At 43.6% G+C, this 60,948-nt stretch overlaps 1 protein-coding gene and 2 long non-coding RNA genes across 4 annotated transcripts; 2 read left to right on the top strand and 1 right to left on the bottom strand.

The window, feature by feature from the left end:
* Window positions 1–2,042: 2,042 nt before the first annotated feature.
* LOC120933844 lies at window positions 2,043–2,711 on the top strand. The gene is made up of 3 exons (XR_005748134.1): window positions 2,043–2,112; window positions 2,255–2,464; window positions 2,587–2,711. It is a non-coding gene; the product is annotated as an uncharacterized LOC120933844 (long non-coding RNA).
* Window positions 2,712–9,345: 6,634 nt separating this feature from the next.
* On the top strand, window positions 9,346–51,313 carry LOC120933836 (NACHT, LRR and PYD domains-containing protein 3-like). Of its 2 annotated transcripts, none has more exons than XM_040347246.1 (6): window positions 9,346–9,471; window positions 22,649–22,710; window positions 30,933–31,235; window positions 46,097–46,135; window positions 46,896–48,606; window positions 50,658–51,313. In XM_040347246.1, the coding sequence occupies exons 2-6, from the start codon at window positions 22,680–22,682 to the stop codon at window positions 50,803–50,805; spliced, it is 2,232 nt and encodes a 743-aa protein (XP_040203180.1). In that variant the 5' UTR covers window positions 9,346–9,471; window positions 22,649–22,679; the 3' UTR covers window positions 50,806–51,313. The 2 variants fall into 2 exon arrangements, with proteins under 2 accessions (XP_040203180.1, XP_040203181.1); XM_040347247.1 differs by having other exon boundaries at window positions 9,346–9,504.
* Window positions 51,314–55,851: 4,538 nt separating this feature from the next.
* On the bottom strand, window positions 55,852–56,328 carry LOC120933843. The gene is made up of 3 exons (XR_005748133.1): window positions 56,139–56,328; window positions 55,967–56,038; window positions 55,852–55,869 (listed from the first exon to the last, which is right to left on the bottom strand). It is a non-coding gene; the product is annotated as an uncharacterized LOC120933843 (long non-coding RNA).
* Between the last annotated feature and the right edge of the window lie 4,620 nt (window positions 56,329–60,948).

Raw genomic sequence — 60,948 nt, 5'->3', positions numbered from 1 at the left:
GATACCAGGTACCTATAAGTGTGGACAATGTGATGTCTGCCCTTGGATTGAAGAAGGAGACGGCTGTTCCCTCCCTAGAGGAGGTTTCCTTAAGTCCAAGAGGCATGCCAATTGCACAACCATAGGCATTGTATATCTTGCCAAATGTCGCTGTGGAGCATTCTATATAGGAAAGACGAAAAGAACCTTTGCGAGAAGAATTAAGGACCATCTCTATTACTTAGATGCGGGATTGCTCTATACTCCCATTTGTAAACATGTAGGCCTGCACCATAGCTATGACCCCTCATTTATTTCTTTTTTTGCATTGGAAGTCATTCCCCTACCAGAAAGAGGTGGGGATTTCGACAAAAAAATCCTCCAACGCGAAGCTCGTTGGATCTTCGACCAGCGAGCCACATATTCGCCAGGGCTTAATACATCTCTGTCATTCAAACCCTTTTTATAGGCAATGCCTTTGAGCTGTTCATTATTACAACCAGTTGTTACTGGTTTTGAATCACAGAGATGTCACTTAAGGACCCTGTATATATATAACAATCTTTAGTTGTTACATATGGGTCATTGCTAGGTCTACCTTAACTTTATTTTGTTCTTATTTTGTTCTTATATATTTAGTGGATGCTCCGATAGGTATACAACTTTTGATCTGTTTGGATGGCTCTATAGCTTCGCCCCTCACGTCAAATATCTATATATATATATAGATATATATATATTTTTTGTATGTATTTTTTGTATCTTGGTATCTATGGTGTTTGGTTTTGCTTTATTTGCTTTATTTGATCTTGATCTTTTTTCAATTTATTTTTTTTCATTTTTTTCATTTTTTTCATTTTTTTCATTTTTTTCAATTTCTCATTTCCTTTCATTTCAGTCTGATTCAATCCTGCATTTATTATTATTATTTCATGACTATAATGATTTCTTTTGCTCTGTCCGGCCGTATGATAAAATAGCTGGACAGTATTAAAATCTCTAACAACCGGTACTATTATGGACACTGCCTCTATCATTTTTCTCCTAATATCAGGCAATGTAAAATTGAACCACTATTGGATGTTTTGTGGTGTAAAACTAAGAACAGACTCTGGTTTGTCTTTCTGGAGTTAAATATATGTCTAATTATATATGTGTTACTTATTATTGTATACTAAATTATTATTTCTGTTTTGTGAGCCTTGAGCTGTACGATTCCTCATGCAGGGGGCTTCTTGATGCAAAGCGAGATTGGACCTCACACTAAGCGTGGTGCGGCCAATAACATGTCCCAACACAGGGGGCGCGATATCCTAGACGCCTCTGTTTCCCATCAATATCATCAGATGGGACGCACACGCACATCCAGCCGATCGTTTTTCCTTTGGCTGGTAAGAGACGTCCTGTTTATGTCTCTTTCTTATGCGCTCCAGCATACGTCATCACGCTGAAGCGCATCATCTGCGTGCGCATTCGTTTTGGGACACGTGAACCGGAGGTGATGCCAGGAGTCAGTCTTGACTCTTTTCACTTCCGGTGGAAATGCAGCTATTTAAGTCAGCGCGGACAGTGTATATGTCAGACGCTGACTTGGACAGCTGGAGGAAGGACAACACAACTATATTTGAGAAGCCAGCATACGGACCCTCCTGTCCTTATGCTGCCACTATTCAACAAAGGTAATGATTCTTTACTCTGATTAATCAGTGCCCCACTCAGGCTATTTAGCCATCTCCACTATTCCAAAAATTGAATTCCCTTTCTGTATTTACTTCTCTGTAGAATTCAAGTGGTAACAGATGGTATTTTCCTTGGACCACTTTATCAATACTACCCTTAATTGTAATTCAACGGAGGCATTACATTCCCGGATTACAACTGGAAATATCAATATATCTTTTTCCATTACTACTTAAGGTAAAAATTCCTGCTTATACATATAGACAATTGCCTCATTATGACATTCAGTCACAGGCACTGTGTTTATTATTATTATTTTTCACAGGATAATTACTAAAACTCTTATATTTATATATATATATTTACTTTCCATTCATAGAATTTTGTGGAAACCTATTGGGAACCCCTTGGGATCCATCTAGCAGCACAAAATTTAATCTTGCTACTATTGAGGTAAACATCGCCATTAAGCTCTCATTGGATATATTCAATTCTATAACAATTATTAAATGCATGGACACTTAATACATTAATTAATATATACATACTTCTTTAGATTCTCTAATATTACTTAAACCTTTTTGCTTGTTTTTAGAAAGAATATAAATACAACCATTAGTCATCTGTATCCTCTTTTGTGTTGAATCCCTCAAACATTTCATTGTCCGCACCTGCTAAAATCAAGTGGATCTGGCTTCCATTGATTATAAGTGGAGTAACGAGTCTCCTGATTGCATCCAGTGCCCCCTCGCTGAATCTTAGGCAGGTTTTTCTGCCCAGTTCTAAGAGCTTTTTAACGGAAATGGTAAGCGCACTATATACTCCCCCTTCTATATATATGTGCTTAAAACACATTTGTTCAAAGTTTAAAATCATATAAATATAATAAACTGTTGTATTAATGATGAATCTTTATGTCGTACGCAGACTGCTACATATATAAAAGGAACAGGAACATTATGCAAGCCCTGATGAAGCACACATAGTGCGAAACTAGTTGGCAAACTCGCATGAATTTTCCTCCAAATAACCTGTCTTCCCTTTACCTTGTTTTTCATGTAACTGTGGTTTCTGACCATATGTATATCTTATTGTGTAAATTATATGAAATATGATATTTTATATTTTCATAATTAAATTATTTTTGATACTACTTTAAACTTTGTGTTTTGTGCGCCTACCTTATATACCAAGAGCAACACATCTCATTTAAAAAATCCCTATATTTGGAGAGGAACTGTCCTCCCCTAATATATGCCAACTCTTTTTTAGGCTCAGCGGAGTGGTCTGAGCTACAATTCATGTGAGCCCCTCCTCCAAATGTCTTTCCTTATCCATCCTGTGTATACAGTAGGTGTCGCCGATTTTGTGTTTCCAGCTGTTACAAAGTAATTGTATATTTAAGATTTAATATCTCACATATATGATATATGGTTGAAATAAGAGAGTTCTATTGTCCAGAGCGAAAGCTTTAACATAACACACATTAGAGCTTATACAAAGTAGGGTTGTCCCGATACCGATACTAGTATCGGTATCGGGAACGCTACTGAGTATTTGCGGGAGTACTTGTACTCCCGCAAATACCGACGATGCCTAAATAGAATACTCAGCCCCCCCACACCCCCCGCCGCTGCTACACCGCATCCCGCCGCCGCCGCTACACCGCATCCCGCCGGCCGCTTGGTTAATACGAGCGGGGAACATTACAGCTTTCATTTGAATAGCTGTAATGTTCCCGCCGCACCGCGTATAGACAGTCCCCCTTGCTCGGATGATCTGTCCAATCCCGAGCAAGGGGGAGTGTCTATACACAGCGCGGCGGGAACATTACAGCTATTCAAATGAAAGCTGTAATGTTCCCCACTCATATTAGCGGCGCGGCAGCATGCAGGTAAGGAGGGGGACATGGCTGCTTATGGGGGGGACATGGCTGCATATATGGGGGGACATGGTTGCATATACTGTATGGGGGGACATGGCTGCTTATGGGGGGGGACATGGCTGCTTATATGGGGGGACATGGCTGCATATATGGGGGGACATGGTTGCATATACTGTATGGGGGGACATGGCTGCTTATGGGGGGGACATGGCTGCTTATATGGGGGGACATGGCTGCATATATGGGGGGACATGGCTGCATATATGGGGGGACATGGGGACATGGCTGCATATATGGGGGGACATGGCTGCATATATGGGGGGACATGGCTGCATATATGGGGGGACATGGCTGCATGTGTGGGGGGACATTGCTGCATGTGTGGGGGGACATGGCTGCATCTGTGTGGGGACATGGCAGCATCTGTGTGGGGACATGGCGGCATCTGTGGGGGGGACATGGCGGCATCTGTGGGGGGGACATGGCTGCATCTGTGTGGGGGACATGGAGGCATCTGTGTGGGGACATGGCTGCATATATGGGGGACATGGCTGCATATGGGGGGACATGGCTGCATATGGGGGGGGACATGGCTGCATATGGGGGGGGACATGGCTGCATATGGTGGGGACATGGCTGCATGTGTGGAGACATGGCAGCATATGTGGGGGGACATGGCTGCATATGTGGGGGGACATGGCTGCATATGTGGGGGGGACATGGCTGCATATGTGGGGGGGACATGGCTGCATTTGTGGGGGGGACATGGCTGCATATGGGGGGGGACATGGCTGCATCTGTGGGGGGACATGGCTGCTTCTGGGGGGGGGGCATGGCTGCATTTGGGGACACATTTAAAAAAAAGTATCGGTATTCGGTATCGGCGAGTACATAAAAAAAAGTATCGGTACTTGTACTCGGTCCTAAAAAAGTGGTATCGGGACAACCCTAATACAAAGTCTAATCTAACACACAGAACCTATCTATAGTCTCAAACAAGACCGTGGTTTAAAATACATACATTTACATGAAGGAATCTAGAGCATATTCCTCTAAAACATTTGATTACAAGCGTGTGCAGTTGCTACATGTAATTAAAAACGTGCCTATACCATAGTTACCCTTTTAAGACCCATGCCTTTAGGCCATCTCTCCATCAAGTCATCCTTTCATAAAGTGATGCTTCCATAAAAGTCCAAAATTCCCTTTCTCTCTGCAGTCGAGTATGTCTCTCTATGCTAACGTCCCATTGGTTGGCCTAGCTAGGATCACGATTGGAGGCCTGACTACATAAGTCAGCCCCCTTTCATACAAATCCTGGTGACTATATGTGGCAGCAGAGTAAAGTGAACTTTCCCAGGTTTAAAAAGGGTGGGGCTGTCTTGATTGAACATCCCAGCATGGGGTCCATCACATAAGGTGGTTTAATTCACTGACTCCGAAATGTCTGGTAACAAAGAACTTTGCTATGTACTAAATGCCATGAATTAGCATACTAAATGAACAATATACTCTGTACTCTGACTGAAATGTCTTCAGCCACTACTAAGAGAAATATATTCATAATTAAAATATATATATTTATTCATATAGACACAGCCATATATATATATACACACACACACATACCTATATCTCTATTTAATTCTAGATTACCCAAAAACCATATGGAAACACAGCACAATGTGATCGCGCTGGAAACCCGCAAAACGAGACTGTGCTTCTCTCGCTCGCGGGAGGAGCGACAAAGCTCGGCGCTTGCTCCCGACGATGGGGATCACGGGTGTCAATCTCACCGCTAGCAGAGGAGAGATTGACACAATATCGGCGGCAGATACTTTAATTTGTTCCCTTACAAAGGTGGGGGTGATAATGTCCCACTGGACGGCACAGAAGTCGGCACCCCCATAAGATTGTAATAGAAATAACAGATCAATAAACTGCAAATAAAATATAAGAAATTCACACAACTTTCTCAGTGAGAACATTTGTAGACTTCAACTTTATAATCTCCTCACTATCTCCTGTAAAAACAACAACAAACTTTCTGCTAATAAACATAACCGGAAAAAAATAGATTTATAAATATTGTTCTAAATGTATAGCTAGATTCACATAGAGTTAGGTTGGCGTATCAGTAGAGTATCAGTAGATACGCCGACCTAACTCTGAATCTGCACCGACCTAGGTTTAAGTGTATTCTCAAACAGAGATACACTTAAACCTATCTAAGATACGACGGCTTGCGCCGTCCTATCTTAGGGTGCAATATTTTGGCTGGCTGATAGGTGGCGCTTCCGTTGTGGTCGGCGTAGAATATGTAAATCACTAGATACGCCTATTCACGAACGTACGCCCGGCCGACGCAGTACAGATACGCCGTTTATGTAACGCATTATCAGGCCTAAAGTTATTCCATCAAATAGTTGGAATAGTAATGTTAAAGTATGGGCGCCGTTCCCGCTTCGAAATTCGAAAATTTTACGTCGTTTGCGCAAGTCGTCCGTGAATAGGGATTTACGTCCACGTCGAAATCAATAGGCCCGTGCTGCGGACTTAGCCGCAATGCACACTGGGAAATGTAGGCGCACGGCACATGCGCAGTTCCAAAAAAATGTCAATCACGTCGGGTCAAGCCTCATTACCATAAAACACGCTCCCTCAGCCGAATTTGAATTAGGCGCGCTTGCGCCGGCCGCATTTACGCTACACCGCCGTAACTTAGCAGGCAAGTACTTTGTGAATCATGTACTTGCCTCGCTAACTTACGGCGGCATAGTGTAAACACGCTAAGCTTTGCCGCCGCAAAGTTAGGACACCCTACGTGAATCTAGCTAGTATTCTTCTCCATGTTTTTTGATACAAAAAAAGAAATTCCCAATAAGTGGATATTGATTGTTGTGTGAAAGTTCTATATCTACATTCTATGGGATATGTAGTGGAATTTGTATTTGTTTTATACTACAAATGGTGGAGATAAAGGACTTCTAGAGGGACGGTGATAGTGCAATCTGACACTAACTGACACTGGGGGGGAAGTGACATTAAAAGCGACACTAATACAGTGATCAGTGCTAGAAATATGACACTGGCTGGGAAGGGGGTAACATCTCTGGGTGATGAAGGGGTTAAATATGTTCCATAACTCAGTGTAATGTGTGTACAGTGTGCTGCTTTATACTAATGATCTCTGACAGATCACTCCCTCTGTAAACAACCCAACACAGAGCTCTGAGCTGCGATTGGACACAAACGATCAGTTGGTCCTGGGTGTGAATCATTGGCTGGGATGCTGTGTCCAATTAGCAGGGGGTGGGGTGAACATGCACCTGCCCTAAACCTGGGAGTAGGCAGAGACATACCAGCACATCACTTTGCCTAAAGCATCTCCCGTCCTCAGTACATCACCCTCCCATCCTCAATACAATGACCCCCCGTCCTCAGTACAATGCCACCCCGTCCTCAGTACATCACCCTCCCATCCTCAATACAATGCCACCCCGTCCTCAGTACATCACCTTCCCATCCTCAATACAATGCCCCACTGTCCTCAGTACATCACCCTCCCATCCTCAATACAATGCCACCCCGTCCTCAGTACAGCAACCCCTGTCCTCAATACAATGCCACCCCATCCTCTGTACAGCAACCCCTGTCCTCAGTACAATGCCCCACTGTCCTCAGTACAGTGACCCCCCATCCTCAATGCAATGCCACCCTGTCCTCAGTACAGCAACCCGCGTCCTCAGTACAATGCCCCACTGTCCTCAGTACAGCACCCCTGTCCTCAGTACAGTGACCCCCCATCCTCAGTACAATGCCACCCCGTCCTCAGTACAATGCCACCCCGTCCTCAGTACAATGCCACCCCGTCCTCAGTACAATGCCACCCCGTCCTCAGTACATCACCCTCCCATCCTCAGTACAATGCCACCCCGTCCTCAGTACATCACCCTCCCATCCTCAATACAATGCCACCCCGTCCTCAGTACATCACCCTCCCATCCTCAATACAATGCCCCACTGTCCTCAGTACATCACCCTCCCATCCTCAATACAATGCCACCCCGTCCTCAGTACATCACCCTCCCATCCTCAATACAATGCCACCCCGTCCTCAGTACATCACCCTCCAATCCTCAATACAATGACCCCCCCGTCCTCAGTACAATGCCACCCCATCCTCAGTACAATGCCCCACTGTCCTCAGTACAGTGACCCCTGTCCTCAGTACAGTGACCCCTGTCCTCAGTACAGTGACCCCCCATCCTCAATACAATGCCACCCCGTCCTCAGTACAGCACCCCATGTCCTCAGTATAATGCCCCCGTCCTCAGTATAGTGCCTCCCATCCTCAGTACAGCACCCCCCCCATCCTCAGTACAGCACCCCCCCCTCCTCAGTACAGCACCCCCTATCCTCAGTACAATTCCCCCTCCCACAGTACAGCATCCCACCTCCTCAGTACAGCACCCCCTATCCTCAGTACAATTCCCCCTCCCACAGTACAGCACCCCCCATCCTCAGTACAGCACCCCCTATCCTCAGTACAATTCCCCCTCCCACAGTACAGCGCCCCCCATTCTCAGTACAGCGCCCCCCATGCTCAGTACAGTGACACCCCCATCCTCAGTACAGCGCCCCCCATCCTCAGTACAGCACCCCCCATGCTCAGTACAGTGACACCCCCATCCTCAGTACAGCGCCCCCCGTCCTCAGTACAGCGCCCCCCATCCTCAGTACAGCGCCCCCCATCCTCAGTACAGCGCCCCCCATCCTCAGTACAGCGCCCCCCCTCCTCAGTACAATGTGGCCGGGCGATCGGTAAGTGGATAATATTTGCACCAGAACATATATATGATTTTCAGGAAGATGGGGGTTTAATCATAGCTCCCAACTGTCCCTGATTTGGAGGAACTGTCCCTGATTTGGAGCAATGTCCCTCTGTCCCTCATTCCTCCTCATTTGTCCCTCATTTTGGTCTGATCTATACAGATGTATATAAAATGCACTTTTTATCTATCAAAAAGTGTTTCCCAGAGCTAAACTTTTCATCTGATTTGTAAATTGCTGCATTTGTAAATTCTAAAATCCAATATAAAGGCAGATAGAAGTGGTAAATAAAGCACTTGTGGGTTTAACCAATCTTGTTTTTTGTGTACAATTCTCCTTTAAGGGGGCGTGGCAAGGGGTGTGTCCTATGCCTGCATACTTTTGCTGATAGGTGTCCCTCATTCCTGTCTCAAAAAGTTGGGAGGTATGATTTAATGCCGACATTCCATTGACCTGTAAAACATTGTTTGTGTGGAGATCTGTGTGTGTCTCAGTCTCGGTCCTGATAGTCGGGATGAAGGGGGACAAACAAGGACAATGAGATTGTGATTAGAGACATGGATTGTATTCTTCTTCCAACATAAACATCAACTTCCATCATCACCACAAATAGAAACTGGGAAATAATAAACAATCACTTTTACACACAAATCCACATTACAAAGTTATCTTATGGAGACACTTTACTACCAGAAAGTACAAAACCTCCCAAAATCTCTTCTTGTATTTCTACAAATCCCAACAGAATGGATCAGTATGTGCTGCAGGCTGCAGTCCCTGGAGCTCCACAGGATGTGGAGGTCACATGTTTCCTGTCTACATTGGAGCTCCACTCCGCAGCCACACCCCTCTCCCAGCTACAGCCATTCATTGTTTGTTACAATAAAGTTCAATAATAAAAAAAAAAGAGTGGAAGTCACATGTTTTCTGTCAAACGTGGAGCTCCACTCTGTAGCCACACCCCTCTCAGGAATGAGGAAGTAGGAAAGTGGGTGGAATACAATGAAATACGATGTTCCAGGAAGTCGGGTCTTAGAAACATTTCCTGAGGTGTGGAGAAGAGAACTACAGACTCCAACATTTCCATAGAGAAGGTGAGTGAGAGACGGAACATTTCCATAGAGAAGGTGAGTGAGAGACGGAACATTGGGATGGGCGGGGCATAAATTACTTCAGAAGAGACTTATATTATGTAAAGGAGAACTCCGCCTTTAACTTGCTAGGAAAGTCTTCTGTAGTAGCCAAGCTTCACACCCCACACCTAGCTTTCCTAGATACCCCCACATGGCTTCCCTAGATACCCCCACAACCCACATGGCTTCCCTAGATACCCCCACAACCCACATGGCTTCCCTAGATACCCCCACAACCCACATGGCTTCCCTAGATACCCCCACAACCCACATGGCTTCCCTAGATACCCCCACAATCATCATGGCTTCCCCAGATACCCCCACAACCCACATGGCTTCCCTAGATACCCCCACAACCCACATGGCTTCCCTAGATACCCCCACAATCATCATGGCTTCCCTAGATACCCCCACAACCCACATGGCTTCCCTAGATACCCCCACAATCCACATGGCTTCCCTAGATACCCACATGGCTTCCCTAGATACCCCCACAATCCACATGGCTTCCCCAGATACCCCCACAATCCACATGGCTTCCCTAGATACCCACATGGCTTCCCTAGATACCCACATGGCTTCCCTAGATACCCACATGGCTTCCCTAGATACCCCCACAATCCACATGGCTTCCCTAGATACCCCCACAATCCACATGGCTTCCCTAGATACCCCCACAATCCACATGGCTTCCCCAGATACCCCCACAATCCACATGGCTTCCCCAGATACCCCCACAATCCACATGGCTTCCCCAGATACCCCCACAATCCACATGGCTTCCATAGATACCCTACACACAGCTTCCCTGATGGGGATAAGTGTCTCTTCTGAGCTGTGGATGGGGGGCTTATCGCAATCTGTAAAACCCCATCAACAAGGCCCCCCCAGATCCCAGGCCCCCTATATGAATAAGTATCAGGTACATCATACCTCTACCCAGTCACCAAAAAAGTGTCAAAGTATTAAACACAATAGAGGGGTTTTTGACAATTCGTTTATTAAAAAAAAAAACTGTCCCTCGATGAAAATCCATTGTCAATCATGCCGCCCACCAGACCTGAAAGATTTTTTTTTAACCACTTAAGGACCAACGCATGTACATATACGTCGGCAGAATGGCACGTACAGGCACAATCACGTACCTGTACGTGGCTGCCTTCCCCCGGGTCGGGGGTCTGATCGGGACCCCCCTGGTACATGCGGCGGTCCGTGGGAGCGATCCAGGATGAGGGGGCGGCTATTCATTTCTAGCCACCCCCTTTGCGATCGATCCCAGCCAATCACCTTCTTCCCCTGCCTGTGAACTGTAAACACAGGCAGGAGGAAGTGATGTCACCTCTCCTCGTGGCGGTCTTTTTGTCCGGCAGAGAGGAGAGAAGACATCTAATGTGAGTTGCACCTAACAGCACACTGACACAGTTACACATAGGCACACAAACCCCCCCAGATCACCCCCCCCCAGCCCCCTGTCACAGTGTCACTGATTGCAGTGATCATTTATTTACTGATCACTGCATTTAGTTTCATTTGTGTCAGTAAAAAGTGTTAGGGACGTTAGTGTTAGGCCCCTTTAGGTCCAGGGTAGCCCCCTAACCCCCCTAATAAAGGTTTAACCCCTTGATTACCCCCTCAGTTAACCCTTTCACCCCCTATCACCAGTGTCACTAAGCGATCGTTTTTCTGATCGCTGTATTAGTGTCGCTGGTGCCGCTAGGTAACCAGTTATTTTTTGAGGTTCGCCGCCAGGTTTTTATAGCGTTGGGTACCCCCATACATTTTCTAAATAAAGGTTTTAACCCCTGATTGCCCCTAGAGTTAACCCTTTCACCAGTGATCACCGTATAAGTGACGCTGGTTAGCCAGTTAGTTATTTAGGTTCGCCGCCAGGTTTTTATATAGCATCGGGTACCCCCATATTTTACCTAGTAAACGTTTTAACCCCCTGATTGCCCCTAGTTGACCCTTTCACCAGTGATTACCGTATAAGTGTTACGGGTGACGCTGGGTTAGTTAGTTTGCTGTTTATAGCATCAGGGCACCTGCCGTATATAACCCAATAAAGGTTTAACCCCCTGATCACCCGGCGGGTGATATCAATTACATTTTAGCATCAGTCAGGGTCTGCGTCGCCCCAGGCAGCGTTAGGTTAGTGCCAGTAACGCTTACACCTACTCGCAAAGCATACACCCCACTTGGTGGTATAGTATCTGAACAGATCAATATCTGATCAGATCTATACTAGCGTACCCAGCAGTTTAGGGTTCCCAAAAGTGCATTGTTAGTGGGATCTGCCCAGATACCCGCTAGCACCTGCGTTTTGCCCCTCCGCCCAGCCCAGCCCAGCCACCCAAGTGCAGTATCGATCGATCGCTGTCACTTACAAAACACAACACACATAACTGCAGCGTTCGCAGAGACAGGCCTTATCCCTGCAATCGCTCAGTTTTTTTTTTGTAGCGTTTTCTACATTTGCTCACAGTCAGGTGCTTTTTTACCTGTGACTCATCACTAGTGTACCACTAAATTTAGAGCCCAAAATGGCAAAGCGAATGTACACTAGAGAAGAGGCCTACATGTTTCTGAGCCTGACAGATAGTGAAGAGGAGGTCACGCATCTGTCAGATTCTGGCTCCGAATACGATCCTGTTTACGACAGCGGCTCCATGCCAGATAGCTCTGACGACGAAGTTGTGGTACCTGCTAAGGCCAGGCGTACCCGACCCCATTCTGATGTTGTTGAGCAGCAAGAACCCTTGTATGTAGCAGAGAAGTACTAGCGCCGCTATTCCTTCTGGTGAACTGGCAAGCACCAGCGGCCTAGTACACCCTGGTCGTTCATCCAGCACTGCAGTATCACGTGGTGACGTGGCGAGTCCCATAAGTGCAGTTCAAGCTGGCGAGGTGGCAAGCACAAGTAGTGTCCCGCTGCCACCAAGAAGAAGACGACAAAGACAGGCCTGTCGTGCCCATAGTGCCCTTCCTGCAGAATTCGCCTATCCTAATTGGGTCCCCACCACTTCTGCAGAACCCGTACTTCCCCCATTCACTGGCCAACTCGGTATTCAGGTGGAAACGGCTGATTTTACGTCACTTGATTTTTATTCGCTGTTTTTCACAGAAGTTGTGGACCAGAGTAATTTATATGCTGGTACTTACATCGCCGCTAATCCCCAGTCCATCCTTGCCAGAGAATGGAAACCACTTGCGGTTTCCGAATTAAAGACCTTTCTGGGCCTTTGCCTCAACATGGGCATACACCAATTTCCGAAGTTGCGGATGTATTGGTCCACATGACCATATGCCCATATTCTCTGCTTCCATGGCCAGGAGACGATACGAGGCGATCCTGCGGTTCATGCATTTCAATGACCATGAACTTTGTCGTCCACGTGGAGACCCTGAATACGACCGGCTCTACAAATTTCGGCCCCTCATAAATCACTTCAACGAACGTTTTGCAGCCTTGTTTAATCCCCAGCAAGTTGTCTGTGTTGATGAGTCCCTAATTACATTTTCTGTCCGCTTGTCTTTCAAGCAGTACCTTCCCAGCAAGCGTGCCAGATACGGGGACAAGCTCTATAAGCTTTGTGACAGGGCAACAGGCTACACATGGAGCTTTAGAGTTTATGAGGGAAAAGATAGTCAGGTAGAGCCGGAGGGATGCCCAGATTACATAGGGAGTGCTGGCAAGATTGTCTGGGACTTGGTGTCACCCTTATTCGGAAAGGGGTACCACTTGTATGTGGACAATTATTACAGCAGCGTGCCACTTTTTAGTCACTTGTTTGATCGTCAGATTGGAGCATGTGGCACCGTGCGACCTAATCGTCTGGGCTTTCCCCAGAGGCTTGTAGATGCCCGTCTTAGGCTGGGGGCGAGAGCCTGCTGCAGGTGTAATAATTTACTTGCTGTGAAGTGGCGGGACAATAAGAATGTTTTCGTTCTTACCACCCTTCACATAGACACGACAGTACAAATTCGTACGGCGACTGGTGTTGTGGAGAAACCCCTCTGTGTCCACCAATATAACAAAAATATGGGAGGGTGGACCTCAACGACCAGTTGATGGCGCCGTATCATATTACCCGTAAGGCGAGACGCTGCTATAAAAAAGTGTCTTTGTACTTATTTGAATTGGCTTTACTGAATGCTCATGTCATATACAGAGCTTCAGGATGGACTGGATCCTTCCTTACATTCCAGGATGAGATCATCTTAGAACTCCTGTATCCAGGCGGTTCTGCACCTCACCATCCCCTACCAAATGCAGTAAGCCGACTGCATGAGAGGCATTTTCTGTTTCTCTATGAGAATATCCCTACCCAACAAGCCCCCCCAAAAAATGTTGTGTCTGTAGCAAGCAGGGATATAGGCGTGACCCCCGTTATTATTGTCCCGACTGTCCTGGCAATCCTGGTCTCTGCATTGGCATATGTTTTTATGCTACCACACACGAGTGAAGTTTTAGCGTAGGGTAAAGCATTTCGCAGGCTAGGCACACTTAGAGACCCAAATCTGGAACCGAAAAGTTGAACAGTTACAGTTACTAAAAAAAAAAGTAAAAAAAATTAAATTATATATATAAAAAAGTAGTTGTCGTTTTTTATTGTTCTCTTCCTCTCTATTCTCTCTCTGTTAACAAGTTTGATCATGCTTGCTTTTCAGTTATGTAATTTACTTTACTGTTTTCAGGTACGCCATTCAGCTGTTGTGTGGATTTATTTATCTTGATAGCAACAGCGTTTGCTCCCACGATACATAAAGCCGTGACTCCAACGCTGTAGGAGGTGATTTCACCACCACAGTTTAAAAAAAAAGAGCATATATGCCGAAGCATTAGGGGCGGAGGAACGATTTTGCGTCTAATACCGCATACATACGGTCGACGTTCCGACGGAGGCTTGTCCATGGAAAAGTCAGACTGTGAGTACGCGGCATAACTTTTTTGTGGGAGGATGCCCCCATGCTTTGGTGTGTGTGTGTATGTGTGTATATATATATATATATATATATATATATATATATATATATATATATATATATATATATATATATATATATATATATATATATATATATATATATATATATATATATATATATATATATATATATATATATATATATATCTATATCATAGTAATTTATTTCTTTTTTATTTGCTTTGCAGGTATGGTATGATCTTACTGTTATACTGTAATGTTACTTTGTTTTAATGTTAACCATCATTTGCTTAGCAGGTACGCCATTCAGTTGCAGTGCGGATTTATTTAGCGTGACAGCAACACCAGTTAAAAAAAGAGCATATATGCCGAAGCATGGGGGCATTAGGGGCGGAGGAGCGATTTTTTTGCTCCTAATGCCGCGTACATACGGTCGAAATTCAGAGGCTTGCCCGTGGAAAAGTCCGACCGTGTGCAGGAGGCTGCCCCCATGCTTCAGCATATATAAATGGTGCATGTATGCCCATCATTAGAAGTGGGTGGATGAAGGGAGGTATTCTAATGGTGGGCATACCCACCGATCAATCTCTTTTTCGTTCGGCCAACAGGCTGCATGAAAAAAAAGATTACAATACAGGTCCAACAAGAACCATCAATGTACTGGTGTGTTGCTGGACTTTGAATGGGTATACCAGAATGATGCCTGCGGGTTTAGGTATCATCTTGGTATAATTTTTTTCAGCCAGTGGTCGGCTTTCATGTAAAAGCAATCCTAGCAGCCAATTAGCCTCTAGACTGCTTTTACAAGCAGTGGGAGGGAATGTCCCCCCCCCCCAGATATAAACAGCGCCATTGGGAAAGCATTTTATCACACAGATCTTGGTGTGGTCAGATGCTTTGAGGGCAGAGGAAAGATCTAGGGTCTAATAGACCCAATTTTTAAAAAAAAAAGAGTACCTGTCACCAACTATTGCTATCATAGGGGAAAAAAGCAACCCTGTCCCCCCTGCTCTTGCGCAAAGGCGAACACAAGCGTCGGTCTGGAGTCATATGTAAACAGCAATTGCACCATGCATGTGAGGTATCACCTCAAAGGTCAGATCGAGGGCAGTTATTTTAGCAGTAGACCTCCTCTGTAAATCTAATGTGGTAACCTGTAAAGGCTTTTAAAAATGTATGTAGTTTGTCGCCACTGCACGTTTGTGCGCAATTTTTAAGTATGTCGTGTTTGGTATCCATGTACTCGGCCTAAGATCATCTTTTTTATTTCATCAATAATTTGGGCAATATAGTGTTTTTTAGTGCTTTAAAATAAAATAAAGTGTATTTTTTCCCCAAAAACTGTGTTTGAAAAATCGCTGCACAAATACCGTGTGGAAAAAAAAATGCAACACCCACCATTTTAATCTGTAGGGCCTTTGCTTTAAAAAATATATAATGTTTGGGGGTTCAACTTAACTTTCATGTAAACAAAAAGTGTCAGAAAGGGCTTTGTCTTCAAGTGGTGAGAAGAGCGGGTGATGTGTGATATAAGCTTCTGAATGTTGTGTATAAAATGCCAGGACAATTCAAACCCCCCCAATGACCCCATTTTGGAAAGTAGACACTAGAGGTTGACCGATATATCGGCCAATATTCAGCCATTTTGGAGAAATCATCATCGGCCGATTATTATGCAAATCAGGCCGATATTTGACACTGCCTGAATATGTGTCAGCTGAGATCTGGGCGGACCGCTACATGTATGTGGCCTCGCCCCTTTTTCTAACAGCCCAATCATTGGCTGGATTGCTGCTGGGGCCTGACAACCCGGGTCCCGCCCACCTCTGACATCACGCTGAATCTGTGAACTCCCCTCTCTCTCTCTCCCCATAGTTTCATCGGCCAGAGAAAAATCCATATGGGTCCACCTCTAGTAGACACCCCAAGCTATTTGCTGAGAGGCATGTCGAGTCCATGGAATATTTTATATTTTGACACAAGTTGCGGGAAAAATATTTTATTTTTTCTTTTGCTCAAAGTTGTCACTAAATGATATATTGCTCACACATGCCATGGGCATATGTGGAATGACACCCCAAAATACATTCTGCAGCTTCTCCCGCGTACGGGTATACCACATGTGTGGGACTTTTTGGGAGCCTAGCCGCGTACGGGACCCTGAAAACCAATCACTGCCTTCAAGATTTCTAAGGGCATACATTTTTGATTTCACTCCTCACTACCTATCACTACCTATCACAGTTTCGGAGGCCATGGATGGCACAAAACCCCCCCAAATGACCTAATTTTGGAAAGTAGACACCCCAACCTATTTGCTGAGAGGTATGGCGAGTATTTTGCAGATCTCGCTTTTTGTCACAAAGTTTTGAAAATTAAAAAAAGAAAAAAAATACATTTTTTTTCTTTCTTCACTTTCAAAAACAAATGAGATCTGTAAAATACTCGCCATACCTCTCAGCAAATAGCTTGGGGTGTCTACTTTCCAAAATGGGGTAATTTGGGGGGGTTTTGTGGTATTTTGGCATTTTATGGCCTTCAAAACTGTGATTGGTAGTGAAATCAAAAATTTGCACCCTTAGAAATCTTAAAGGCGGTGCTTGGTTTTCGGGGTCCCGTACGTGGCTAGGCTCCCAAAAAGTCCCACACATGTGGTATCCCCGTACTCAGGAGAAGCAGCAGAATGTATTTTGGGGTGCAGTTCCACATATAACCATGGCTTGTGTGAGCAATATATCATTTAGTGACAACTTTTTGTAAAAAAAGTTTTTTTGTCATTATTCAATCACTTGATCACTTCGGACAAAAAAAAAATATTCAATGGACTCAACATACCTCTCAGCAGTTTCCTTGGGGTGTCTACTTTCCAAAATGGGGTCATTTGGGGGGGGTTTGTACTGCCTTGCCATTTTAGCACCTCAAGAAATGAGATAGGCAGTCATAAATTAAAAGCTGTGTAAATTCCAGAAAATGTACCATAGTTTGTAGACGCTATAACTTTTGCAAAAACCAATAAATACAGTAGGTGAACCCGATTTTGTGTCAATCTCGCTCTCTTTCTCGGCGAGATTGAGCACCTACGAGCCCCATCGCGGGAGCCAGCGCCGAGCTGGCTTGCCGCGATGGAGACAGAGCCGTCATAGAAGCGACGGGAGATCCGACTTGGATTCCCGCCAATTCTACACGTGTGCGGCGTTTGTTATGAATCCTGAGGGGGAAGTCCCCGCCGGATTTTAAATAAAAATCCGGCATGGGTTCCCCCCTAAGGAGCATACCGGGCCCTTAGGTCTGTTATGGGTTGTAAGGAGAGCCCCCCTACGCCGAAAAAAAACGGCGTAGGGGGTCCCCCTACAATCCATACCAGACCCGTATCCAAAGCACGCTACCCGGCCAGCCAGGAAGGGAGTGGGGACGAGCGAGCGCCCCCCCCCCCCTCCTGAGCCGTACCAGGCTGCATGCCCTCAACATGGGGGGGTTGGGTGCTCTGGGGCAGGGGGGCGCACTGCGGCCCCCCCACCTCAGAGCACCCTGTCCCCATGTTGATGAGGACAGGGCCCCTTCCCGACAACCCTGGCCATTGGTTGTGGGGGTATGCGGGCGGGAGGCTTATCGGAATCTGGGAGCCCCCTTTAATAAGGGGGCCCCCAGATACCGGCCCCCCACCCTAAGTGAATGAGTATGGGGTACATCGTACCCCTACCCATTCACCTGCAAGAAAAGTGGTAAAAACACAAATAAACCACACAGGGTATTAAAATATTTTATTAGTCTGCTCCGGAGGCCCCCCCTGTCTTCTTTATTAGCTCTTTTACCAGGGGGAGCTTCTTCTTTGACGTCTTCGGGTGGGTGGGGGCCGCCGTCTGGTTCTCTTCCACCGCCGGGGGGGGGGGGCGCTTTTAAAAAAGCCCCCACCCCCCGGCGGGTTTCCTCCGGCGTCTTCGGCGGGGGGGCTTCTTCTTCCGCTATCCCGACGGGTCTTCTCCGCTATCCGGGGGGTCTCCTTCTATGTTCTCCGCTCTCCGCTGTTGACTCGGCGCACCCCGGTTCTTCGTCTCGCAGTCCGGTCCCTTCTTCCGTGCTGTACGTCTTCTTCTCCTTCCGTGCTGTGAGTTCTTCTTCCGCGCTGTGACGTCATGTTCTTCACTTCTTTTCTTCTCCTGATGTTGACACGCCGGTTCTTCTCGCTGAAATGACGGATGCACGCCTTGCATCGGACCTATATAGGCCTCACAGTCCCATCATGCTCTGTACCTACCCATGTGATACCTACCACGTGGTGGGTATCACATGGGTAGGACCGGGGTGCGCCGGTCCTACCCATGTAGGACCGGGGTGCGCCGAGTCAACAGCGGAGAGCGGCGAACATAGAAGGAGACCCCCCGGATAGCGGAGAAGACCCGTCGGGATAGCGGAAGAAGAAGCCCCCCCGCCGAAGACGCCGGAGGAAACCCGCCGGGGGGTGGGGGCTTTTTTAAAAGCGACCCCCCCCGGCGGTGGACGAGAACCAGACGGCGGCCCCCACCCACCCGAAGACGTCAAAGAAGAAGCTCCCCCTGGTAAAAGAGCTAATAAAGAAGACAGGGGGGGCCTCCGGAGCAGACTAATAAAATATTTTAATACCCTGTGTGGTTTATTTGTGTTTTTACCACTTTTCTTGCAGGTGAATGGGTAGGGGTACGATGTACCCCATACTCATTCACTTAGGGTGGGGGGCCGGTATCTGGGGGCCCCCTTATTAAAGGGGGCTCCCAGATTCCGATAAGCCTCCCGCCCGCATACCCCGACAACCAACGGCCAGGGTTGTCGGGAAGGGGCCCTGTCCTCATCAACATGGGGACAGGGTGCTCTGAGGTGGGGGGGCCGCAGTGCGCCCCCCTGCCCCAGAGCACCCAACCCCCCCATGTTGAGGGCATGCAGCCTGGTACGGCTCAGGAGGGGGGGGCGCTCGCTCGTCCCCACTCCCTTCCTGGCTGGCCGGGTAGCGTGCTTTGGATACGGGTCTGGTATGGATTGTAGGGGGACCCCCTACGCAGTTTTTTTTTCGGCGTAGGGGGGCTCTCCTTACAACCCATAACAGACCTAAGGGCCCGGTATGCTCCTGAGGGGGGAACCCATGCCGGATTTTTATTTAAAATCCGGCGGGGACTTCCCCCTCAGGATTCATAACAAACGCCGCACACGTGTAGAATTGGCGGGAATCCAAGTCGGATCTCCCGTCGCTTCTATGACGCGCTTGCTGGGATGTGCTGTCACTATTCCAGTGTCGGCGAGATCTCGGCACCATGTCGCCGAGATTTAGCGCGATGCTGTCGTGCTAAAAACACAATATCACAAACACCTACTGTATACGCTTATTGCGATTTTTTTTTTTATTATTTTTTTTAGTAAAGACATGTGGCTGAATACATTTTGGCCTAAATGTATGACTAAAATTGAGTTTATTAGATTTTTCGTATGACAAAAAGTAGAAAATATTATTGTTTTTCTAATTTTTCCATTTATATCGCAAAAAATAAAAATCGCAAAGACAATCAAATACCATCAAAAGAAAGCTCTATTTGTGGGAAGAAAAGGACGCAAATTTCGTTTTGGTACAACATTGCATGACCGCGCAATTACCAGTTAAAGCAGCGCAGTGCCAAATTGTAAAAACACCTCTGGTCCTTTACCTGCATTTTGGTCCGGGTCTTAAGTGGTTAAAAAGCTCCACCTTGTGGGACGGTCCTCTGCCGAATGCCTCCTTTGCATTTTGACATTTCTTCTTTAGGTAAGGGGTGGGGTCACCTGGCTACATTACCCAGTGGCATCGCCCCCTTATGACATCATGGACTGGTGCATGCTAGGCCAGTGATGTCATAAGGGGGTGGGGCCACCAGGTGATGTTGCCAGATGGCCCCACCCGTATCTATATAAGAACTGTCAAAGTGCAGAGGAGAAATTCAGTGGGTGACCGTCCCAGAAGGCGGAGCATTAAAAAAAAATCTGTTGTGTCCGGCGGGCAGCATGATTGATGATGGATTTTCATCAAAGGACCCCCACAGACCCTCAGACCCCACCACCACTGCCCACGGTTGTGGGAAAGAGACCCTTGACATGGGGCAAAGGTGCTTTGGGGTGGGGTGGCAGAGCCCCCTTTGCCCCAAATCCCCAATATTAAGAGTATGAGGAGGGTGTGATTAAGGAGGTGGGGCTGCTTGCTCATCCCCCCCCCCCCTTTCCTGACCTGCCAGGCTGCATGTCTGGATAAGGGCCTGGTATGGATTGGGGGACCCCATAGAGCAGGGGTTGACAAATTTGCTTGGAATCTAGGAGCCAGCTAAAAAAGTTAGGAGCCAGAAAACGCACCCCGTCCCGACGAGCTTGCGCGCAGAAGCGAACACATACGTGAGCAGCGCCCGCATATGTAAACGGTGTTCAAACGCAATTTTGAAGCGTGACATGTTGGGTATGAATTTACTCGGCGTAACATTATCTTTCATAATATAAAAAAAAAAAAAAATGGGGATAACTTTACTGTTGTCTTATTTTTTAATTAAAAAAAGTGTAATTTTTTCCCAAAAAAGTGTGCTTGTAAGACCACTGCGCAAATACGGCGTGACAGAAAGTATTGCAACGATCGCCATTTTATTCTCTAGGGCAGTGTTTCTCAACTCCAGTCCTCGGGGCGCACCAACAGGTCTTGTTTTCAGGCTTTCCATTATTTTGCACAGGTGATTTTATCAGTTTCACTGCCTTAGTAATTACCACAGCAGTTTGATCTGAGGGAAATCCTGAAAACATGACCTGTTGGTGCGCCCCGAGGACTGGAGTTGAGAAACACTGCTCTAGGGTGTTAGGATAAAAAATATATATAATGTTTGGGGGTTCTAATTAGAGGGAAGAAGATGGCAGTGAAAATAGTGAAAAATGACATTAGAATTGCTGTTTAACTTGTAATGCTTAACTTGTAATACCAACGGCCACCACCAGATGGCGCCAGCTCACATCTGGTGGTAATAACTTGTAATACCAACGGCTCACCACCAGATGGCACCAGCTCATAAAAAAAAAAAAAAAAAAATTTTTGCCCACCTTCCAAGCCAAGTCGCCAGGACACTATTTCTAGTCGCCATGGCGACCTGGCGCCCGGGATTTGTCGATCCCTGCCATAGAGATCTGACTCATCGACTTTCCCCCCTTCCTGCCCAGGACAATTTTCAGCTCTCAGCGCGGTCACACTTTGAATGACAATTGTGCGGTCATGCTACACTGTACACAAACTAAATGTTTATCATTTTTTCCCACAAATAGAGATTTCTTTTGGTGGTATTTGATCACCTCTGCGGTTTATATTTTTTTGCTAAACAAACTAAAAAGACCAATTAAAAAAAAAAAAATTCTGTCATAAAATTTTTGTTTTCCCCTTCACTGATGAGGCAGTACTGATAAGGTGGCACTGATGGGCATTGATGAGGAGGCACTGATATGTAGAATTGATGGGCACTGATAGGCGGCACTGATGGGCACCAATAGGTGGCACTGATATGCAGGGCTGTGATGGGCACTGACGGGCGGCTGTGATGGGCACTGATGTGTTACTGACAGGTGTTACTGCTGGGCACTGACACTGTAATGGGCACTGATTGGCACTGTGGTGGGCTCTCCCTGTCAGTGCGAACCAAGGAATAATTCCTTAGGCTCCTTATCACAATCGGAGATGCTAAAATGCTGTTTTTTATTTTTGTTGCATTTCCCCCTCAGACCGACAGCGACTGCACTTCCAAGTGCAATTTTAAGTGCACTTTCACTTGTAGTGCAAAGTGTATTTTCCTTTTTTCTCCTTTTATCACCTGACCTCTCTGTAGACATCTTATTGGCTGATACTTTGGTGATGATTAGTACCGGTCTTGGCTATGAATGGCACAGATTTGTGGAGGTGACACCTAGAAATACGAGTCTGTATAAATTGTGGCCCTAAACAAGGTAAGATTCCTTTGTGACCCCGATATACCATTCAGATGAATGCCGGGATGAAGGTTCTGATTGACCCTCATAGTTATGGGTTGTAAATGACAGAAATCCATCCAATTCTAATCTATTCTGATTGGACAACCAGTCAGCCAATTGTTATCCACAGAAGGGAACAGAACCCTCCTTATTGGTTCCATTCATCACACTACAAATGAGTTTATTATTGTTTGTGCTCCTTCCAGGTGATGTCATCTCGGGTCATCTTCTGATGTCATGGCGACCTCTTCCTCCTCCTCCTCACAAGGTATGACTGCCGATCCTGACAATCCTTTCCAATGTTTTCCTCCATCTCACATCTCCAGAGATTGGAATTAGATGATAGGACGTCTTATGTCTCCGTAGTCTGGACATTTCCTGTAGACATCGGGTCAGTCCTCCCATTAGAAGAGTTCAGGAGCTTCATCAATTCCACCATCACATTCCCGTGTCTTCAGATTTTATTTATCATTGATGGAAATGATCTTCTGAGATGGTCCAGTGACCCCATAATGACTGGAGGACCCCAAATTTTATGGTGATTTGTGTATTGGTCGGGGGAATCCTTTGTGTATAATCCTAAGGAGAACACACCCCCGTGTCACATGACACATACTGCTGGGAGATTTGGGGGATCAGAGTTCTTAGTTCACACGGATCAGACTCATCATCATTCAGGGGGAAGGTTTTTTAAAGGTTTTATTCTTTTTTTTTAGTTTACTATGAAACAATCAATAAACATGTTTAAAATGATCATCCATACATATTCATTAAGAGGTCTGTATATAATATAATTATAATAAAAATATAATATATAAAATAATTACTATGGGTTTGTGTCAGTTGCACAGCCGTCACTGATAATCCCCGTAATTTGTCTAATAGGTTTACTTCCTATGATCATCAGCTCATAATACATTATTTTCTTGAAATACCTCAACCAGTAAGATATGGTAGAATACGTGAGGCATAGGAGATCAATATCAGGACACCACATCCCATATTGACAGAAGAAATTGGGAGGGGAGGAAGGGTAACAAACCCCGGGACTTTTAGACGGTGTCAGTGAGTAAAAAATAATATAATAAATAGAAAAATATATAATTTATTAGATAAGACACATACATAAAACGTGGAAGTAAACACAACCACACAGTATACAGATGTACGTAGCTTCAGAGAGAGCCACGTTCATGGCTTGTACATGGAATGCCCATTGCCCAACATGTTTCGCCCCAAACGGGGCTTCATCAGGAGCTTAATACAAGGCATGCTATAACGAGAAAATAATCATGTATGGGTAAATCAATATAACATCAAGACAGTAAATAAATAACAAGCTTAATGTATAATCAACAGTACTCAGAACAAGTACAATATGCATAGATTAACGTTTTTTATCAAAAAAAAAAAAAATACAAAAAAAGGAAAATAATCACAATGAATCTAAAATGCAAAATACATAAATACATGAAAAAGCATTATATAATCAATGCTGAACAGAGACACTCACCCAGGAAGCAGCGGATCCACAATGCGCAGCAAGAAAAAATATATATTAAAATGCAATGAAGGTTAATGAAAAGAATATGGGAAATTTAAATTCCCATATATATGCCTCACACAGGATGCCTTCCAGGAATTGATCGATCCCACAAAGAACAGGATGGCTGCAGTAAATAAAGCAAAAAGTATAGATATATATAAATGCATTAAAATACTTCAATCCGCTAAACAAATGGGGTGAAGAAATTAATGATTTTTATGTCAAAATGACAGTTATTTAAATGGGGCTACAGTACCTGAAGAAATAAAGGAGTGGAGTCACAAAAAAGCTGACTGCAGGGAAGAGAGATCCTCAAGGCTTATCAGTCTCCATGGTCTCCTCAGACAAATAGAGCAGTCAGAACAGTCCAGCCAATCTCACTGTTTGAAAACAAACAAACAGTGAGAGTCAAAGAAGCTGCACAGAAGGGTCAATATTAAAGTAAAAGTCAAGGCTAAACAAGCCAGAGTATTGTAAGACAATCCCACAGTCTGAGAAACACTCAGAGCAGGGGAGAAGGGGTTTAAAAAGAATTTTTTTCAAACACATACCTGCAGTGGTGGAATATAACAGAGCTGCAACCTGCAGCAATGGATAGTACCTGGGCTTGGAGAGCCCTGTCAGTAGTATCAGCCGCAGCTGAGCTTTAAATACCCCCCAAAAGAGGGCTGGCGTCTGACATCGCCGACCAGGGGCGGGCTTAAGATTGATGTCATGTGACATCCTGCAGCCACTTAGCCGAGGGGAGGCGTGACAGGCGCACATGACACAGCCGCTGCCCGCCCCAAAGGGGCGTGCCCAGCGCTGCGTCACATGCGTCCGTTCCCAGCAAGGCAGAGAGAGTGGCGCCGATGGTGCGGGCGCCATCTTGGAACCTGGAAGGATTGCCAGCACATAATGCTGGCGTCCTTGACAGCAGATGTCCCTCCTTTCTAAGGATGGGAATGAGGAAGGGGGAGGACACCGGAACCTAGAGGGAAGCAGGGATGGCACTCAGACATCATAAAGGGGATCACTCAGAAGGGAATTAGTGACCATTATTCCCTATTGCCGAGTGCGCCCCTAGTGCCCGTACAGCCAAATACATTGTGGGAAAGATCAAGGAGGCAAAAAGTAAATGCGGGGCATATAAAATACAAATGATAATTTGAGAAAAAGGATTCTAGCCTATACACAAAGTGGAAATGTATTATTAAATATTTTGAATCAAAAACTCAAAAATTAATAATAATGAAAATTAAATTTAAACTGCTGCATAGATTTGAACCCGATGTCCGCAAGATTGGTGAAAATGTCCAGCAAATGATCTACCATTGAGATGTAGCAAATGACTGGTTAAATAAATACACGTTGCAGAACATACATAAATGCAAATATGAATAAACTGTGAGAAGAAAAAAAAAAAAACCAGCAAAGAAAAACACATGACCCTGGGAAAAAAAAGGGCATCAGTGGGGGGTGTTCTTAAAGAAATGATTTGAAACTGAATCCATCATTTAACCCTGGCGCTTTTAGGGCTGATAGATGATGGATCCATTTAGCCTCCTTCTGTAGGAGCAGCTTGTCATAGTCACCCCCCCGATCTCCTGGGGGGATGTGTTCCAAGGCAAAAAAAACGTATTTGTAGGCTGTCGAACTGGTGGAAAAGGCCCACATGTCGACTAATCGGGGTCTCCATTTTTTTCTTCAGAATGAGGGCTACGTGATCTCTAATTCGGTGAAAAAATGGTCTTTTTGTCTTGCCTACATAAAAAGCATTGCAGGTACATACCATGATGTATACAATGCCAATTGATTGACAATTGGCAGTGAAGTTGGGTTTAAATAGACGACCATCAGGGAGTGAGATGGTTGCTGATGAGTAAATATACCTGCAATAAGGGCATTTGTGGCAAGGTTTAGTCCCCGTCGAACCCCGCGGAGTGTCCCTCCGAGGGGAATGATGGCTGTGAACCAACCGGTCACGTAACGAATTCGATCGCTTAAAAGTGATCTGTGGATGGCTGGTAAGATGTTTTGCTACCGCCTCGTCACCTGTCAATAAGGACCAATGTTTCTCTAGGATACCACGTATTTGTTTTTCGTGACCAGAGAATCGTGTTATAAGTCTAGTACCCAAGTTCAGTTTTATTGGTTTGGGATCATGCAGAAGCGAAGTTCTGTTTTGTGATTTGGCTCTCGCAAAGGCCTTCTTAAGGCACTTGTGACTGTAGCCCCGTTCCAAGAATCGTCTGCGTAATGCTTGAGATTGTTGATTAAAATCAAGGTCCGAGCTACAGTTTCTCCGAAGCCTGAGATATTGCCCGTAAGGGATGCTGGCTTTAAGAGGTTCGGGGTGGGAGCTGGAGGCGTGTAATAAAGAATTACCAGCTGATGGCTTACGAAACAGGGTGGTACCAACCGTACCATCACTAGAGATTTGTATTTCAATGTCCAAAAAAGTCAGATTTGTCTGACTACTGGAAAAAGTAAATTTGAGATTAAAACGGTTATCTGTGAGACTGGAGATAAAGGCATCCAGGTCCTCACCAGATCCCGTCCAAACAAAAAAAATGTCATCAATGAATCGCCTCCAGAGCGGTATCTGCTCGAGATACCTCTGGGTCGAGTCACGACGAAAAAGGTCATGCTCCCACCCCCCCAGGTACAGGTTTGCATAAGAGGGGGCACATTTGGTCTCCATTGCAACACCCTGCACCTGGAGGAAGTGGGAGCCACCAAACAAAAAAATATTGTTTGTTAAAACAAACGTCAACAAATCAAGAATGAATCGATTGTATGTGGGTGAAGCCTCACTACTCTCGGATATGAACCCCTCCACAACATCCACCCCCAAGGTGTGGGGGATGGAGTTGTAGAGGGCCTCAACATCCAAGGAGACGAGCCACGAGCCCGGAGGAATATAAAGACCATCAAGGGTTTTGAGAAGGTCCCCAGTGTCTTTGAGATAAGACACTAGTCCCTCCACATGAGGCAACCATTGCCGCCCAATTGTGTCCGGCAATGGTTGCCTCACTGAGCAGGCCAGTGCCCTGATTGATGATTTCCTAAGACCTCATGTGGAGGGACTAGTGTCTTATCTCAAAGACACTGGGGACCTTCTCAAAACCCTTGATGGTCTTTATATTCCTCCGGGCTCGTGGCTCGTCTCCTTGGATGTTGAGGCCCTCTACAACTCCATCCCCCACACCTTGGGGGTGGATGTTGTGGAGGGGTTCATATCCGAGAGTAGTGAGGCTTCACCCACATACAATCGATTCATTCTTGATTTGTTGACGTTTGTTTTAACAAACAATATTTTTTTGTTTGGTGGCTCCCACTTCCTCCAGGTGCAGGGTGTTGCAATGGAGACCAAATGTGCCCCCTCTTATGCAAACCTGTACCTGGGGGGGTGGGAGCGTGACCTTTTTCGTCGTGACTCGACCCAGAGGTATCTCGAGCAGATACCGCTCTGGAGGCGATTCATTGATGACATTTTTTTTGTTTGGACGGGATCTGGTGAGGACCTGGATGCCTTTATCTCCAGTCTCACAGATAACCGTTTTAATCTCAAATTTACTTTTTCCAGTAGTCAGACAAATCTGACTTTTTTGGACATTGAAATACAAATCTCTAGTGATGGTACGGTTGGTACCACCCTGTTTCGTAAGCCATCAGCTGGTAATTCTTTATTACACGCCTCCAGCTCCCACCCCGAACCTCTTAAAGCCAGCATCCCTTACGGGCAATATCTCAGGCTTCGGAGAAACTGTAGCTCGGACCTTGATTTTAATCAACAATCTCAAGCATTACGCAGACGATTCTTGGAACGGGGCTACAGTCACAAGTGCCTTAAGAAGGCCTTTGCGAGAGCCAAATCACAAAACAGAACTTCGCTTCTGCATGATCCCAAACCAATAAAACTGAACTTGGGTACTAGACTTATAACACGATTCTCTGGTCACGAAAAACAAATACGTGGTATCCTAGAGAAACATTGGTCCTTATTGACAGGTGACGAGGCGGTAGCAAAACATCTTACCAGCCATCCACAGATCACTTTTAAGCGATCGAATTCGTTACGTGACCGGTTGGTTCACAGCCATCATTCCCCTCGGAGGGACACTCCGCGGGGTTCGACGGGGACTAAACCTTGCCACAAATGCCCTTATTGCAGGTATATTTACTCATCAGCAACCATCTCACTCCCTGATGGTCGTCTATTTAAACCCAACTTCACTGCCAATTGTCAATCAATTGGCATTGTATACATCATGGTATGTACCTGCAATGCTTTTTATGTAGGCAAGACAAAAAGACAATTTTTTCACCGAATTAGAGATCACGTATCCCTCATTCTGAAGAAAAAAATGGAGACCCCGATTAGTCGACATGTGGGCCTTTTCCACCAGTTCGACAGCCTACAAATACGTTTTTTTGCCTTGGAACACATCCCCCCAGGAGATCGGGGGGGTGACTATGACAAGCTGCTCCTACAGAAGGAGGCTAAATGGATCCATCATCTATCAGCCCTAAAAGCGCCAGGGTTAAATGATGGATTCAGTTTCAAATCATTTCTTTAAGAACACCCCCCACTGATGCCCTTTTTTTTCCCAGGGTCATGTGTTTTTCTTTGCTGTTTTTTTTTTTTTTTTCTTCTCACAGTTTATTCATATTTGCATTTATGTATGTTCTGCAACGTGTATTTATTTAACCAGTCATTTGCTACATCTCAATGGTAGATCATTTGCTGGACATTTTCACCAATCTTGCGGACATCGGGTTCAAATCTATGCAGCAGTTTAAATTTAATTTAATTTTCATTATTATTAATTTTTGAGTTTTTGATTCAAAATATTTAATAATACATTTCCACTTTGTGTATAGGCTAGAATCCTTTTTCTCAAATTATCATTTGTATTTTATATGCCCCGCATTTACTTTTTGCCTCCTTGATCTTTCCCACAATGTATTTGGCTGTACGGGCACTAGGGGCGCACTCGGCAATAGGGAATAATGGTCACTAATTCCCTTCTGAGTGATCCCCTTTATGATGTCTGAGTGCCATCCCTGCTTCCCTCTAGGTTCCGGTGTCCTCCCCCTTCCTCATTCCCATCCTTAGAAAGGAGGGACATCTGCTGTCAAGGACGCCAGCATTATGTGCTGGCAATCCTTCCAGGTTCCAAGATGGCGCCCGCACCATCGGCGCCACTCTCTCTGCCTTGCTGGGAACGGACGCATGTGACGCAGCGCTGGGCACGCCCCTTTGGGGCGGGCAGCGGCTGTGTCATGTGCGCCTGTCACGCCTCCCCTCGGCTAAGTGGCTGCAGGATGTCACATGACATCAATCTTAAGCCCGCCCCTGGTCGGCGATGTCAGACGCCAGCCCTCTTTTGGGGGGTATTTAAAGCTCAGCTGCGGCTGATACTACTGACAGGGCTCTCCAAGCCCAGGTACTATCCATTGCTGCAGGTTGCAGCTCTGTTATATTCCACCACTGCAGGTATGTGTTTGAAAAAAATTATTTTTAAACCCCTTCTCCCCTGCTCTGAGTGTTTCTCAGACTGTGGGATTGTCTTACAATACTCTGGCTTGTTTAGCCTTGACTTTTACTTTAATATTGACCCTTCTGTGCAGCTTCTTTGACTCTCACTGTTTGTTTGTTTTCAAACAGTGAGATTGGCTGGACTGTTCTGACTGCTCTATTTGTCTGAGGAGACCATGGAGACTGATAAGCCTTGAGGATCTCTCTTCCCTGCAGTCAGCTTTTTTGTGACTCCACTCCTATATTTCTTCAGGTACTGTAGCCCCATTTAAATAACTGTCATTTTGACATAAAAATCATTAATTTCTTCACCCCATTTGTTTTGCGGATTGAAGTATTTTAATGCATTTATATATATCTATACTTTTTGCTTTATTTACTGCAGCCATCCTGTTCTTTGTGGGATCGATCAATTCCTGGAAGGCATCCTGTGTGAGGCATATATATGGGAATTTAAATTTCCCATATTCTTTTCATTAACCTTCATTGCATTTTAATATATATTTTTTCTTGCTGCGCATTGTGGATCCGCTGCTTCCTGGGTGAGTGTCTCTGTTCAGCATTGATTATATAATGCTTTTTCATGTATTTATGTATTTTTCATTTTAGATTCATTGTGATTATTTTCCTTTTTTGTATTTTTTTTTTTTTTTTATAAAAAACGTTAATCTATGCATATTGTACTTGTTCTGAGTACTGTTGATTATACATTAAGCTTGTTATTTATTTACTGTCTTGATGTTATATTGATTTACCCATACATGATTATTTTCTCGTTATAGCATGCCTTGTATTAAGCTCCTGATGAAGCCCCGTTTGGGGCGAAACATGTTGGGCAATGGGCATTCCATGTACAAGCCATGAACGTGGCTCTCTCTGAAGCTACGTACATCTGTATACTGTGTGGTTGTGTTTACTTCCATGTTTTATGTATGTGTCTTATCTAATAAATTATATATTTTTCTATTTATTATATTATTTTTTACTCACTGACACCGTCTAAAAGTCCCGGGGTTTGTTACCCTTCCTCCCCTCCCAATTTCTTCAGTAAGATATGGTATTATGACCACTAGATGGAGCTGATGATCATAGGAAATAAACATATTAGACACATTATAGGGATAATTCAGGAAGGTGATGTTTTTTTTTTTATAAATAGCCCCCCTAGATGTTTGCACCCAATATTCATCCATCTGAGAGGTAACTTACCACTATGGAGACAATCATATGAGATTATCACAGGGAATCCAATCCCTCCATAGGATAATATACATACAGACATATTGGTGGATATTTTCCTTTCCCTTCTATATGCTCTTTATAGCATTGCCGGCCCCCAGTACAGACTTATCTGCTGTCATGTGTCAGAAATCCTCCAATCAGGATGAATGTTTATGGTTGCTGATTGTCCTCTCTGCAGGGTCGGCTCCTGGTGTCCTGGGAAAGAGGAAACAAACCCCCGGGGATCTTATCATAGATTCTCTGGAGGATCTGAAAGGAAGTGACTTCAAGAGATTTAGGAACAAATTGTCTGATTTCTCCTATGGAGATAAACGTCCCATCCCCCGAGGAAAACTAGAAAATGCAGACTGGATCACCACCAAGGATCTCCTGATAGTCACATATGGAGAAGAAGGGGCTCTGGATGTCACCATTGATGTCCTTACACTGATCGGTCTGATGGGACCCGCAGATGACCTCCGGGAGAGGAGAGCACAACATGGTGAGTTCCCATCTATAATGACCATTTCCTACCAATTCCTGATCAATATCTGTGTGAGGAAGAACTAGGAATGTCATCCAGGGAAAGCCAGGGACCAATCAGGAGCTTCCAACTGGATAAATCCCTTCCCACTGACAGTACGTACATATGGGGCCCCAGGGAAGGGGATCTTTATCCTGGGGGCCCCATATCTGCGTACCTCTCTTTGTGCTGGGAGCACGCTGCACAGAGACTGGGATCTGACCAAGGGCCCCGGGGATCGTACTAATGATCGGGACCCAAGACTCCCGGTTCCCTGTCACATGATCGCTGTGATAGCCTCTGATTGTCAATCATAGTAATGAGTCTCTGTGCAGCCCCCCCCCCCCCCAGTGTTTTATTTATTTTCTAAATGGAGAGAAAGATACATTGTATACATACAGGATACATTCTATAATACATTGTATACATACAGGATACATTATATAATACATTGTATACATACAGGAGATATTATATAATACATTGTATACATACAGGATCTATTATATAATACATTGTATACATACAGGATCTATTATATTATATAATACATTGTATACATACAGGATCTATTATATAATACATTGTATACATACAGGATATATTATATAATACATTGTATACATACAGGATCTATTATATAATACATTGTATACATACAGGATATATTATATAATACATTGTATACATACAGGAGATATTATATAATACATTGTATACATACAGGATATATTATATAATACATTGTATACATACAGGATCTATTATATAATACATTGTATACATACAGGATCTATTATATAATACATTGTATACATACAGGATCCATTATATAATACATTGTATACATACAGGATCTATTATATTATATAATACATTGTATACATACAGGATCTATTATATAATACATTGTATACATACAGGATATATTATATAATACATTGTATACATACAGGATCTATTATATAATACATTGTATACATACAGGATATATTATATAATACATTGTATACATACAGGAGATATTATATAATACATTGTATACATACAGGATCTATTATATAATACATTGTATACATACAGGATATATTATATAATACATTGTATACATACAGGATACATTCTATAATACATTGTATACATACAGGATATATTATATAATGCATTGTATACATACAGGATCTATTATATAATACATTGTATACATACAGGATATATTATATAATACATTGTATACATACAGGATATATTATATAATACATTGTATACATACAGGATCCATTATATAATACATTGTATACATACATCATATATTATATAATACATTGTATACATACAGGATATATTATATAATACATTGTATACATACAGGATATATTATATAATACATTGTATACATACAGGATCTATTATATAATACATTGTATACATACATGATCCATTATATAATACATTGTATACATACAGGATCTATTATATAATACATTGTATACATACAGGATCTATTATATAATACATTGTATACATACAGGATCTATTATATAATACATTGTATACATACAGGAGATATTATATAATACATTGTATACATACAGGATCCATTATATAATACATTGTATACATACAGGATATATTATATAATACATTGTATACATACAGGATCCATTATATAATACATTGTATACATACAGGATCCATTATATAATACATTGTATACATACAGGATCTATTATATAATACATTGTATACATACAGGATCTATTATATAATACATTGTATACATACAGGATCTATTATATAATACATTGTATACATACAGGAGATATTATATAATACATTGTATACATACAGGATCCATTATATAATACATTGTATACATACAGTATATATTATATAATACATTGTATACATACAGGATATATTATATAATACATTGTATACATACAGGATCCATTATATAATACATTGTATACATACAGGAGATATTATATAATACATTGTATACATACAGGAGATATTATATAATACATTGTATACATACAGGATATATTATATAATACATTGTATACATACAGGATCTATTATATAATACATTGTATACATACAGGATATATTATATAATACATTGTATACATACAGGATCTATTATATAATACAGCCCTCAAAATTTCCACTCGCCTGCTAGCATTTGGCGAGTGGATTTAAGCTGGGGGCGAGTGATGACAGGGCTGCATGACCAATCTCCCTCCAATCTGTGCCTACACTTAGAGCCCCGATGAGATTGGCCGAAGAGGAAAGGTGTATGCTCGGGAAAAGTAGTCTGGTGAGCCGCGCACAGGCAGAGCAGTACACAGGTGCTCTCCTTACAATTCTCATTAAGCCATGGGACCTAACAGTATGACCTCTCTGAGCCTGCCCCCCTCCCCCCGACCAATGTAGCTGGAGAGCAGAGAGCAGGAAGTAATGAGTCAGGTGGAGGATTGCGAAAATTACCACTCCGGGTGTCCCAGGTAGGCAGTGCAGCGCTCACTGAAAGTTGCCCTGACATGAGAGCGGCAGCCTTCTAGTTTGTGCAGTTTTCTTCTCCTTGTGCTCTATGTAAGTGTCCAACAGTTCAGCCTGAGCACTGTGAACAGACTGGTCTCAATGTGTGCTGTGCGGTGTCAATGTGCGCTGTGCTATGGTGTCAATGGCTGTGCAGTTGTGTGGATCTAGGCGCTGGATTGTACTCCCTCCCGCTGTGCTGCAGCTCCTCTCCTCACTGCCAGCCTGAATAAAAGGGGGAAGTGGGGACATGCAAGAGTGGAGCCGCGCACACAGGCTCCTGATGATGAGATGAATGGGAGAGAGAGAGGATGGATGGATGGGAGTTGCAGAGGAGACAGCAAGAGAATGGGGAAGAGATCTAGTTCTAGTGCCCTGTCCCTCTGGCCTGCCCCCAGTGCCCTGTCCCATTTTGTTAAAGTTGTTTTTGGTAATATTTAATTGTGTAACTTGATTCTGCATAAAACATTTAACAGTGTCATTCCATGAGATAATCTACGAGGGCGTGTTTAGGGGCGCAATTAGGCGTGGAGCAGTGTATGAATTAGGTGGGGGAAAAGGGGGGCGAGTAACTCTTGAGGCCTGGCTAGTAGCTCTGGGCTTGAAATTTTGAGCCCTGGTATAATACATTGTATACATACAGGATACATTATAGAATACATTGTATACATACAGGATCTATTATATAATACATTGTATACATACAGGATCTATTATATAATACATTGTATACATACAGGATCTATTATATAATACATTGTATACATACAGGATCTATTATATAATACATTGTATACATACAGGATCTATTATAGAATACATTGTATACATACAGGATATATTATATAATACATTGTATACATACAGGATCTATTATATAATACATTGTATACATACAGGATCTATTATATAATACATTGTATACATACAGGATCTATTATATAATACATTGTATACATACAGGATCTATTATATAATACATTGTATACATACAGGATCTATTATATAATACATTGTATACATACAGGATACATTATAGAATACATTGTATACATACAGGATCTATTATATAATACATTGTATACATACAGGATCTATTATATAATACATTGTATACATACAGGATCCATTATATAATACATTGTATACATACAGGATCTATTATATAATACATTGTATACATACAGGATCTATTATATAATACATTGTATACATACAGGATCCATTATATAATACATTGTATACATACAGGATCCATTATATAATACATTGTATACATACAGGATACATTATATAATACATTGTATACATACAGGATCTATTATATAATACATTGTATACATACAGGATCTATTATATAATACATTGTATACATACAGGATCTATTATATAATACATTGTATACATACAGGATCTATTATATAATACATTGTATACATACAGGATATATTATATAATACATTGTATACATACAGGATATATTATAGAATACATTGTATACATACAGGATCCATTATATAATACATTGTATACATACAGGATATATTATATAATACATTGTATACATACAGGATCTATTATATAATACATTGTATACATACAGGATCTATTATATAATACATTGTATACATACAGGATCCATTATATAATACATTGTATACATACAGGATACATTATATAATAAATTGGGGCTGATTTACCAAGCCTTTGCTCCATGATTCATCAAGCAAAGGCAGGAGTAAAAGCCGTTTTGTCATTTTACTAAAGAAATGCGCTGACAGAGCAGCATATTTCTTTATTTACTATAATGCCTAGTGCGCCCAGGAGAGGGCGCATGGTGCGCCTCTATAGACCTGGCGCATGGCATTTAGAAATGTAAATAGAAGGTGTGTGTGGGCGGGAGTTTATTAGGGGGGATGTGGAGTGATGTGGGGAAGTGTAGTGACGTGTTTGTTTAACTTTCACGGGCCAAATTGAAAGTGAAAGTGATTTTTCCGAAAATGATCGCGTACACCTGCAAGTACGTCTAAACCTCTTGGAGGTTTATTTGTGTACTGCGCATGCGTGCGCGGCAATTACGGAGATTCAAGCACGCTGCTCCACTACGCCGGCAAAATCTTGGTAAATACCAAGCGGCGTAGATGCATTTGCGCGGCTTGAAGCAGCACACGTGAATTCCCGAATCGTTTTCAGCTTATGCTGACAATGAAGGGGAACTCCGCGCCAAATTTCAAACAAAAGAACCGCGTGGGTTCCCCTCCAGTGGCACATTGGACCCTTGGATTTGGTCTGGATCGTAAGGGGGAAAACCTACGCCGAAAAAACAGCATGGGGGTTCCCCCAAGATCCATACCAAACCCTTATCCGAGCATGCCGTCTGGCTGGACAGGAATGGGGGTGGGGACAAGCGAGGGGCCCCCCTCCTGAGCCGTACCAGACCGCATGCCCTCAACATGGGGGAGTGTGTGCTTTGGGGCAGGGGGGCACTGCGCCCCCACCCCAAAGCACTCTTGTCCCCATGTCGATAGGGACAAGGGCCTCTTCCCGACAACCCTGGCCGTTGGTTGGTGGGGTATGCGGGTGGGGGCTCATCGGAATCTGGGAGCCCCCTTTAATAAGGAGGCCCCCAGATGCCGGCCCCCCACCCTATGTGAATGAGTATGGGGTACATCGTACCCCTACCCATTCACCTGGGGGAAAAATGAAAAGTAAAAAAAAAAAATGATTTTTGTAGTAATTTATTAGTCAGCTGGGGGGTCTTCTGCCGGGCCCCCCCTTCTTCTTTAACCTCTTTACCACCGCGCCATAGACAAAAGACGTCTACAGCACGGTGGAGTTATTCTGGGAGGATGTCCCTGGGACGTCCTCCCAGAATCCTTCACTCGCGCGCCCTCTGGGGCGCGCTCCCGGAATCATCTGTGAGCGCCGGGTCTAGAAGACCCGGCGCATCACAGATCGCGGTAAATTGCCGCTGATAGCGGCTGTTTACCACGTGATCGCTCCGTCAAATGACGGAGCGATCACTTGTAAACAAACCGGCGTCATGTAATGACGCCGGTTCCTCCCTCTCCTCTTTGTACCGATCGGTACAGTGTGAGAGGAGAGGGGGGGGAGCGGAAGCAGCAGCAGCAGCTGCTGTGGCTGGATCTGTGACAAATGCAGTCACAGATCCAGCCATCCCTCCCTGTGCAATACTCTGCAATAACCTCCCCATACTCTGCAATAACCCCCCCATACTCTGAAATACTCCCCCCCCATACTCTGAAATACTCCCCCCCATACTCTGAAATACTCCCCCCCATACTCTGAAATACTCCCCCCCATACTCTGAAATACTCCCCCCCCATACTCTGAAATACTCCCCCCCATACTCTGAAATACTCCCCCCCATACTCTGAAATACTCCCCCCCATACTCTGAAATACTCCCCCCCATACTCTGAAATAACCCCCCCCATACTCTGAAATAACCCCCCAATACTCTGCAATACCCGCTAATATGACAGAAACAAGATTTTTTTTTTTTTTTTTTTTTACAGAATTTTCAGTGTTTTTTCTTTTATAGCGCAAAAAATAAAAAACCCAGAGGTGATCAAATACCACCAAAAGAAAGCTCTATTTGTGGGGAAAAAAGGACAAAAATTTCAGATGGGCACAATGTTGTATTGTCATTGTCATTCAAATTGTGAGAGCACCGAAAGCTGAAAATTGGTCTGGTTAGGAAGGGGGTTTAAGTGCCCAGTGGTCAAGAGGTTAAAGGATCACTAAACAAAAATGTGTTTTGGGCTAAATAGCTTGCTTTACCTTGTAGCAGTCTTGATTTCATGTCCTCATTGTCCGTTTTTGCTTTGAAGCAGCCCTAATTCTTTGCTGAAATCCTCACTTCCGGGTTCTCTGGCTCCATAGTAAATTTTTAATGGTAGCTTCTAACTGTGGTCTAAGTCCTGCTCGTCCCCGTTCTCTGAACTACAAGCACTGCGTGCAACAGAGGATCGAAGGGGGTGTGAGCATTGTGTGGCTAAGAGGCGTCTATGTCTGCTGCTGCTGTGTCTGGCTGGCTGGCTGTGTGGGTGGGTCGAATAATTGTATTATTCATTGTTGGCCGGTATAGTGGGATGTATAGTGGGCGGGCTATTCAAATCTTTGAACAGAGCACGCGTCCCGCTTTTTTGTAACTGCGCATGCGCGATGCGCAAAGCATACTGGGAAATGTAGTTCCCGCAATGACGCAACGTCGCTCTCACGAACGAGCAGAGAGAATCAGGAAGTAAAAGACTGAAACGAAACCAGCTAGACGCAGGTAAGTGATGGGATTGAATTGAATGACTTTTCACTAATTTAAAAAAAATAAAAATAAACTATTATGCAGGTCAGTTTATGTAATAAAAAGTTTTTGTTTAGTGATCCTTTAAGCTCTTTTACAAAGGGGGGTAGGCCCGGTCTTCGCCGTTTTCTGCTGGGGGGCGGTCTTTCTTTTCTGCCGGGCCCGGGCTTCTCCTGGCTGTCTTCTGCCAGGCTCCGGTCTTCTCTCTTTCCTCTTCTGCCGGGCCGCCCGGGCTTCTCTCCGCTGTGTTCTCTGTTCCCTCTTCTGCCTGGCTCCACCGCGCTGTCTTGTTCCTTCTTCTCTTCCAGCGATGTTGGCACAATGAGCACTCCCGCTGTAATGCCATCTGAGCATTTCGCAACGACTTATATATGCATAGGGCGTGGTCACCAGGTGATGCCACCCGGCGACCCCACCCTTTGTGACATCACATTCCCATCATGCCCCGGGAATGTGATGTCACAAAGGGTGGGGTCGCCGGGTGGAGCCAGGCAGAAGAGGGAACAGAGAACACAGTGGAGAGAAGCCCGGCAGAAGAGGGAAGAGAGAAGACAGCGGAGGAGAAGACCGGACCCCGCGGTGGAGCCCGGCAGAAGACAGTGGAGAAGCCCGCGGGGTGGCACCCCCCGGCAGAAAACGACGAAGACCAGGTGCCCCCCCAAATGTAAAAGAGCTTCAAGGGGGTGGGGGCTCCGGCGGAAGACAGCGGAGAAGACCGGGGGGTGGCCCACCCCCTGGCAGAAAATGACGAAGACCGGGTGCCCCCCAAATGTAAAAGAGCTTAAAGGGTCACTAAAGGAAAAAAATTGTTTTGCTGAAATGACTGTTTACAGGGTATAGAGACATAAAAGTTAACTGATTCCTTTTAAAAATGATGAAAAATAGATTAAATTCTATCATATAATGTGCATTTAGTTTCACTTTCGGTTTTAAACTGATTTCATGTTTATGTGAAGTAAAGAGACCCACAGAACAAAAACAAACAAATCCAGGGCAGTGTTTTGTTTTTAAAATGAATCTGATTGGTTCTGAGGAGTTTTAGACACACAGCTTAGACCACAGTGAGAAGCTCCCATGAGAAATTTACTATGGAGCCAGAGAACCAGGAAGTGAGGATTTCAGCAAAAGATTACAGCTGCTTCAAAGCAAAAACGGACAATGAGGACATGAAATCAAGACTGCTATAAGGTAAAGCAAGCTATTTAGCCCAACATTTTTTTTTGTTTAGTGATCCTTTAAAGGGGGTGGGGGCCCCAGCGGAAGACAGCAGAGAAGACCGGGGGGTGGCTCACCCCCCGGCAGAAAATGATGAAGACCGGGTGCCCCCCCAAATGTAAAAGAGCTTAAAGGGGGTGGGGGCCCCGGCAGAAGACCCCACAGCTGACTAATAAATTACTTTAAAAATCTGTGTAGTGTTTTTTTAACTTTACATTTTTCCCCCAGGTAAATGGGTAGGGGTACGATGTACCCCATACTCATTCACGTAGGGTGGGGGGCCAGTATCTGGGGGCCACCTTAAAGATTCTGATAAGCCCCCGCCCGCATACCCCGACAACCAATGGCAAGGGTTGTCGGGAAGAGGCCCTTGTCCCCATCGACATGGGTACAAGAGTGCTTTGGGGTGGGGTGCACAGTGCCCCCCTGCCCCAAAGCACACACTCCCCCATGTTGAGGGCATGCGGTCTGGTACGGCTCAGGAGGGGGGGCGCTCACTCGTCCCCACCCCCATTCCTGTCCGGCCAGACGGCGTGCTTGGATAAGGGTTTGGTATGGATCTTGGGGGAACCCCCACGCCGTTTTTTCTTTAAAATTTGGTGTGAAGTTTCCCTTTATGATCAGCGTCTCCCGCTCGCCCCTGGTCCCGCGATCATTGCCATGCACCCACGATTGCTCTTTACAGAGCGAGAACCGGGAGTTGTGTGTGTAAACACACAGCTCCCGGTCCTCTCAGGGGTCAAATGCCTGATCGTCTGCTCATACAATGTATGAATAGCAATTGGTCATTTCCCCAAGTCAGTCTCACCCCCCCCTTCAGTTAGAACACACACAAGGAACATAATTAACCCCTTCCTCGCCCCCTAGTGTTAACCCCTTCCCTGCCAGTGGCATTTTTATCGTAATCAATGCATTTTTATAGCACTGGTCGCTATAAAAATGCCAATGATCCCAAAAATGTGTCAAAAGTGTCCGCAATAAGGTTGCAGTACCGATAAAAATCGCTGATCGCCGCCATTACAAGTCAAAGAAAATATTTAGAAAAATGCCGTAAAACTAACTTCTATTTTGTAGACGCTATGGCCCAGATTCACAAAGGACATACAACAGAGTTAGTCGTCGTTTTGGGTGCCCTAACTTTACACAGCACACGTATGTGCTGTATAAAGTATGGCCGTCGTTCCCGCGTCGAAATTCGCGTTGTTTGCGTAAGACGTCCGGGAATACGGAAGTACGCTACGCACGTCGCCGTTCGAAAAAATGATGTTAGTTCGCGCAAAGCACGGCGGGAATTTCAGAACGGAGCATGCGCAGTAGGTCCGGCGCGGGAGCGCGCCTAATTTAAATGGCACATGCCCCTTTGAATTACGCGGGCTTACGCCGGAGGCCGCCGGCGTAGGTTTTCATTGCAAGTGCTTTGTGAATCGGGCACTTGCGATGAAAACTTGTGGCGGTGTAACGTATCTACGATACGTTGCGCCGCCGCACTTCGACGTGAATCTGGCCCACTAACTTTTGCGCAAAGCAATCAACGCTTATTACGATTTTTTTTTAAAACAAAAATATGTAGAATACGTATCGGCCTAAACTGAGGAAAATTTTTTTTTTTTATATATTTTTGGGGATATTTATTATAGCAAAAAGTAAAACAAATATATATATTTTTTTCAAAATTGTGGCTATATTTTTGTTTATAGTGCAAAAAATAAAAACTGCAGAGGTGATCAAATGCCACCAAAAGAAAGCTCTCTTTGTGGGAAAAAAAAGGACGTCAGTTTTGTTTGGGAGCCACGTCGCACGGCCGCGCAATTGTCAGTTAAAACGACGCAGTGCCGAATAGAAAAAAGTGGCCCGGTCATTGACCAGCAATATGGTCTGGGGCTCAAGCGGTTAAAAAATAACAAAACCGTAAAGTTAGCCCAATGTTTTTGTGATAATGTGAAAGATGATGTTACATCGAGTAAATAGATACCTAACTTGTCACGCTTTAATATTGCACACACTCATGGAATGGCGCCAAACTTCAGGACTTTAAAATCTCCATAGGCAACGCTTGTTTTTTTTACAGGTTACCAGTTAAGAGTTACAGAGAAGGTCTAGTGCTAAAATGATTGCTCTCGCTCTAACGCACGCGTCAATACCTCACATGTGTGGTTTGAACGGAGTTTACATATGTGGACGGGACTTGCATGCGTGTTCCCGTGTTCGCTTCTGAGTGTGAGCTACTAGGGACAGGGGCGTTTTAATTATTATTATTTTATTTTTATTTTTTATGTAATAATTCAATAAGACCTCACATCTGTCCTTCAGGCTGGAAAGCTGGAGATTGGGGAAAAAAACACCGATCTCATGCTTTCAGCCACGATTGCAGCTTTGTTAATGTTTCTGCCTCTGCATTTCTGGTGATCTGAGCATGCCCAGGGACTTAGATTTTTTGATGTTGTTTTTTGTGTGTGAACAGCACTTGGATGTCTCTGAGCATGCTCATAGAGCGTGTTTTTTGGGTTAGTAATTTAAGGACATCCTTAACAGGTGTACCCACTTACAATTTCACCCAATGTAGAGACTGAACTTTAGTTGTGTGTTTCATGGGCTGTCCATGTGTTATCAATTGCCTCATTAGCACACAAGCCTATATTATTTAAAGCTTGTATAGAGCAGTTGTTCGCTGCCCTGAGAAGAGGGCAGGTTGTGTGGGGCAGGCTGGCAAGAATGTATTTGCAAAACAGATATGTTTTTGATCAAGGTTTTTTTTGTCAATGTATGTTTTTTTTTTTTTTTTTTTTTTGAGGGTGTTCACTTTGATGTATTTGTCTGTGCTGCATTATTTTGCTAAATCTTTCTCAAGATGTTGTGACTAATGTTTCCATCCTGTGTCTGTGGGTCTATTTATCCTGTTATTGCCAAAGCATAAACCATATTCTGTTTACTGTCTCAAATGAACCTATGTTTATTTTTGTTTTGTTTTTTTTGGACCCCCAGATCCCACCCCCCCTGTGTGAAATGGTAATGGGGTACATTGTACCAAAAAATGTAAAAAAAAGACAATAGCCGTTTTTTAACAATTCCTTTATTAATGTCTTCTTTCTGCGCTTCTTCTTCCATCTTTTTCTTTTCTGCTTCTTCTTCCATCTTTCCTGCTTTGATATGGGTCTTCTTCTTCTTCCATCTTTTTCTTTTCTGCTTCTTCTTCCATCTTTCCTGCTTTGATATGGGTCTTCTTCTTCTTCCATCTTTTTCATTTCTGCTTCTTCTTCCATCTTTCCTGCTTTGATATGGGTCTTCTTCTTCTTCTTCCATCTTTTTCTTTTCTGCTTCTTCTTCCATCTTTCCTGCTTTGATATGGGTCTTCTTCTTCTTCCATCTTTTTCTTTTCTGCTTCTTCTTCCATCTTTCCTGCTTTGATATGGGTCTTCTTCTTCTTCCATCTTTTTCATTTCTGCTTCTTCTTCCATCTTTCCTGCTTTGATATGGGTCTTCTTCTTCTTCGTCCATCTTTTTCTTTTCTGCTTCTTCTTCCATCATTCCTGCTTTGATATGGGTCTTTTTTCTTTTTCTATATAAAAAAAGTACCCGTGTGGTACATGTGCGTCAGAGGGGGCGGGAACTTCAATTGGAAGCGCATTGTCCGGGGAAGAAGAAACCGCGCAAGATGCAACCACTTGCAATTGAAGTTCCCGCTGTGTGATGCTCCCGCCCCCCTCTGACGCACATGGAGACTTTCCCCGTGGCGTCAGAGGGGGCGGGATCACAGGAGCGTCACACAGCGGGAACTTTAGTTGGAAGCGCATCGAAGAAGAAGCAAGATGCGGACGAGAAGGCCGACGGAAGGAGAAGAAGATGGAAGAAGCAGCCGGTGCAAGATGCGGACGAGAAGACCCAAGAAAGAAGCAGAGGAAGAAGAAGATAGGGGAAGAAACCCTAATGAAAGCAGAAAAGAAGAAGCGTGGAAAGAAGACATTAATAAAGGAATTGTCAAAAACCAGCTATTTGAATTTCCTTCAAAATGTCCTTTTTGTGCAGGGACAGTTCTAAGCACAGGAAACATGCGCTTTTTCACATGCTTACATTACACCCCCCCCCGTGGTATGAAATTTAAAGAAATATTTCATTTTTACTGTTGCACTTTAAACATTATTAAATCCACTGCTACCGAAAAAACTTCCGTTTAAAAAATAAATAAAAAAGCATTGATACATGTCCCCTGGGGCAGGACTCGAGAATAGTAAATCAGCCCCAATGTATACATACAGGATCTATTATATAATACATTGTATACATACAGGATCTATTATATAATACATTGTATACATACAGGATATATTATATAATACATTGTATACATACAGGATCTATTATATAATACATTGTATACATACAGTATATATTATATAATACATTGTATACATACAGGATCTATTATATAATACATTGTATACATACAGGATATATTATATAATACATTGTATACATACAGGATCTATTATATAATACATTGTATACATACAGTATATATTATATAATACATTGTATACATACAGGATCTATTATATAATACATTGTATACATACAGGATATATTATATAATACATTGTATACATACAGGATCTATTATATAATACATTGTATACATACAGGATATATTATATAATACATTGTATACATACAGGATATATTATATAATACATTGTATACATACAGGATATATTATATAATACATTGTATACATACAGGATATATTATATAATACATTGTATACATACAGGAGATATTATATAATACATTGTATACATACAGGATCCATTATATAATACATTGTATACATACAGGATATATTATATAATACATTGTATACATACAGGATATAATATATAATACATTGTATACATACAGGATCCATTATATAATACATTGTATACATACAGGATACTTTATATAATACATTGTATACATACAGGATCTATTATATAATACATTGTATACATACAGGATATATTATATAATACATTGTATACATACAGGATATATTATATAATACATTGTATACATACAGGATATATTATATAATACATTGTATACATACAGGATATAATATATAATACATTGTATACATACAGGATCCATTATATAATACATTGTATACATACAGGATACTTTATATAATACATTGTATACATACAGGATCTATTATATAATACATTGTATACATACAGGATATAATATATAATACATTGTATACATACAGGATCCATTATATAATACATTGTATACATACAGGATCTATTATATAATACATTGTATACATACAGGATCTATTATATAATACATTGTATACATACAGGATATATTATATAATACATTGTATACATACAGGATCCATTATATAATACATTGTATACATACAGGATATATTATATAATACATTGTATACATACAGGATCCATTATATAATACATTGTATACATACAGGATCTATTATATAATACATTGTATACATACAGGATATATTATATAATACATTGTATACATACAGGATCCATTATATAATACATTGTATACATACAGGATCCATTATATAATACATTGTATACATACAGGATCTATTATATAATACATTGTATACATACAGGATCCATTATATAATACATTGTATACATACAGGATACATTATATAATACATTGTATACATACAGGAGATATTATATAATACATTGTATACATACAGGATACATTATATAATACATTGTATACATACTAATAAAGAAAAAAAAGCTAGGTAAAGGTTTGGTCCGGGTCAGTGCCAGATTTAGTTTTAGGGTCAAAGGTCAGGGTTGGTGTATTTTGGGGAGGTTTCTTTTAAAAAAAAAACATTTTCTAAATTAGTTCCAGTGTGTTTTCTTAAGGTAGGATAAAAAAAAGCAAAAATATGCGCCATGTTTTTTAGGCCGTACTACGGTTACAAACAACTAACATTTGTTTTACTATTTAGTGCCAGTGTTACCAAAATAAGCCCAATTAGTCCTGAAATAAATGCGGTATAATCCTCCTGGATACACAATGTAGTTGGGATGATTGGTACAGATTTACTAACACGGGTCAAAGTTACAAAATTGTGTTCAGGCATTAACATTTGTCTTCCCCTCAGTCACTAAGGGGTTAAACCATCTTTACTGAGGAGTTTACAGAATAGAATAAATTTGGGTATAAAATTGTGAACGAAGGAAAAGGCTACAGAGTTCAGGAACAATGTAAAAGGGAAGCAGAGTCACACTTCTCCAGGATGCCGGCAGTCAGTCACCATAACACAATGACGTCACTCAGCATGCCGAGCAGAGCAATACAATCACAGCCACTTGTCTATTATACAGAACCTCCATATTTATAGCTGTATTCCTGGGAGACCCTCATGTCTGTTGCTCGGGGGTCTGAGCCTTGTGCCCCATGCATCCACCTGAACCTCCATCAGAAAGAGGAGTCAATGCTCCAGATTCTAGGGGTGTGCCTGTAATCCCTGCATAGAGAATTGGGGGCTTTTCTGGTCCCCCCACCATGGTCACATGTCACTGCAATGTGCTGAGATGTTACCAGGCAGACAAAGACCCTCCCCATCACCTGGAGGAGGAGAGACTCCAATCTACAGAGGGTTGGTGGGATGATGGTGTCTGGGAGGATCTGCTACACTAATAACTCTCTTAGTTATTATTTTATACATTTCAGAGGTTTGTCGGGACTAATCACTTCCCTGATCTTATTTCCAGCCAAACTGAAGAAGACGACACATGAGAAAACATTATCAGGTTAGTAGGACATCCACGTCTGATATGAAATCTCCTCTGGATGAACATTTTTTTTTATTGTAGTCTGGATCAGTGGCGGAACTACCAGGGTCACAAAGGTCACCCTGACATTCCGCCACTGTAGGGGGGCCCAAGATGGCAGGAAGGGGGGCCAAAGCTGTGCAACTTGCTTGATATTTCCTTGTGACTTGCTTGCGATTTTGTGATTTAACATTGTAGTCTATGGCACTCAAATCACACCAAAGTCACAGAAAAGTATTTCAGGAACCTTTTTTTTTTGTTGTGACTTTTGTCGCATTAATTAGGACAGTATCCAATGAAATTAATGTGTTTTGACTTATCATGCGACTTTGTGTTGCAAGTCACATGATAGTCACAGCAGTGTGAACCAGGGCTTATAAAAGGGCCCCACAACAGAAACAAGTGGAAAGGGCCACGGGCTGGAGAAAGGGCCCCTGCCTCAGAGGGAAGAGCCCCAGCCTTGGAGGGAAGGGAACTGGGACTGATGAAAAGGGCCCCAGCAGTCAGGGGGCCCTTCATGGGTTCTTGCACTGGGGCCCAGAAGGTTCTAGTTACTCCTCTGGTCTGGATGATGTGTCCATAGTTTGGATGCTTCCACAGTCCTCCTGTATTTCATGGGATATCTTCTTTTAGGTTCCATTCTTTAGGTTTATGGTTAGAATACAATATTTCCAACTCTGTCTTATAAATACGATTTCATGTGTGTATGAGGAATAAAATATTCTCCATTCTCTCATAGACATCAGTAAGGAACACAGAGAGTCTGAGAAGTTCCAGAGGATTAAAGAATATAATTCCCGTATGGGGGAGGCTGTTCATCTACAGGAAATATTCACAAAGTTATTGATGATAATCGGACCCCAGAATAAAGAGGGAAAAGAAGAAGAAATAAGGAGTTCAGGGAGAAGACATCTACAGAACATGGAGAAAAGACCCCCAACCACAATCCCGGCCCTCTTTGACCCTGATAAATGTGGGTTCACCCCTAAGATTGTTGTGTTACAAGGAGCTGCTGGGATTGGGAAAACAATGACCTCCAAGAAGATCATGCTGGACTGGGCCTCTGAGGAACTCTACCGAGACAAGTTTGACTTTGTGTTTTATCTGAGCTGTAGAGAAATCAACACCATCCCTGGAGACATAAGTCTTGTGGGACTTTTATCCAGAACCTGCAGACTGAGTTCAGGTGACCTGGTGTCTATTCTGGAGGATCCTGGAAGTCAGAGAAAACTTCTCATCATAGTTGATGGGTTTGATGAACTGAGGTGGACTCTGAAGGGGAAATCTGTGGGTTGTCCTGACATTTTTATGGAAACCCACAAAGAAATAATTCTCCAAAGCTTGCTCAGGAGACAGGTTCTCCCAGAATCCTCTCTGATCATCACCACAAGGACACTGGCCATGGAGAAACTTAACACATTCATTGATGATTCTCGCAATGTGGAAATCCAGGGATTTACAAGGGAAGATCGGGAGGAATATGTCCATAAATTCTATGGAAATAAAGAAGATGCAGACAAGGTTCTCCGTATAATAAAAGACGATGACGTTGTGTACACCATGTGTGCCGTCCCCATCACATGCTGGATTGTCTGCACTGTAATGAAACAAGAAATAAGAAAAGATTTGGCTTTAATTCGGTGTCATACGACGACTTCAATTTACCTTCTCTACCTGGAGGTTTTACTAAACCATCACAGCAAGAAGGAGCCGTCTGTACCCAGGAAACAATCCTGTCTGAAGAAGCTGTGTGCTCTGGCCAATCAGGGACTTCTGAACCAACAAATCTTATTTGAGAAGAAAGATCTAGAAAGACATGGACTTTCTCTGGATGAGGTGGAGTCTGTATTTCTGAATGAGAACATCTTTCATTGGGACGTCCGAACCCAGACCTGCTACAGCTTCATCCACCTGAGTGTACAGGAGTTCCTTGCTGCTCTCTATTATGGGATGGATGATGGGTCTGGGTCTATGGAAGGGACTTTCCTCCCGGAGATCTGTGAAGGGCCATCACTCCGTGACCTCAGATCAGATCACTCACATTTATTATTATCTGTACAATTCCTGTTTGGTCTCTTAAATGAAAATCAGGTGAAGACATTCTCAGAGATCACAGGAATCCCCATCTCACTCCGAGCCAAACCTGCAATCATAGAATGGGCCATGAAGGGCAACAATCAGAGATTCTATACTCCGACCATCTTCTGTCTGTATGAGACTCAGGATAAGGACTTCATTAGGAGAGTCATGTCTGGATGTACAGATTTGGATCTGTGCGGCTCATATGCTGGTCACTTGTGGATGGACAGGAATTATTCCAAGCAGCTGAACTATTGCTTGAAGACTTTGAAGAGAGAAAGTTTTCAGTCTTTAGAATTTGGATTTCTCACTGTGGGTCCCGAGTGCCAGAAACTTCTCTCTCCATTCCTACACAGGAGTCAGAAGGTCAGGTAAGTGAGTGTGAGGAAATCCTAACTGAATTCAGAGAATGGGCAGGAACCTGCATACAGTATAATGGTGATTATCAGACATGTTCTCCATCTACCACACTTGTTAGAAGTCCTGGGATCTCACGCTTTCCTCAGCCCTAAGTCCTGGTTCACACTACAGCAATTTCCCAGCGACATTCTGATGACATGTAAAGTCGCAGGTCGGGTGAAAACACAGATTTTATTGGCTGTTGTCTTAATTGCTGTGTTTTGAGTCACTGCGACAAAAGAAAATCCTTCCTGCACTACTTTTGGGTGATTCTTGTGCTGCACGACTCCCATAGACTTCAATGTAAAATCCCCAGAAAGTCGCACATTTGTCTGAATCTTTAAGACTTTGCTGTGACTTCTGAGGCTTCTTTACCCCTCACCTCTCCTCCCTGGTCATCCTCGCTGCCTAAAATCTTTCATCACATCCCAGTCACACCTGCGTGTAGCGGAAACGCACATTCCCACTTCCATTATTTGTGTATTTTTCATGTGTAAGCACACATTGTGTATAGGGAGCCCATTCACTGGAATGTTCTGCCCGACATGCAACAAACACCCCAAAGTAGCTCAAGAATCTTCTCAGTCATGGAGTGTCATGCATCTTGGCAGCAAAACATGCGTCTGATATCTGTGATTGGGGGTCATTAATAATTATCCGGCATTCACATCTGTGTTTCTGAATACGAGGAACCCACACAGACAATGTGCGCTTTTTCATACGTCTATGAAATGCACAGCAACGCACGCCACACATGCGCAGATGTAAATGAATGACAACGCAGGTGTAATGCGCCTTGCTGTGCGTGTTTGAAACATATGGCAGAGCGCATGTTTTTTGCAGTCTGCCATGCATTCAAAAATGTGCAAATGAATAGCGCAAGCACAACGCACATTTATGAAACGCACAGCAAAGCATGAATTTTCTTGCAGGTTGCTGTGCAGTTGGAAATGCACAGATGTGAATGAATGGTAACGCATTTGCAACTGTCCGGCAACCCGCAAGAAAACATTTAGAAATGTGCAGCAACACGCATTGCACTTGCGATACCATTCGTTGGCGTCTGCACATTTCTGAACGCACAGCAACCTGCAGGAAAACGCATGCTTTGCCACACATTTTGGAAACATGCGTCATGCTTGGCTCGCCATTTTTGCAGTACAAGCGTGATGGACGGTCGCATCGCATTTCTGAAACGTGCGGCAAAGCACACAATTTCTGTGGTTGATGTGCATTCAGAATCATGCAGATGTAAATGCAGCCTGATTGTTAATGACGCCCCAATCACGGTTATCAGACGCATGTTTTGCCGTGTGACAAAACACGCTATAAACACGGATCCATCAAAGTCACATAGGAATGCTTCTCAGTAAAGTCACTTTGAAGTCACAACTGGTCGCCGGGAAGTTGAAGAGAAAAGTCAGGCTGGAAGTCGCTGCGACTTTCATGTTGTGCTGTGTGAACCAGAGCTAAATGGTGGTTCCCACATATCACCTTCTACACAACTTCTGGGACCAATCACATCATTTACATCATATTAACCCTTTCCCTGCCCCCAATTATACCATTTATCACACAGAACATTTGGAGGGAAAGCTTAGTGTTCAGAGATGTGGGGGAGGGAAATAATGCCAGGGGGTGTGACATCATCATCCCAACATTGGAGGAGCCAATTGTCTGCAGAAGTGGGCGGAGATGGGAATGTCTGGACTGCATTTTATATCTGGAACCAAAGTGGTGTTCCAGGATTTTCCAGAAGCTGTTGATGAATGGAGACCCCTGTGTAGGAAGGCCGGAGACCCCGTATATATATCAGGGGCCTCCTTTAAGTTTTGTCTGGAGTGTGACTTCAAAGACCACTCATAGCCACCAATGAGAAGTCCTCATCAGGTCCAGTATGAGACGGTAGAGCCAGAGGGAAGGCAGCCATGTGGAAGGGAAATGTTGGATGTTACATTGTTATTCTTGGTGTCAGAGGTCATACATTCTTGGTGGTAATTATTATCTCATTATTGGCTTTTAGATTTCATCATTGTAATATTTCCAGTAAAGATTGTCCGGGAGAGGACAAAGCAGAAGAAGAAGATTCCTCCTCTTCAGGATATAAAAGGAAGTGTGATTCTCTTTCCTTTCTGATGAATCCGGAGAGTAAAATTCAGGAATTGGTGTAAGAGAAATGTGTGATCTGCAGTGATGGGGAAATGTGACGTCTTGTGATTGTTCCCGTCTCTCAGTGTCTCCTTCTTTTTCTGGGTGTCCTCCATCCTCACCCATGTAGAATCTTCCATCACCTGTCCTCTTCTCATGTCTTCTCCTCTCTCTGAGGGAATCTTTCTCTTTATAATCTCATCCATGGGATTTGGGGTTCCCCTTATAGTAGAACAGTGACCAGGCTCTGTACATATGGAATGACCCTCCATATTCCTAACAAGCAGGAAATAGGATGGAATAGAAACCCTTCGGACTCGCTCACACGTGTGATGATGATGAAGAAGGAAGCAATGCTCAGTAACACTTCTATGACATTTATGATGTGTCTTCATTGTGTTTATGAAGCTCTGAAAACACTATAAGAATGCTGGATAAATGTCCGGGGGAGGGGTTGCTCTTCTAGTGGGAGGAGCCTAAAGGGGAAGTGATGTAGAGGAAATGATCTCCTCTGATATGTGGCTTTCGGATATATTACTATAAATATATAAAGTAAAAACCAGCCGCCATGTCATCATACTCACTATCGCTCTCCTGCCCCCTAGAGGACAGATTTCCCGGTCTGAGGATAAGACCCGCTTGGTGACTTGTTACCAGATCTGTTTTATTTGTATGTGTCACAATCAGGGCCACCATCAGGAATTATGGGGCCCCTTACACAGCTTCAGGCATGGGCCCCCTGGAGCAAAGAACCGGGGGGGGGGGGTGTGCTGCTGCCTCAAATTGAGAAGTAGGGGGCTGCAGCGAATTGACTAGCGGGGGGGTTGCCGCCGCTAATATGGATAATTGAGAAGTGGGGGGCCATGAATTGAGAAGCGGGGGGTGCCATAAATTGGGGGGGGGGGTTTCCCTGGGGACCTTTGGGCCCCTTACAAAAAAATTGAAAAAATTTTTTTTTTTGGGACTTTAAATGAGATGCGTTTTTAAACAAACAGTAGTATAAGTAAAATAGTAAACGTTTATAACCAGGCTCATACATATCACCCAAACAGCAAGCCGAATTCAACTGTCTAACTGTATATGTTAAAAGCGGAGATTGGTTGCACGCATTTGCAAGTACATGAGTAAGCTGCAGAGCCCACGCCAAGGCTCTCTGCGATCTGCAGTCCTAACTAAACGTTTGAAGTCTCCTCATTAGAGGCATGTAAAGACTAATGGGTAGATGGAGGACAGGTGACTAGGGGTGTGTCCCCGCCTCCACCTATGCTTGGTATTGTGGTGAAGAGCACTGGAAAAAAAACGCATAATAGTATAAGGGTATCAGCAAAACGCATCTCCATCCCTATGTGGTACAAAGAAAACTGGGGTTGGTAGAGGGGGCTGCCATCTGGGGCCCTTTAATTAAAATAAAAAAAATATATTTTTATTAAAAAAAGGGGGGGTTGCCATCTGGGGACCTCTGGGCCCTTTAATCAAAACAAACAAATATAAAAAAAATATATATATTTTTTTAAATGGGGGTTGCCATCTGGGGCCCTTGGGATCTCCAGGCCCCTTACAAAAAAAAGGGGGGGTTGCCATCCGGGCCCCTGGGGACCTCCGGGGCCCCTTACAGGTGTACTGCCTGTACCCCCTGATGGCGGCCCTGGTCACAATAGCTGGGATACTCGGGTCATTAATAGTTTATTAATAATAACATGTAATATATCCTCACATAGAATCACAATATATCCATGTAAGAATGCACAGAGCGCCCGGCGACCCTCCTCTCCTTCATAACAGTATAGCAGCGGCTCTCCTAGTGTATCTGACAGGCATGATGACGTCTTCACCTTACACGTTACGTCCTAGGCGGGGCTTCATCATGTATATTTGTGTTGTTTGTTTAAAATGTGTAAATATTAACACTTTTAGGTTTAAGGAGTCTCACTTCTGGCGCTGCACAGCTATCTTTATATCTATCCTGTAAGGAAGATGTCGCTGCACATCACCAATCATAAGTGGCCAATAACAAAGTCGTTTTTTTTCATGTACATAGTCTGTTAAAGTTTGGGTGGTCTCGCTCCTCATGCTGCAATTTTGAACACTATGAAGATATCTTATGTAGCACTTCCCCCAAAGGAGCTGCTGGTTTGTTTTGGGCGGCACGTTACCTCTACTTCTCCGATGTCTAGGGTACTGGATGAGAGCTGTAAGAAAGTCAATGTCCACACGTTGCGTTCCATTTTCTCTGCTTTATTTACCAAACGTGGTAAAAGAAGGAACAATGGATTGAAGAGGTGAAGTAGGATATAGGTAGTGGGTTCAGGTGAAGAACGTGATCGGAAACACTCCTGCTTCCAGACATGAACTCTCGTCACCACTCTAGCCAGAGTGGGTGTTGTGCCCCGGATAGGCCTCTCTCACTAGTCCTAGCAGCCAGGGCATCACACGGAACCTTGGTACAGTCTCTGCCACTGACCTTCCCAAAGGTGAAGACACGTTCAGTCCAGAATCCTCTCACTTTAGGATTAAGCACCCTTTAGGATTAAGCACCCTTTAGGATTAAGCACCCGGATCTCTTCTCAAAGTAGTTACTTGTGAAATCGGGAAACTGACGGGCGATCACTGCTCAGCCTTTCAGTAGTGATCGGTCCTTCAATGAAGTTCAGGCCTTCCTGAGTGTACCAGCCTCGTGCTCGGTGCTCTCCAGACAGGTACTTCATTCGGTGGCTCCTCCCTCTAGGATGGATAGCGCAGGACCACTTTGTCAATGCAGACCCAGTCGGCAAGTCACAACTCCAGACCAATGTGGTCCCAGAGCCAGGAACTCTGAACACGCACCCCCGGCCAGGAGGGCCACACACAGGGGTGGTGGGACGACTGCCCAGGGCGGACGATGATGACCCAGAACTTGTGATGTCTGCCCCGTCAATACTCTTCCCCAGCATGCACAGCGGGTGATCAACCCCCACTGATTGGCTGCTGAGAAAGTATACCAAACACCTGGACTGATTGCTGCCACCCTTGGCCTGGGGTGGAACTGACACCCCAGACAACAATAGTGGTCACTTACAGTACAGCCACGGCTGGAACAGAGGTCCAAATTTGAAAACAAATAGGTCAGAGGTCACTAATCCTCTGACTACCCCCTAAATATAGAGCAGAGCCAGCAGAGAAAACAGCTGCCCGCTACACTTATATTGTTTTTTTATAATAATATAATATTGTTGTATAATTGTGCTGAAACACGTGTTGAATGTTTAACCACTTAAGACCCGGACCATTATGCAGGTTAAGGACCTTGCCCCTTTTTGCGATTCGGCACTGCATTGCTTTAACTGACAATTGCGCGGTCGCGCGACGTGGCTCCCAAACAAAATTGGCGTCCTTTTTTTCCCACAAATAGAGCTTTCTTTTGGTGGTATTTGATCACCTCTGCGTTTTTATTTTTTTGTGCTATAAACAAAAATAGAGCGACAATTTTGAAAAAAAATCAATATTTTTTAACTTTTTGCTGTAATAAATATCCCAAAAAAAGATATATAATTTTTTTTCCCCTCAGTTTAAGACGATACGTATTCTACATATTTTGGTAAAAAAAATCGCTTAAAAGCGTTTATCAATTGGTTTGGACAAAATGTATAGCGTTTACAAAATAGGGGGTAGTTTTGGGACATTTGGGCGGCGATCTGCGATTTATTTATTTATTTATTTTTTTTCGTGACTGTGACACGGCGGCGATCTGCGATTTTTTTTTTTCCGTGTCTGTGACATTATGGCGGACACTTCGGACTCTTTTGACACATTTTTGGGACCATTGTCATTTTCACAGTGAAAAGTGCTATAAAAATGCACTGCTTACTGTGAAAATGACAATGGTAGTGAAGGGGGTTAATCACTAGGGGGCGCTAAGGGGTTAAGTGTGCCCTAAGGGAGTAATTCTTACTGTAGGGGGGTGTGGATGTAGGGGTGTGACGTCACTGATCATTGTTCCCTATATCAGGGAACAGACGATCGGTGTCACTGCCACAGTGAAGAACGGGGAAGGTGTGTTTGCACTCACCTCTCCCCGTTCTTCAGCTCCGGGGACCGATCGCGGGACACCGACGGCTACATAGTTACATAGTTAGGTTGAAAAAAGACACAAGTCCATCCAGTTCAACCACAAAAAAAAAGAAACAAAATAAAAAACACAGTACAATCCCATACACCCAACTCCATACCCACAGTTGATCCAGAGAAAGGCAAAAAAACCCCCAGAAGAGCATGAGATCCAATTTGCTACAGTAGGGGAAAAAATTCCTTCCTGATCCCCGAGAAGCAATCGGATTCCCTCCCTACATTAGGATCCCCAGAGATCCCCTCCTTACATTAGGATCCCCAGAGATCCACTCCTTACATTAGGATCCCCAGAGATCCCCTCCTTACATTAGTGTCCCCAGAGATCCCCTCCTTACATTAGTGTCCCCAGAGATCCCCTCCTTACATTAGTGTCCCCAGAGATCCCCTCCTTACATCAGGGTCCCCAGAGAGCCCGTCCTTACATCAGGGTCCCCAGAGATCCCCTCCTTACATCAGGAAAATATGGAGAGACCCCCTAAATGGGGCTTTAAGGGCAACGAAAATATATAGTAGTCACAGTAATCAAAAAATTGGGTATTTTAATATGCAAAAATGAAAATTATACACATATATCACACAAAATTGTTTAAAAACAATACATAAATGGGTGTCATTGAAAAGCAAAGTCCATGAAGACATACACGGCCCTACGCGTTTCGGATTACCCTTCATCAGGGGCCGAAGTATATGTAGTCAACAGATATAAGAACCACTTTTCTAAAAAACAGAAAAGAATACATATATATTACAAGTGTTACAAAATAGAAAAATGGCAATAAATACATCAAAAGGTGCAGATAAAAACACATACCACTCACAGCGCTTAATCAACCCTGCACACCCCAGAAAAAGGACACCACTGTCAGGACGCAGAAGACTCCTCTAGATGGAATTAAGAGGAAGGAAGCCGGCGGTGCAGAATCGCGTATAGCAAGATCTCAGGCCCTTATAGTCCCAAGGTAACATGTAATAATATAAAAAACCTGTCCATAAAAAAGGGGACAGGATAAGTATGAATGTAATTAAATACTAAACCATTTACAAAAAGATGTATCAAAAATTATATAAATAACTGCATACCTGAGGTTTGCAGAAGTGTGTCAATATTTTATTTGGCCAAAGGTGTCAGTAGAGAGCTAGCAGAGCTCCAGCCTGTGAATACAATGGATGGCAAATAGAAGCAGGCATTAAATAGGGAAAGAAAAAAACACAAATGCAAAAATGAAGAGGTCCAGAGTAAAAGGTTGCGTACATGGAATAGGCACTCAGTATGGCCCAAGGACGTGCCGCTGGTACCACTGCCGTCCAGCAGTGTCTGACATTGCTGGGCGGCAGGACGTTTTTATAGGGAAGCAGGAAGGCGGGCATTGGTGTGGTGGGCGTGATCAAAAAGATCAGGCAGGACATGATAGGCCAGCTGTAGTAAAGGGGATGGTGATAGACAAACGCGATTGCGTCATGAAAAAGGGGCGGGGCGGAGGGACGCCAATCACACAATCGGGACCCCACAGCGCCGCCCTGAAGGGCGGAGTCACGACGTGTGATACGTCGTAGCATCGAAGGAAAGCAGAGAGAAGCTGCCAGGTGACAATCACTCACCTGACACGGAAGTGAAGGTAGAACAGGACGTTGGATGGGAATAGGCTGATGTAGAGGAAAGGGGCAGTGCAGAGATGAGAGCTGCAGAAAAAGTGTCAGCAGAAAACGTTATACTAAAAAGTAATTGTTGATTGCAAAAACGACTGAAAAGTAAAAACTGCTGGGAAGAACACCAAGCATAGAGTATATAATGGAAAAATGAAACTTTAGACAGAACCATTTGGATATGCAAAAGGGCATTGTTCTATGTATAGCAGGCCAAAGACACACAGCAATTAATTAAACATATTTGGTTAGTAGATATATGGACAAAAAGAGATCCAGGGACATATAGGAAACCCAGGGGAAAAATAAATAAAACCCCTGCAATTTCCAAATCCCTGTTATGGGCGCAGGTATAGACCCTTGGTCAAATGACACCTAAAAGGTGCGGGGGGACCAGGTCTGGGAAAGCCGTCCCTCAAAAGGGGGACGGCTTACGTGCGCCCAGCTATATATAGCGAAACAAACATCGCACGGACACCAATTCTGGGCCTGTGGGAAGTCCCTAAAAATGGGAGTGCGCAGGGGATACAGGGACATGATAATGAATATATAGGTCATTAATATGAGTACAATGATGAAAACAAAAAGATCAAATTAACAAGAAACATGGAATGCAAAATACAAAGAAGCAAAAACACCAAACAACACAGTCTCGTATCAATCTTTCTCACACCCCCCAGATGAAAAGCCCTCCAAAAAGGGTCTAAAGCTAATCTGCTCGTTAAGACCCGGAGGGTGGTTGGCCTCTAGCTCCGCGATCCAACGGGTTTCGAGTTGTAACAGGACTTTGTTCCAATCCCCCCCTCTGGGGTTAGGATGGACTCTGTCAAGGATCAAAAATTTGACCCCAAGAAAGTGTCCATCGTGTTCAGTCAGGATATGACGCCCGAGGGGTAGATCAGGATTGGCCGTGCGCATGGCATGCAGGTGACGGGATGCCCGTTTGTGAAAGGGTAGTTTGGTCTTGCCCACATAAAACCTCTTGCAATGGCAAGTTAGCAAATACACTACGCCAAAGGTTTTGCAATTGGCGTAGTGTCTGGGTTTGTAAAATTGGCCATTAGGTAGAACAATTTGCCGATTGGAATTAATATAACGGCAAATAGAGCACCCTCCACAAGTGAAGGTGCCTTTCCTCTTGCATGGGTCACACCTGAAGGTACCTTTGTACTCGCTAGTCACGAGATGGTCCCTAAGTGATTGGGCTCGGCGATATGTAATCGCAGGTTCCTTTGATACGAACGGTCCCAATTGGGGATCGATCAAAAGCAAGTGCCAAAATCGTTTCAAAATATTTCTGGTTACTTGATGCTGGGTGTGGTATTTGGTAATTATCCTAACAGCCTCATTGTTGTCAGAGGACTTCTTTTCTTTCTGAGTCAAAAGGAGTGGCCGTAGATGCCCGTTGGCACGTTGGAAAGATCTTTTTAAATTTTTCTTAGAATAGCCTCTAAGTAGTAGCCTATCTCTTAGTCCTGCCGCCTCTAGAAGAAAATCTTCTTGCGTCGAACAATTTCGCTTAAGGCGCAGGTATTGGCTATATGGTATTGATTTTATTAATGAAGAGGGGTGGGCACTGGTGGCGTGTAATATGGTGTTACCCGCTGTGGGTTTTCTGTAGAGCCCCGTTGACATGGTCCCATCAGGGCTCTTTAGCAGGGTGTCATCAAGAAAAGCGATTCGAGAGCTACTAAAATTCATAGTGAATTTGAGGTTGAAATCATTACAGTTCATGATGGTCATGAACAGCTCGAGCTCTGGAATGGAACCCTCCCAGATCATAAGAACATCATCTATGTATCGGTACCATCCAGATACAAGATGAATGAAGGGTTGTACAGGGGTACTAGTCAAAAATAGCTTCTCCCACTCCCCCAGGTACAGGTTGGCATACGATGGGGCACACGAAGTCCCCATCGCAACCCCCTGCACCTGGAGGAAGTGGGAGCCATCAAAAGAAAAAACGCCATGATAAAGTATAAATTCCAGTGACATGATAAGAAATTCCCCAAGCCTGCGATCTCCCCGGAAAATTGGGAGGAGAATGTTCTTTATAGCAGATAATCCCAAGGAATGTGGGATTGAGCTATAAAGAGCCTCCACATCGATCGCTACCAGTAGTGCTCCTGGAGATACTTTGAAATGCTGGATTTTTTGTAAGAGGTGGATGGTATCCTTTATGTAAGATGGGAGGTGCAGTACAAAGGGTTTAAGGTGGGAATCAACCCACATACTGAGATTCTCAGTTAGCGCGCCATTGCCAGATACAATGGGTCGCCCTGGTGGGTTGACAATGTCCTTATGGACCTTGGGTAGACAGTAAAATGTTGGAATTTTAGGGTATTTAATGCGTATAAATTCCCACGTGTCTTGATTAATTGCGCCTTGAGAGAACGCCCCATCCACCAGAGCATAAAACTCGATTTCGTATTTGATGATAGTAGATTTTGCGATGGGAGTGTACCAATCCTTGTTGGAAAGGATCTTTAGACACATACTCTTGTACTGATCATTGGTTTGAATCACAATGTTCCCTCCTTTGTCAGAAGGCTTAATAGTAAGCTGGTGACATTCTTTTAATTTTTCAAGTGCCTCATTAGGTTGGTAAGTCATACGTCCAGCATTCCGGGATTTGTGTAATTTCTTAATCTCAGCCGTAGTGAGAGCCACAAAGGCAGCTAGATTGGAATTCATTTGTAGGGGGGGGGAACTTATCGGATTTATTTTTTAATATGTTACGTGGTGGTTCAGATGGTATAGTTGGAGTAAATTCGGACATAAGATCTTCTAGATCCGATAGGCCACTGGAATCTACCAGGTCCACCTCATCACATAACAATAAAAGTAGATCAATATCATCTTTGTGTTGTTGAATACTAGCATAGGAGATTTCTTTTTTTGGTTTGGAGTATAGGCTCTTAAGAAGCAGTTTCCTGGCAAACAGATGAATATCCTTTGTAAGCTCAAAGGTATCTAAGGGTGCCTGGGGGCAGAAGGTTAAACCTCTCGTCAATAGGGTCCTCTCATCATTAGAAAGATGGTAACTTGAAAGATTGATAATATCCAGACCTGTGTTGAACGCAGCGTGATCAAAGGATTTGTTTGGTGAGTTTACGTGCCTTGCGATGTTGGAAGGACTTGGGGTAAAAAACCCATATCAGTGGTTTCAGTAATTGTTGGTCTTAGTCCTTCATGAGTTAATTGTGTATTCAATTGTTGTGAAGCCGAGAACACCGGAAACAAGCCGGTGGTCTGGGCTTGACAATTGCTTTGTTTATTGGATCTCTCACTAATAATAGGAGCATTAATAGATCCTGACTCTTGGACTAGCCGTTTTTTAGTGGTATTGTCGTCCTTGTCAGATAAGGCTCGTTTGGGTTTTGTACTCCTGTTCCTTGAAGAATTTACTGGGGGGGCATTGTTAGAGGCATTAGATGAGGTTTTTTGACCCTTTTTGGGGATGAAAGTAGAACCTCCCCTAAAAGAGTTTTGTTGAATAGAATAGCCTGTTTGCCATTTATAGGCTTTACCCTCTTGGAAGGATCGTTTGTCCCTCCAAAATTTGTTGTCTTTCTTATATAGGGTTTCAGCAGTAATTACATCTAGACGTCCCTTAATTTTGGTTTCGTGCTCTTTAAAAGCGGGGAGAGCCAAAAAGGGTAGGAGCTTGGTGTAAATATCATCAATGTCTTTTTCAACCTTCCCAGATCTAATCTTCAACAAAACTCTTTTAGGGGAGGTTCTACTTTCATCCCCAAAAAGGGTCAAAAAACCTCATCTAATGCCTCTAGCAATGCCCCCCCAGTAAATTCTTCAAGGAACAGGAGTACAAAACCCAAACGAGCCTTATCTGACAAGGACGACAATACCACTAAAAAACGACTAGTCCAAGAGTCAGGATCCTTTTAATGCTCCTATTATTAGTGAGAGATCCAATAAACAAAGCAATTGTCAAGCCCAGACCACCGGCTTGTTTCCGGTGTTCTCGGCTTCACAACAATTGAATACACAATTAACTCATGAAGGACGAAGACCAACAATTACTGAAACCACTGATATGGTTTTTTTTCCCCAAGTCCTTCCAACATCGCAAGGCACGTAAACTCACCAAACGAATCCTTTGATCACGCTGCGTTCAACACAGGTCTGGATATTATCAATCTTTCAAGTTACCAGCTTTCTAATTGTGAAGCATGTAATTCTCCCTGCTTGTTTTAGAGATATTGTGTGTGTTAGAGGTAAAAAGGGTTCATGTGTTACAGGCTGATTGATATGTTAATGACCCTTCCTCAGCCAGCTCCCTAGTTCAAATGGTAATTGATGTATTGTGTGTGGGAAGGAGACCGGCCTTACTGTTTACAATGATTAGATAAGTGGCTCATGTTAATTATTCTGATTGCTTCATTGTGGTCAGGCTG

The sequence above is a fragment of the Rana temporaria genome, chromosome 3, assembly GCF_905171775.1.
Source record: "Rana temporaria chromosome 3, aRanTem1.1, whole genome shotgun sequence".
Taxonomy (NCBI): Eukaryota; Metazoa; Chordata; class Amphibia; order Anura; family Ranidae; genus Rana; species Rana temporaria.
The sequence above is the reverse complement of the archived record's forward strand: the minus strand, read 5'-3'. Positions and strand labels throughout refer to the sequence as shown.

Bases quoted from the DNA above. Each gene is read 5' to 3' on its own strand.
- LOC120933836 (XM_040347246.1), top strand. From the start codon at position 22,680: ATGGCGACCTCTTCCTCCTCCTCCTCACAAG. The intron at 46,136-46,895 runs GTTAGTAGGACA...ATTCTCTCATAG, and splicing joins ACATGAGAAAACATTATCAG to ACATCAGTAAGGAACACAGA. The intron at 48,607-50,657 runs GTAAGTGAGTGT...ATTGGCTTTTAG, and splicing joins CACAGGAGTCAGAAGGTCAG to ATTTCATCATTGTAATATTT.